Consider the following 72089-nt stretch of genomic DNA (forward strand, 5'->3'; position numbering starts at 1 on the left):
CTTGATCATGTATGGACTACTTATCATAAATGAGAGGTACAGAGCAGAATAGATAGAGGGTCAGCCATATCCAAAAAGACCTGGATTCAAGTTCCCCTTATTCCCCAAATTGACTGTATGACCCTAGAGAAGCAATTTAACCTCTTAGGGCAAAAGGTAACTCAATAAGTTGAGACAAGGTGATAACCTGCATTGGTAGAGGGAATTCCTCACCTAGGAGTTTGCAGTACTAATAAAATCCCAGATCCGGTCCCTATTCCTATTCATGGGCCATGATGAATCTTTGATATGTTTTCTGCATTTTCTGCAGGGTGTATCACTACTCTGAACATTGTTTCAAGAGCCATAGGGACCCCTTTATTGTCATTTGTGAAGACCTAGATACTGACTATATTTGATCTCTATTCTGAAATTTCAACAAGAGAAACTCCTGAGTGAGGTAAATGAGCCAAAGAGATACTATTTTAGAGAACTAGTCCTCAAGATTGTTGCAGATCCATGGAAGCCCAGAGGAGAAATTTAGATAAAGATTTCCAGAAAAAATGGAGGAGAGAGTACATACAGGTTGTCAGGTAAGGTTGAATGTGACCAGGTTGCAGGCAATAGTCTAGTTTGGTAGAAATTTTGAGCATGTAAAGGGGAATGATGTGAAATATGGCTAGAAAAGTAGATCAGAGTGGATTTATGGAGGGTCTTACATTCACTAGAGACAAAAAGCAGCCACTGAAGATTTCTTGGCCAGAAGAGTGTTTTGGTCAGACCTGTGCCTTGGCAAGATCTTTTTATCAAGTCAAAGAGACAGAGAGGTTGGTTTGCCTCTGAACCAAGCCTTAACATTTAAGAGATTCTCAGGCTTCTTTGCTGAGGTGGGATCAGCTTCTTGGCACATGGTTTGTACCCAGGAGTCATTGGTTCGTGTGTGGGTGCCTCTCACTGATGCAGACAAGATGCTGGGGGTGTAGAAAAGGGGAAGAAAATAGCAACTGATGGGATTGACTTTGCTGCATTGGGGGAAATCTACAGGAAGCTGTTTATAGGGAAGGACTCGCCAACAAGGAGATAAACAGGCTGTGACCTTGTGATTTCTCTCCACAAACTTGGATATGGCCCAGACTTGTGCAGTTCAACTTTATGACTGCTGTTGCTAGGGAAGCAGACTTCGTTGAGCACACACAGAGACTTCACAGTTGAAATGTTATGCACTTACAGAACTACTTTGTGTACAAATCCAGGACTGTCCTCATTACAGATGATTCTAATTCATTTACTGAAGATTTCCAAGCCTCCAACACAAATGAGTTGACTCCATCCTCTTTACCCAGGGGTGTTGGGGCATTTCCTTACAAACAGACTGTAACTCCGCATTAGGTCAAGCTGTCCCTACATTCCAAGAGGATTCCAGGGAAAGGTCCAACTAGGCAGTGGTTATTCTGAGATGATCATGTCTTTTTTGAATGCCTCCGTTCCCATGATAACTGACATCCCTTCATTTGGCTGGTGCACATGACTGGCCCCTGGCTAGGGGAAGGAGTAAGTGATGTAAGTCTTATCGTCATTGCCCCCATAATTCAGCATTTATTAAACACTTAATTAAATTAAATATTTAATTGATTTTTAAAATTTTGAAAATTTAATTTCAATTTTATTTTTAATTTAGTTGTTATTTAATTTTCATTTTAAAAAAGCATTTATTAAGGGAGAGGCCCTGTGCCAGGCACACAAGATTCAAAGGGGAAAACAAAGAACTCATCCCTTAAAACCAGTCTTTGTAGTCTATTGGTGGTTTCACTGCCCTCTTAGGGACTCTCACATTGGAAATGACACACACAGATATAACTCATGTCCAAGGGTAGATGCAGGTCTTCTCCCTAGCGTTTCCTGCATTATAGAATCAAGTGAGGTCCAGATTTATCTCAGGGGCATCCAGATCCCAAAGAGATTTTCTTTATATCTGGCTTATTATGCTCCCACCCAAGAACAGAAAGAATTCTAGAGGAAAATCTAGGTAGCAAAACTTAGCTATGGCTCATGTGTAGAGTCTCCCCTAAAAGTTGTTAGCAGAGTCTCTTCTAGAAAAGGTACTCAAAGTAGAAAATAGATTCGATATAGGATAGATACATATTCCCTCTTGAAATGCAGAAAGGTCCTAAAGGGTAGATCAAATACTCTCACTATAAACAAATATATTGATCAATATTGGTCTTTCTGTGGCCACTAGTAAAATTATCTCAATGGGTTTGTCCTCTCACATTGTTCCTGTGTGAAAGAAGCCTGAGTTCTAGTTCTCCCCTCATTTGGAGGCCATCATAACATCATACATTAGGCTAGCTGTTTTGGAGAGCAAGAATTACTAAGTCCAGTGTGAGGCATCTCAGGGAGCAAGCTATACAATTTGGCCAATTTCAGAAGCATGGTGTACCTACACAGTCCAGCTTTGTCCAGCTTTTTAAAGAATCGTTCTGACTTTCCTTCATAGTTCCTTTCTTTTTCATGCCCAGGTGGGATAGAGTATATCTCTCTTAGAATTAATACAGAAAGAGGAAGGGAGATATAGTGGAAAGAGTCTGGGACTCAGAGTCAGGAGAATTTAGGTTAGAGTTTCACATCTGACCCTAACAAGCTCTGTGACCCCAGACAAGTCTGGGGGGGGTGCGGTTCTCATATCTCTGAGACATGCTTCTGACATTGTAATCAGGTTCATAAACAGCTGCTTTGATGACCCTCATCAGGGAATCATTGTTCTTTGTCCGATGACTGGTAGTAGGTGTCCTCACACCCAACAGCACCTGGGAATCAGCATGATTCCTGAGGACAACAGCCCCTTCTTCTTTAGAGTGTGTCTCTGTCCCCTTTGGAAAGAGCCTTTGACTTATTTTTAACTCCCAGTGTTGAGGCTTCCTTCTCCCTTTCACCTTCAGCAGCCTTCCCATCTTGGAATGTCCTGAACCCTTCTCCTCTGCTGAATGAGTCCATTGCCCAGACTGACATTTCATGAGGGCACACAGCTGTACTAATTTTACTCTTGACTCTCTCTTCAGACTTGCTCACCAAAAGCCTTGGCATTACAGGGCATTCTTTTACCCTCCTCCTTCCCTTTACATAGTGTCTTCTTCCATTAGAATGTACCTGGAGAGAGGACATTGTTTTATTTGTTTGCATTTATAACTTCATTCTGTCTGTCTATCCATCTATCCATCCATCCCTCTCTATCATCTATGCATCTATCTATCTCTATCATCTATGCATCCATTGACCTATCCTCTATCTCTATCATCTCTTATCTATCTAGCCAACTATCTAGCTATTCAAATATCTATCCATCCATCCATCCATCCATCCATCTCAATCTATCTTTAATCATCTGACACAAGTCAGGATTCTCCTCCTCATTTTTCTTTTTTTATATGAGAGAATTTTTTCCATATTGCATTTTAAACATTTATTAATATAGACTGTTTTTACATCACTGACATTTTCCAAGGTATCCCTTCCCCTTTCTTTTCCTTTCTCAGAGAGCCATCCCTTATGAAAAAAAAAGAATAAAAAAAAAGAGTTCATACTGACAAGTCTGACATAGGCAATGTTCACCCCCATAGTCTCCCTCCTTTGTAAAGGACTGGGGCAGGTGCCTTCTCCTATCACTTCATTGGGGCCAAAGTTTGTCAGAACAGGGATCTGAAGGCAGGGACCTGGCACAACATGGAGCCAGTGGGACTGCACTGGTCATTGAAGTTTAAATCTGAGCAACAGTAGACTGATCAAGCAGCTCCAGCAAAACCACTCAGACACAAGGAGGGTCAGTGAGCTGGAGTTCTGAGTCACAGCTCTTCCCCTTTCCTTCAATTGCTTGATGACCCAGTCTCAGGGATGTACAAATCTGCAATTCCTTTCTTTATTTATTTCTGAAAACTCAATCTTATAAGTTTTTTGAATAAGATTTGTCCCAAGTACGAGGTGGAGGCTGGACAGCAGAGTACAGCCAGATATATACTGAACCCAACAGCACCTGCCAGGCATCAGGAGCTCAAGAAACTCCAGGTAGTGGGAGGGAGGAATGGTGTAAGTATGTGTGCTCATTTCCCTCCAGGGGGCACTTGTGATACCAAAAGCTGGAAGGAGTGTTATTTCAGAATGTCAGAGCAGTTTAGGGACGCCCAGGACAGAGAATACTGCAACTACAAGGGTCATGTGGACTCTTTTACAGATGGAAAAACTGAGTCATAGAGAAATAGAGCTAGGAAACGATAAAGCTGACACTTCAACCCTGGCTTTCCTTGCTCTAAATCTAGTGACACTGTGTTCTAGGGCCAGATCCATGACTTCAATCCTTAGAAGAACTAGAAACCAGGAAGGATTAGTGACTTATTTGGGTATGACAGGCTTAGTGCCATCAGACCCCTATAAGCATAAACTCAGCAAGGCACACATTTATTGATCAGAGGAATGGGAGAGATGTCCTATATGAATGGAGGAAAGCCAATGTTGCACCATTTTTTAAAGCAAGGGAAGCAGATGTATATCTTTAAACTCTAGGTCAGTGAAGATACCTTTGGTTTCCTGGGACAATTCTAGAATAGATAATCATAGAGGTGTTTTGGGAACATTGAATAAAGAATGTCCAAGAACCAGGACAGTTCTCTCTGGGACCTTTTGTACAAGATACACCTGATTAAATTTTTGTGGATCAAAAGTCACTTTTCTCATCTTTAAAACAGGAATATGAAGAATGCATATCTTGTGAATTATTATGAGGAAAGGATGAGATAATATTTGTAAAGTGTTTTGTACAAATTTTAAAGTAGAATACAAATGTTAGATTTTCATTAAACAGCAGGTTTTCTGAAAACAGTCCGGGGCTCTTAGTGGTTTTCCAGTAACTGTTGAATGATGATGGATTATCATTATAATTATAGCTAAGATTTACATGGCACTGAAAGGTTTGCAAAGCACTTTACCTAGTTGAGGTAGGCTTTGAGGTAGAGGTTTTTATTATCCCTATTTCACAGATTAGGAAGGTGAGGTTCTGACACATCAGTGACTCCTTGGGACAGCATCTGAAGTCAGGTCTTCTGGGCTCTCAAGGATTGCTCAAAATCAGTCACCAGGTCACACAACAGAAACTTTGATATCATCCCTTCTAACCACAGAATTTTATAGGTGGGAAAACTGAGGACCCAGGAAAATGAGTGACTTCCTGAAGGTCATGCAGCTGGTGAAATCCAGGTCATTTTACCCCAGACCTATTTCTCCTTTCACTCCATCCGGTACCTTTCTCTACCACACTACTGACATCGGGGTTCAGCATAACACTTGGTATATAGTAGGAGCTTTTGAAAAGCCAGTCAACTGACTGACTGACACCCCTGGCATTCATGGTATGTCTAGACAGGCAAACATTTTAGAAGAAAAAAAGATTACAAACACTATCAGGGGGCAGAGCAAAGATGGCAGAGTAGAAAGACACACATACTCTAGCTCTTCCCCCACAGCCCATAAAATACCTGTAAAGAATAACTCAACAAATTTTAGAGCAGCAGAAGCCACAGAATGGTAGAGTAGAGGAGACTTCCAGCCCAGGGTGACCTGCAAGGCCTACAGGAAAGGTCTGTCACATTGGACGCAGAGCAGAGTGCAGCCCAGTCTTGGCCACTTGGTGCCGGGAGGAGCAGGGCTAGAGCAGGCCTCAGGGGTGCAATCCCCAGCAGCAGCGCAGAGTCCTCAATCCACAGGTGCCAAAGGTCAGTGAGAGGGCTTTTTCAGTTGGCCAGGAAGGGAGCAGTGTCCCCCCATAGCTCTGGCCCCAGGCTGTGGCAGCAGAGGCCACAGCCTGTGGCTCCCACAGCAGGCAGCAGCTGGCATCTGTTGCAGGAGGCCTCACTGTTAAGCCTCTGGGGGAACTGAGCAGTTGATCTGAACCTCAGGCCTGAGTGGGACCCTGCTCCCACCTAAAACTCCAGGGGAAATTGAGCAGCTGATGTGAATCTCAGCCCCCTGTGCTGGCATGGCGGAACTGAAGGCGAGGTGTCTGTGGAGAGGAAATTCTACTACTCGCAGATTCTGGGAAAAAAAGTTTTCTGGTTGCTCCCAGATCAATGTGCAAGCTTGATTGTGCCACCTTGGAGGAACTGAGATCTTACAGGGCCCCAGAGTATACCCTACTCTTGACAAAGAACCCAAAAGTCAAGTACTTGGTCGGGAAAATGCCTCAAAAGGGGAAGAAAAATAAGACTATAGAAGGTTACTTTCTTGGTGAACAGATATCTCCTCCTAGTCTTTCAGATGAGGAAGAACAATGCTCACCATCAGGGAAACATAAAAGTCAAGGCTTCTGTATCCCAAACATCCAAAAAAAATATTCAATGGTCTCAGGCCACAGAAGAGCTCAAAAAGGATTTTGAAAATCAAGTAAGAGAGGTGGAGGAAAAAATGGGAAGAGAAATGAGACAGATGCAAGAAAATGATGAAAAGCAGGTCAACAGCTTGCTAAAGGAGACACAAAAAGTGCTGAAGAAAATAACAAAAACAGGCTAACTCAATTGGCAAATGAGGTTCAAAAAGTCAATGAGGAGAAGAATGCTTTAAAAAGCAGAATTAGCAAAATGGAAAAGGAGGTTCAAAAGGTCACTGAAGAAAATAGTTCTTTAAAAATTAGAATGGAACAAATGAAAGCTAATGACTTTATGAGAGACCAAGAAATCACAAAGCAAAACCAAAAGAATGAAAACATGAAAGATAATGTGAAATATTTCACTGGAAAAACAACTGACCTGGAAAATAGAACCAGGACAGACAATTTAAAAATTACGGGACTACATGAAAGCCATGGTCAAAAAAGAGCCTAGACATCATCTTTCATGAAATTATCAAGGAAAACTGACCTGATATTCTAGAACTAGTGGGCAAAATAAATATTGAAAGAATCAACCAATCACCTCCTGAAAGAGATCCAAAAAGAGAAACTCCTAGGAATATTGTAGCCAAATTTCAGAATTACCAGGAAAGTAGAAAATATTGCAAGCAGCTAGAAAGAAATAATTCAAGTACTGTGGAAATACAATCAGGATAACACAAGATCTAGAATTTTCTACATTAAGGGAGTGAAGGGCATGGAAAGGATATTCCAGAAGTCAAAGGAACTAGGATTAAAACCAAGAATCACCTACATAGAAAAACTGTGTATAATACTTTAGGGGGAAAATGGTCTTTCAATAAAATAGAGGACTTTCAATTATTCTTGCTGAAAAGATCAGAGCTAAAAAGAAAATCTGACTTTCAAACACAAGAATCACGAGAAGCATGAAAAGGTAAAAAGGAAAGAGAAGTCATAAGGGACTTACTAAAGTTGAACTATTTAAATTCCTACATGGAAAGACAATATTTGTAACTCTTGAAACTTTTCTCAGCATCTGGGTACTTGGAAGGATCTCTCTCTCTCTCTCACACACACACACACACACACACACACAGAAACAGAGAGAGACAGAGAACACAGGGTGAGTTGAAGAGGAAGGGGTCACATCTAAAGAAATAAAATTAAGGTGTGTGAGAGAAATATATTGGAAGGAGAAATGGAGAAATGGAATGGGGCAAATTATTTCTCATAAAAGAGGCAAGAAAAAGCCTTTTCAATGGAGGAGAAAAGTGGGGAGGTGAGAGGGAAAAAGTGAAGCTTGCTCTCATCACATTTGGCTCAAGAAAGGAATAAAATGCATACTCAATTTGGTATGAAAACATATCTTACAATACTGGAAAGTAGGGGAGAAGGGGATAAGCAGGGTGGGGGATGATGGAAGGGAGGGCAAATGCGAGGAGGAAACAATTAGAAGTAAACACTTGGGCAGGGACAAGGTCAAAAGAGAGAATAGAAAAAATGGGGGGCAGGATAGGATGGAGGGAAATACAATTAGTCTTACACAACATGACTATTATGGAAGTGGGGCAGCTACTGGATAGAGCACCAGTGTAGGAGTCAGGAGGAGCTGAGTTCAAATCTCACCTCAGACACTTGACACTCACTAGCTGTGTGACCTTGGGTAAGTCACTTAACGCCAATTGCCTCACCCTGGGTCATCCTGATGAATATCTTGTCACTGGAATCAGATGGCTCTGGAGGAGAAGTGAGGCTGGTGACCTGCACAGCCCTCCCTCACTCAAAAAACAAAGTCAAGTGTAAGTCATGTCATCCTTTCTCTGATGGGATGGCCTTCTTTGGCAATGAAGGATGAATACACACACACACACACACACACACACACACACACACACACTTTATGGAAGTCCTTTGCCAAACTACACATATATAGCCTACATTGAATTGCTTGCCTTTTCAGTGATGAAGGGTGAGGAGGAAGGAAGGAAGAGAAGTTGGAACTCAAAGTTTTAGGAACAAATGTTGAGTGTTATTCTTGCACACAACTGGGAAATAAGAAATACAGGTAATGGGGTATAGAAATTGATCCTGCCCTACAGGACAAAAGAGAAGATGGGTTTAAGGGAAGCAGAGGGATGTTAGAAGGGAGGGCAGATTGGTGGTAGGGGTAATCAGAATGCTGGGCATTTGGGGGTGGGGGGAGGGGAGAGATGGGGAGAAAATTTGGAAGTCAAGATTTTGTGGAGATGAATGTTGAAAACTTAAAATAAATAGAAACACTGTCAAATCATGGTCCCATCAACCCCAAAGAAACACAGATTTTCAAAGCAAAAGAGAAATAATGAGTGACTCTCAAAATAATTTTTGGCATCAAGACAAGCAGTAGGGTGGGAATAAGTTGCAAAACACACTTTTTCACTAATAAGAAAAGGCTTAAATGGAGGTATATGCTCATGTGTGTGTGTGTGTACATGTGAGCATGTGTATGTGTGAAGATGTGTGCATGCATGTGTGTGTGTCAGAACCCCATGAATCTTTGTGACTTGAGTCGCTTTTCCTCACTTTGGCTTAGTTGGATTTCTATTTGAATTCTCTTGAAATCTCTTACATCTATAATCAAACAGAACATGATTCTTGGTTTCTGGTTCTTGGAGGAAGAACGTCTTTGCTTCTCAGGCCAAGTGGAAAGAACTCTGGCCTCAGAATCAGCAAGGCCAGAAATCAAGGCTGGCTTTGCCCATCTTAGCTGGGGGACTTTGGGTCTCTGGGTCTCAGTTTCTTCATAGTCCTTCCCAACTCTGACATTCTATGTTCTGGGGAAACTGAGGACCAGTTTGGTGTGTAGTATCCTGCCCAAGGTCACACAGGTTACAGTAAGTGGTGACTCCAAGGGGGTGTGCGGACATTAGTGATGACCTTGACATGGTTGTGGAGAGCTGACACTGGTCATGGTTCCCACTAGATGGGGAGCTCCGTGAGGGCAGGGAATGTCTTTTACCTCTCTTCCTATCCCCAGCACAGTGCCTGGCACTAAGTAGGTGCTTAATAAAAGCTTGTTGACTGGTCCGCTGACTGACTAAGGACATTCTTAGAGATCTTTCTCTAAGGTCCTACTCTGACATCCTATCTTCTCTATTCTAAGGTTACTCCACCCCAGGTTTGACCTTATGGTTTCTATAATTCTTCCCCTTAGCTGCACTGGTATTAATCCTGTACCCTAAGGTCAGGAGATTAAAGAAAGATTGCTACATCCCAAGATACTTAGAGCATCTCTTTTCATGGTGGCTTTAAGATGGAATCTAAGGGGCTGCTCTCCTACTGGGGAGTTGCTGGACAAATTGTGGTATGTGAGAGTGATGGAATATTGTGTCCTGAGAAATGACTAAACGGCCAGTTTCAGAGGATCCTGGGAAGACCTCAATAAACATACAGAGAGCAAAGTGAGCAGAACCAGAACGGTTTATACAGGGAAAACATTGTAGGGAAAACCAATGTCCAGATGTCCAAGCTAGCAGAGGAAAATTGTGAGTCCAGAAAACTCAAAAGGAAACCCCCATCTCACTTTTGCCAGAGGCTAACGAACTCCCAGTGCCAAGAAGGATGTATATTTTGGGGAAGGATTTGTTTTGCTGCACTATGCATGTTTATGAGGAGAGAATTTTTTTTTTCATTTGTTTGGGACTGGGGGGAGGAGTGGAAGGGCAGATTATAAATATATATGAAAAAATAAATTTTAAGAATTATTTGTTAAAAAAGATCCTTCCCAGCCCTTATATTCCACATTCCACATTCTAACACCTCTCTGGCTTTCACATTTCATAATCTGTATAGTTTGACAAAACAAATATTTGCATCATGAACTGGTGGGCTACACTGTCACCCCTGGAAAACCCAACTGTTAGATGTAGACTGAGCCTAGGCTCCATTTCTGCAGATGTCCAGTCCTCAGTTAGTTGGCCTCTTCAGAGATCCAGTATCTTAGACACTGGAGCAGGTCTTCTGACCAGCCAACAGGCAGTGTCAGGACCTTGGGTGAGCAGTGGCTCCCAATTTCCCTTGTCCAGTATCTGCCAAGGAAATCCCAACTGGATTCCCCAAGAGTTGGGCATGACTGAACAAGAGTAATGGGGGACCTTGTGCAAGGATGGGATGAGAACAAAGGAGGTCTCCATATTCCACAAAAGTGTTCTACTTTTTCAGCTGGGGAATGAGGGAAGCCTTCCCAGATGTAGTGAGATATGACCTGGGCCTTGAAGAAAGAATTCAATGGCCCAAAGACTCCAGCTTCTGGGATAAGAACTCATTATTTACTAAAAACTGCTGGGAAAAATGGAAAAAAATTATGGCAGAAACTAGGCATACACCAATATCTTACACTGTATGCCAAGGTAAGTTCAAAATGGACATATGATTTAGACATAAAGGCTGATACCAAAAGCAAATTAAGAGAACATGGAATAGTTCACCTCTCAGATTTATGGAGAAGGGAAGACCTTGTGACCAAACAAAAGACAGAGAGAATTATGAAATGCAAAATGGATAATTTTGATTACATGAAATTAAAAGGTTTTTGCACAAACAAAACCAATGGAACAAAGATGAGAAGGAAAGCAGAAAGACTGGACACAATTTTTAGAGCCAGTGTTTCTGTTAAAGGCTCCATTTCTCAAATATACAGAGAAGCGAGTCCAATTTATAAGAATACAAGTCATTCCCCAATTAATAAACGGACAAAGTATATGAACAGGCAATTTTCAGATTAAATAATTAAGAGTTATCTATAGTCATATGTTAAAATGCTCTAAATCACTACTGATTAGACAAATACAAATTAAAACAAGTCTGAGGTACCCTCACACACCCATCACATTGTCATGGCTAACATAACAGAAAAGGAAAATGATAAATGTTAGAGATGTAGGAAAATTAGAACACTAATGCATTGTTGGTAGAGTTTTGAACTAATCCCACCATTGTAGAGAACAATTTGGAACTATGCTCAAAGACTACCAAACTGTGCATACCCTTTGATCCAGCAACACCACTACTAGGCCTGTATCACAGAAATCATAACAAAAAGGAAAAGGACCCACATGTACAAGAATATTTACAGCAGCTCTTTTTGAGGTGGCCAAGAATTGGAGACTGAGGATATGCCCATCTATTGGGGAATGGCTGAACAAGTTGTGGTATATGAATGTAATGGAATACTATTATGCTCTAAGAAATGATGAGCAGGCAGACTTCAGAAAAATATGGACTTACATGAACTGATGCTGAGTGAAGTCAGCAGAATCAGAACTCTGTACACAGAGCAGTCACAATGTACAATGAATAACTTTGATACACTTAGCTCTTCTCAGCAACGCAAGAATCGAAGACAATTCCAAGAGACTCAAGATGGAAAATGCTGTCCATGTGCAGAGAAAGAACTAGGGAGTCTGAATGTAGATCAAAGCATGCTATTTTTTGCGTGTGTGACTGCCTTTTCGTTATGTTTCTTCTTTCACAACATGACTAATGAAGACATGTTTACATCATTTTATCTGTATAATCTATGTTAGACTGCTTGTCTTCTTGTGGAGGGGGGAGGGGAGGGGAAGGGGACGGATAAAAAAGTTTGGAATTCAAAATCTTATTATAGAAAAAGGGATATTTACATGCAATTGAAAAAGGTAAAATATTATTTCCAAAAAAAGAAAATTTTAAGTCATTAATAACTACTTTTAAAAGAATTTAATGGCATCACAGATGCAGAGCTAGAAGGGACTTCAAAGGTCATCTAGTCTAACCACCTCCTTTTACATATGGGGAAACAGAGGCCAAGAATTGAAATGAATTGTTCAAGGACACAAGCAGCATTTCTGGGACTTTACCAATAAGAGCTCATTGGATTCTCACAACCACTTTTTGACACATTCTGATGCCTGTTTTATAGACTGAACAGTTGAGGCTCAGCTTAAGTGACTTGCCAGGGTCACACACCCAGTTTAGTCCCCATGGGGACCTTCAAAGTCAGCCTTGCATTCTCCACCTGCTCTGGCCCAGGCTGCCTCTCAAACAGTGATGTGGAGGGAGCAGGTATGCTCTGGGGAGGGATGGAGGGCGATTAGCTGGGGAAACACCAAGAGCTTTTGAACACTACTTGGAAATAGCTAGTTTAGTTGGAATTGATTCTGAATTTAAAAAAAATAACCCCAAAAGGAGAAATCAAAGGAGAGACAAAAGTTGCAAGGGTACATCTGGGCTCTTCCCTTACCTGCCACATCCACGGGCATTTTGGGCTCACGTGAGAAGAGACGTAAGCATGGTATTGTGCTGAAAACCCAGCAGTGAGGTCAGAGGATGGGTCCAAGCTCCAGCACCATGTCTGCTCCTTGAAGGAGTGAGGGGAGTCTGGGCCTCATTTTTCTCATCCTAAAGTGGTTATGGTTGTTGTCAAGGATGCAGGTGAAGCCTGCTGTAAGCCACAAAGCACTCCATCATCACCCTAAAGTACGTTCAGTCGTGTCCAATTCTGTAACCCTATTTGCAGATTTTCTTCGCAGATAGATTGGAGCAACTTTGCCACTGCCTCCACCAGCTCATTTTACAGATGAGGAAACAGAGGCAAGTGGGGCGAAGTGACTTGCCCAGGGTCACTCTTCTAGTGAATGTCTGCAGCAAGATGAAGAGAGTATGGGCTCAAAGTCAAGAAGACCCCAGTTCCAATCCTGCCTTAGACATGTACCAGGTGCATATAGTCCAGGGCAAGTCAATGAGCTGCTGCCTACCTTGGTTTCCCCAGCTGAAAAATGAGGATAACAGCACTGAGTTACCAGGGTTGTGAGGGATAGAATGAAACGACCTTTGCAAGGCGCTTTATCAACCTTAGAGAGACATGTTATTGTTATAACTATCATCGGTATTGGCCTTAATCATCCTCCCTGAGCAGGCGTGCATTTCAGAGTTAAGATGCTGCAACCAGAAATGGGCTCCCATTTGAGCCACACTCTTAACAAGATGAGAAGAGAATTTCTGAACATTTCCCAATAAACCCTGGCTGCTCACCTGCCCCGATTCTAGGCCTCTTAAACTCATCCAGCCCAAACCGGGAGGGTGGCACCAGAGAACACAGTACAGGAATGTCTGGGCTGGAAAGACCAGGGAGCACAGGACATGGAAAGTCCAGGTTGGGGAGTGGAGGAGCACAGGAGGTAGAATGTCAGGACTCAGGAAACCAGAGAACACAGGATGCAAAATGTCCCAGTCAGGGAGGGGACAGTGTCCGGGCCAAGAGGGCCAGGGAGAGGCACAGCTGGACAGATCCTTGGAACCCAGGCTGTCAGGGCAGAAAGGCATCTCAGAACCTTCTGTTGCTCTTTGACTGCTCCTGAGGGTCAGTTGTTTCACCCCAGTGCCCAGCTCTGCTGAACTTGGCCACCTCAAATCCACCCTTGGCACTGCTCCCAGCCCAGGCCACGCTTCAGAGTTTCTTGATCAAGTACCAAGACCTTCCCAAAAGCAACAACTCCACATCACATCCCAGAAAGTTTTGCTTTATTAACCTAATCTTATAACCTAACCTTTTCTTAACCTAACCTTTTCTTAACCTAACCTTATAATGCTGGAGCGTGATATCAGCTTCAAACTAGCCACCTTGCAAACTAGCACTCATGTACTGGTGAGGGACTGCTGGCTTGGCCATGTAGGCACTGTGAGCATCATTGTCCCTCTAGCTCTCCCACAGCTTCTGGGGATCTCAGTCTCTGCTGCCCCCAGGCCCAGCTTTGACTGCACAGGACAGCCAAGAGGAGCCTCCCTGCTCCCATCTCAAGGTGTCTCCAGGCCATATGACGGACCCCAAAGGCCCAAGACTCTGGCAGTGGTGGGGAATGCCAGAAGGCAGAGCTGGTGTGAGTGTGGTAATGTGGTTTACACTTTTTGAATATGTTCTAGAGGTCCAGACTGAAGATGGTGCCAAAGAGTTGGTCAACGTCAGGAGGCAGGTACTGATGGATGATAGCCTGCCTGAGCTGGGACGCTGGGGCAGGGGAGTCAGGGGTCACACCAGAGCAGGGGGCTCACAAGGAGATGCCACCCAAGTCCTAATGACTCCCTCCATCAAGGCTGCCCCAAACCTTCCCTTCTAATCAACCCCTGTACCACCAGCCCTCACAGCTGAGAATCCTCCTCCCCTGACCTCAGGCCCCAGGTTCTCAGTAAGGTCAAGTCCTCTCCATGCACCTCAATCCCATCCCTTCCTCTCTTGTCCCTGAAGGAGCCCTCTGACAGCCTGCCCTGCAGTATGTCTCTTCCCTTGCACTCTCTCCCTCCCTCCACTGAAATCCTTTCAAAAGTCAGATGCTCAGCACCCCCTTCGAGTACAATTGTCCCCAATAACCTCCTCAGTGCCAAAGGGAACAGTCTTGTCTCTGCAGCCGGTGGACCACAGGCCACCTGCCCCTCACCTGGTTCTCCTCTTTCCTAACTGACTTCTCCTCAGTCTTCTGGATCAAGGTTGCCTCCTGGGCCCCCTTCTCCTTTCTCTCTGTACTGTCTCCTCTGGTGAAGTGGATCACTTCCAGAGCTACACAGCCATATAGCCCTCTGCTCTCTCCTGAGTGTCAGCCCCAAATCATCAACTGCCAGCTGGCTCTTTCAAAAAGGATGTCTCACAGGCACCTCCAGTTCTCTATATCTGACATGCAGAATTCTCTCCCTTCACGGACACCTCCATCTTTTTGTGGAGAGCACTGCCCACCTGGCTCACAATCTCAGCGTTACCCCCGACTCCTCATTCTTTCTCCTCTCACATGGCCCATCAAGGGCCAACCAAACCTTACACTATCTAAACTGGATCTGACCCAGTTATTGATGCTGCCTCGCCCACCACTGCAGTTCACACAACCCCCCCGTGACCTCACCTGCACACTACCCTCCCTGTGGGTCTCCCCCACCCATCCTCCACAAGGCTACACGGGAATTTTTCTAAAGCCCAGCAGGATGGACCACATCCCTCCCCTGCTTAGCCTCTAGATCAAATGGAAGTTTCCGCTGACATTTAAAGGCCAAGCTTTAGAAATTGCTATCAGCCTACATTTCTAGCCTTTTAAACATTGCTCCCCTTAGTACACCTCACTCCAATCTCATGAGGGGTGTCATTTGTAATTTAGGGAGGCAGTCTTCACTTACCAGTGGCCCAAGCAGGAATGGGCCTGCCAGGCTGGAACTCATCATCTGTGGAGTCATCACTACACAGATCCATTCCATCACTGCCTGGGTTGATCTTGAGGCTCCCCTTGGGGCCCTGGGGGGGTCATTTCAGAAGAGTTGAAGAGACTGAAGAAGAAAAGAGACCTCTTTATCTCTTCTGGCACCTTGGGCTGCCAGAGCTGAAAGAACCTTGGAGATGATCCAGTCCAAACCCTCCCCGACCCCACCTGACTGATGAAGAGACTGAGGTCGCGAGTGGCCACAGGCCAGGAATAAGACTCAGGATATGTCTCCATCTCTCTGAGGTTCAGTTTCTTGATCTGTTAAATGTGGATAAGTCACACTCAGCTTCCAGCTGGGAGTCTCAGAGGAAAGGATGTTTACAGAGACAGAAATCCTTGTTTGTGAGGAGTAGATCTTGTGTCTGGCAGAGTCCAAAGACTTGTTTTCTGGGAATGTGTGAACTAACCCCACAGGGTTTGTGGGACATCTTCATCTCCTTATGGACCAAGGACCTGATCACTGAGAGCAATGAGGAAGGCAGATGGAGATGGCCTCATCTCAATGTGTGTAGCTAAACCCTAGATAACACTCCTGAGGGCTAGGAGCTCTTGGACTTGACCCTCTGCTGACTGAAAAAAGCCAAACGTCAGTAAATAGAATGGAAACTGCGGTGTGGTCCCCTGCTGGCAGACAGAGCAGAGGTGAGCCTGCAGAGCTTGGTTAAGTTTGGGGCTGGCAGGTGGCCAAGGGCTCCCCACTCTGAGCTCCCCTTGGAGAGTTCTCCCAAGGCTTTCTTTCCCTGCTCCTCCTAGGAGGTCACAGAATGTTGAGGAGGTTCAGAGTTTGACCTAAGTGGGACCCTAGGGGGTCCTTAAGGCCATCCCACTGCTGCACTTTGCAGAAGAGAACTCTGGGGCCCAGAAAAGCTGACTTCACACAGCAAATGCTGCATGCTGAAAGCTGAACCCCAACGTGGTGTCCTGTTTTGTCGTTATCCCCAACTCGTCTCAGATACAGCCTTGGGCTACATCACACAACGCTGACTGTGCCAGCCCACTGAACCCAAGTTATAGAGTTGAGAAGATGGAATTAAATAGGAATTCGTGTCATTGTTAAGATGTGGTTTTCAACAATCCAACTTTGCAAGGGAAAAATGTGGAGAGACAGCAGCTCATGTGAAAAGTACCCAGGACGTTCAGGGGACAGGAAATTCAGGGTAGGTCAACAGTGACACGGCATCCCAGAAAGACAGGGGGAGGCAGGTGGGCAGGATTTGAAAAAACAAGGGTGGCCCTGGTTTCTCTAGCCTCTGCCCACTCCCAAGCTCAGGCTACACCCTGTTGTTCGATGTTGATAAACCAGACAGTCCCCAGAAAAGGGCAATCCAATGCCAAAGGATGTGGGCCTGCTGAGCCAGGAGGAGAGAAGACTTGACTTGTCTCTTCACTTCCATGCATGGTGGGCTCCAGGCTGAGATCACAGAGGGCAGAACCAGGGGCAATTGGGGGAGGCCTCCCTGGGCACATCCTGATATTCAGAACTCTCCAAAAATGCAATGGGCTGGCTGATCAACTGATGGGCTCGCTATTCTTGAGAGATCTTGAAGCGGAGGCCAAGGGACCTCTTATCCTGAGCACTGGAAGAAGACCGAGCATGGGCCTGGCGAGTGGCCTAACAGCCCCCTAGGAGCCTGCCTTTCTATGTTTCTGGGCAGGGAGACAGAGAAGGGGCCTCACCTGAACGTCTGTGGTCTCATCCAACCATCTGTCGGAGGCCCCAGCAGCAGCTGCTGCCACCTTGGCCTCCTTGGCCTTTTTCTCCCGCTCCTTCTGCAGCTTCTTTGGCTCTTGCTCTTGGGGTTGACATTGCTCCTGGGACCACAACAGCATTGTGTCAGCCCAGGAAACTGCCCAAGGCGCTGCCCCTCACCTCTGCCCTGTCCCAGGAAAACCTAAAGAGCCCAGGGGCAGCAGCCTCTGAAGGGACCATTGGAGGGGGAGGTAAGGGGTAGGGGTGTAGCCAAGACCAAGGCCCACCCCAGGTCCTGCCCATTGTCTCACCCTCTTCTTCTTCTCCTCCAGTTCCTTCAGTAATCTCTCCTTGTGGAGCTGCAGAGCTCGCTCCCTGAAAACCAAGAGTCCTTCCTCAGCAGTCACCAGCAGGGAGGGGGCCAGAGGGTTGGTCCTGACTCAAATCCCTCCCTGCAGCCTGCCTGACACTTTGCCCAGGTCTTAACTATTCTTCACCAACTCATGACAATGGGACAGGGGAAAGAGCGTCAGGATGAAAGTCAGGGAAGCGTAAGGTCCCAGATGGCAGGGCCTGGTTTGTTTCTGTCTTTGTACCCCCAGAAGTGAGACACAGTGTCTGGTACGTAGTAGGCACTTAATAAATACTCAATGAGTAGAACTCTTATTTTCTGTTCTACTTTATCCAAGGACATCCCCAAACACTGATGCAGGAGCTGGGAATCAGTACTGCCTCCCACTAAAACAGACACCCACCATAGGCCTCTGAGTCAAGTGCTTGGAAACCAAATGGAATGATGAATGTAAGAGATGCGTAAATCTACATGTAAGCATAAGGATGTGATTTCATATCTGGACCAGTAATTTCATCAGAATAGGGAATTTGATGCAGAAACTGCCCCACCTGTGTAGACAGAGGCATATGTTACAAATGAGGTGTGTTAAATGAGTGTATATGAAGCCAGTCTACATCACCTGTCTTTCTCTCATCTACCCTCTTTGCCTTGAACTCTTGACCTCTCATGGTCCAAAATGTTAAAATGATTTGTAGCTGCCATCAAATCCCAGCATGTTACAGGGCCTCCTCAGTGAGCCAAAGGATCAGTCAAGAGACTAGCTCAAAAACTGAGTATAATAATCCTACAGACGGAAAAAAATGGGCCTTTAACAGAATAGAGAATTTTCTAATACCCTGATGAAAAGCTCAGAGCTGAGGAGAAACTTTGAAATTCAAACATGGGAGTCAAGAGAAACTGAGAAAGGCAAGAAACAAGTGGTTATCTATTGAGGTGTGTGACACACCTGGGGATGCCTCTGCCATCAGAGCCACTGTTACAGGGAAGGCCAAGACTAGCACCCAGTCAGAAAAGTTGGAACGAGAAGAGATGGCACACATTTGGGGCAATTCTCACTTAAGTAGGCTAGTAACTCAGAAAAAGTGCAAAGGACACAGAAGATTCAGTACCAGACCATCATTGTCCTACAGAAGTTTCACTATAAAGGGAACCCAAGAGTCTGGTCAACACTTGATGTCCTCAGGAAGTGGAAAGGCACCAGTTAAAAATACAGAGTGATCCGTAAAATCCCACGAAGGACCAGGACAGAGGTTAATTAGGAGCAGGGCTGCCTCAGACAACCACGGGAAAACAAGTTGATATCGAATGTGACTGGAGTGTCCAAGTAAGTGCACTGTCCTGGTACATCAAAGGCTGCAAGTAGGACAGCAAAAGGACGAAAACATGGAAAAGGTCTGCCGATTTCTCTGCTAAGCTGGGTTGCTTGTCATTCTTTATGTTCCCAGACCTTGCAATGCTAACTGAGGATACAGAAGGGCTCTCAGCCACACTGAGAGATCACAGCTCCCTGGGCAGAGCTGGAACCCTACCAGCTTGGGGGAAGTATCTCTACCAAAGAAGGAACACACCAACTGGGGAGGGGCCAATCAAACTGGTCTATGGGTGTAACAAGAATATTATTATGCAGCAAGAAATGAAGCTCTGCTACCGAGAAAAGACCAAGGAGAAGACCAGGCACGAGGACAGAAGAGTGTGAGCCAAGAATCGTCCGGAAGGGGCGACAGACTGAAGAGCCGCCACAGCCCATCTTGTTCCTGGGCCTCAACCCATTTGCTGTAGGGAGGTGGAGGGCACAATGCTACCCACATGAGGACAGGGCAGCCCAGCTCTCCTTTACACAAGAAGGAATACTATGGGAGAGCAGACAATGTCTGTCAAAGACATTAATAAAAACAATTTTTAAGATACAGAAATAAAAATAAACCGTTGCTTGGGCTCAAATCCTGCTTTCAAGAATTTTGACCTGTGTCTCAAATTGTCTAAGCCTCAGTTTCCTCATCTGCAAAATTGGAATGATTCTGCAAATACACACCTCTCAAAATTGTTGTGATATTTGACAGAAATGAAGGAGATTATCCCACACAGCGGGACAGTCACCCCAAGGAAGGAAAAAGACCTTGACTTAGCATCTGCTCTGGGCTGAATGTGAGAGATTAAAGCACTTGCTCAGGTTTTAAGAACTAATGAGAGATGGCCCATCCAAGGGAAGAAGAAGAGCCAGGCTCAGAATGGCAAAGGACAAAGAGAAAAACACAGGGTGTGTCTGGGGAATCATGCTCCATGACCCCAAGCTCCCCGATCCGAAAATCCATCCTCTCCATGGCCTTGCCTGCCAGCAATGCCAACAGGATCTCAGGCTCCTCCCAAGGAGGCGGGCAACTACGAGGAGGGCCCAGCACGACCCTGTAAGCCTCACAACAGTGCCCATTTATCACCCCCACTTTTTAGGAAAAGAAACTGAGTCTTGGAGAGGGCAAGGGACATTCTCAGTGCCATGATGAAAGCAAATAATGGAGCCAGCATGTGGCCTGGAGTAACCCCATGCTCCTTCCTGCCCAAGAGGCCTTCTCACAGATGTGCAGTATCTGTAGGGAGCTCACTCATGCTCACAGCCTCTCTCTCACACACACACATATACAATCTCTCACACACTCATTCTCACACTCACACGCACGATCTCTCACAGACACATACTTAGTCACACACACACTCAGTCTCACTGTCATTCACACACACACAGTCACACAGTCTCTCACAGACACACAATCTCACACACATTCCAATCTGACACACTCAGTGTCACACAGTGTCTCCCACACATAGTCACACACATACACAATCTCAGACACAAAAACAGTCACACGCACACAGTCACACACATGCAGACACACACATGTGCACACACACGCACAGAGTGACATGCACACACAGTCACACAAAATCACAGATGCAGTCACATACATAGTCAAACACACAGTTACACACACGCACACATAGTCACACACATGCGCACATGCACACATGCATGCACCCACACACACACACACAAATGTGCTCATACTATCACACATGTGCACACACTCAGACACACATACAATCACACACGCACATTCGCGCACACATAGCACACACATGCATGCACCCACACATGCACCCACAAATGCACACACAGTGTCACAGGCACACACTCATGCATACAAACACACACACATAGACATGAGCACAGAGGCAAGGAAGGCACAGCTGCTCAGAGGGCAGACAGGCCCTCACAACTCTGCCTGCAGCCTCTCCTCCTCCCTCTTCCTCTGCATTTCCCTCTCCAGCGCCAGCTGCCTCTCCTGCTGCCTCTGCTGCACTGCGTTCCTTAGGGCTTCTGCCACCTTCCTCTGCCACTCCTGCTCCTGCTCCTCCTGCAGGTGGGAAGGAGAGGGATCCCGTCAGGGAGGCTGGGAGGGATGGGCTAGATGGGCCCCCAAGTTCAGACAATTCACTGAGCAGAAGGAGGACTGCTCTAGCTCCACCTCAGTTTCTTCCCTGCTCTCAACAGTCTTTAAGATCCCCTCAGCTCTACAGTCAATGGTTGTACAAAAACCACCCATGCTGACTCCAGAATGGGCCCATGCTTCTGACTGACTGTAGAATGAATATTCTAGGCTTAGCTCCACCCTCCTCCTTCCCCCAAAAGGACACAGGCCAGTGAGAGGCATCACGCATCCCAGAAAGAACAGTGGAGAACTGTCCCCAATCTTTCTCTCTTAGGTTCCTCTCAGTTGTGGGTCTGGGCCTTGTCACAAGGAAGAATGATGAAGATTACAAAATTTCAGTTGTGCTTGTCTCATCAGGTCTTTACCAACACTTCTAGGAGGCAAATATAATTTTACAGGAGGAAACTGAGGCCGGCAACAGTTAAAGGAGCTGACCAAGGTCACACAGCTGGATCTGAACTAAGGTCCTCTTGCCTCGAGGCTCAGCACACAAGGGCACACAGGTGGCTGCCCACAAGGAAGTGTGGCCTAAGAACCAGAGGCTGGCCAGCTCCACTCCTCCCTCCATGGTTTCCCACCTGCACTCACCTGCTGGAGTCTCTTCTGCCTCCAGGCTTCTTCCTCCTGCTTCAGCCTCATCTCAGCCTCCTCCAGCTTCTTGGCAGCTTTCTTCCTGGCCTTCTCAGCCAGCAGCTTCTGCTTCGCCTGTGAGACCCCGAGCCAGAAGGTCAGGGGTCAAGACCCTGCCCTGTCCCACCCAGTGCCTCCTCATGGGCCATGGGTCTGGGGCTGCCTCTGACCTCCAGCTTCTGCTCAGTGCATTTCTTCTTCTCTACCTCCAGCTGTTCTGCCTGCTTGTGGGCCTGCAGGGCCTTCCACAGGCACTCCTCCTGTTTCCTGGAGGCACAAGGAGGAATGGACCCATCCCTGGGCTTGGAGAGCCCCTTCAGTCCTCCCCAGTATACCCCCTGCCCATGACTCCAGAGGGTGGTCACTCACATCTTCACCTCATCCAGGCGCTGGCGCTTGTCCTCCTCCACCTTCTGCTTTCTCAGGAGCTCGGTCTTCTTTTTCAGGTTTTCCAGTCACTGCAGTTCCTTCTCCTGAGGACAGAAGGGCCGGCCCAGCTGTGAGGCAGAGGTGGAGATGGGCAGGGGCCAGTAGATGTCTGGGTCCCCAGCCTCTCTTCTCCCCACCCCTTTTCTGTAGGAGGCCTGCCTTCCCCCCCACTCCAGCTGCTCAGAGCATGAGAGGGGCTGTGTCACAGGCAGGACCTGAACCAGGTTCTGAAGGCAGCTGCCTCTTCTCTCCACATGCTCTAACAACCATTATTGATATCAATGGGCCAAAGGAAGGGAAGTTGAGGGCATGGGGGTGGCTGGTCTCCTGCCAGCATGGTCTCCCAGGGCCTGCTCAGCCACTAACTGGAAAGGTGGCCAGGCACCACTGCTTCCCCTCTCTGAGATCCAAAATTCATCATCTGTAAAATGGGTTCATTGTCCATCCCTCCCATGGAGGCAGTACAGAAACCAAGGCTTGGAGGCTGTCCTGGGTCCTCTTGATAGTAAAAATCAGAGGGCCACTGATCCAGTGCGGCAATGGGCTGATCCAAGAACGCACATACAGGACACAGGAGGCTTCACCCTCCTGAGAAGCTGTGAGGTGCAGCCAACTGATCGATGTCATTGGACTTGAGGATAACTGAGCCCACCAGCTCAAGGAGAGGGCAGCCCCCACAAAAACAGCTCGCATACCCCTTGGCCGCCTGTCCAGAAAGAAGTCGTGGACCCAGTGTGCTGGGAGAGACCCCCGAGGGCCTTCCTGGCCTGGCAGCTCTAGGCACCACTCCTGAGGAAAGACTGAGTCAGGCTTGAGAAACCTATCACATAAGGGCTCCAGAAAGAGGAGAAGGGAGAAGGGCAGGGACTAGTTCTGCTCCACCCAGCCTCAGACTGCACACCTAGAAGGGGTCAAAAATCAGGAGAAAGCCAACGGGAGAAGAGAATGGAGCCTTCTAACTCTACCCAATGCACATAGATTTGAGGTCCACTCCAGGCAAGCATCATGCTGACAACCATAGACACCCTCCCTGTCTTGTGAAGTAGTGAGCTCCCTGCTGCTCTGAGGTGTTCAAATAAAGGCTAGACAGATGACCACGTCAGGATGCTATGGAGGGCACATCTCCCTCTCATAGGACTTGGGGTTACATAACCTCTGAAGTTCACCACACAGATACCACCCAAGGGATCGATCCCCACCAAGGCCCAGCTCCCTCCTCGCACTGTCCTTTCTGCCATCAACCAGAGGCAAAATCTCCCGATTCAGGCAGCTGGCTCAGCTTGGAGTAAGATGTAGGAGAACAGGAAGTGGGACGGTGGGAAGTGGGACAGTGGAAAGCATGACAATGGGGAGGATAGTGGGAGAAAACATTTTAGGAATGACTGACAAAACTGAGTTTGCTTTGCTCAAAAATTCAGATGTCAGCCAATTTTCATCAAATCAAATATACAAAATCCCTTCAGATTTATGAAACCAAAGTCCTTTCTGAAAGGATTCAGCCCAGAAATGCTTTAAGCAGCAGCTCCTTGCAGCATATTTAACTGACAAACTTGGAGGCTTTGGGGGAAGCCAAGTCTCATGAGAATTCCCAGCGTGGGACCTCCCTCCATCACTCTCTATCTACATTTCTGGACCAGCTTCAGAAAGAGCCCAGAGCACTGAAGTTCCTGTGTTCTGTCTGTGAGTCCGCAATCTCTCGAAGGCAACACTTTGCCCCGTCCCTAAACAGAGACTTTGGGATGAACTGCCTTCCCTGGGACTCCAAGGCCTTCTGACTCCCAAGTTCAGTGGGTCATTGTGGGGCAAAGCTCTCCTCAGAGGATAGCCAGGACACCACAACCCTGGCCAGAAATGCTACCCCATTCCCCAAGGCTCCAAGGCAAGGAACTCCCCATTCCCAAAAGGATGAAAATATGGTCTCATTGACTCCTAATCACCTGCTGGGCTCTTTCTGGTCTCCAGAACATAAAAGGAAAAGGCTGCTCTCCCTGGAGGAAGTGTGCAAATATTCCAAGATAGAATCAGCTGCTTGGCCTGGACGTTGGGCATGGCCCTGAACTTGCTTACAAAATAGCCAAGAAGGCCAGGAGGAATCTCACCCCATGAACTCAGATTTAGGTAAGTGGGAGAACTCTCCCAAACCCCAACCCAGACCCCCTACAGACAACAACCTCCTGGCCTTGGCATGGGGGGATCCTGGAGGCAGTACCCCTCGGTGGGCACAGGGCAGTAGGGGAGACTGTGCAGACCTCAGCACAAAGTTACAGTGACAGCTGCCCTGCTCCTCCAGGCTCCTTTCCTGATTCCCAGAGGCTGATGATGGTGATGGGCCTTTCTCTGCCCAAGACTCAGGTTTCCTTCGCCTTCATCACTCCAGGTCTGTCCCATAGCTCTGCCCCAACTTCAATTCCAAAAGGCAAGTCATTTCCACAACTTTAAAATCAACTGGCCAGAAGGTTTTGTGGAATGCCCCTCGGGGCAGGAACCAGCCCCCACAGTGGTGTGCTCCTTAGACCAAACTCAAAGGAAAGGTCCACCTCCTTAACAAGGATCTCAGAGACTCTGGGAATTACGAATGAGACTTTGAAAACATAGTTTTTCTCACTAACAGTAGCTGAAAAGGTCAACACTACCATTCTAAAGCACTGTCAGCTACCATCGATCCAGGGTATGGGGGAAAATCGGGGGCAAGGTAGACCAGGGGGCCATTTGTTTCTTTATTAGCAAGAGCCCAGGATTGAGGCCTCACTCAAGATTAAGGAGGATCAGGCAGTGGGTCATGGCTGCCGACAGTGCAAAGGGCATGCCCAGGTTGGCTCATCTGTGTTGGGCCAGCAATCTGGGACAAGCGCTGCAGCAACTTGCTGGGTGACCCTGAACCAGCGACTTGAACTCCTGGGGCTCCCTTCCCCAGGGAGTTACTCTGCTGACACACTCACAAAGTTATTGTTTAAGCAGGTGATTCTAGCACTTCAGGAAGCAGTGGTCCAGTAGGGAGGGTGGGGATGGGTGGCTATGGTACTAAGATGATGGGTGGGTGGATTGCTCAGGACAAAACTCCCCTGTGAAAGGAGAGAAGGAGGAAAGTCAGCATTAACTTCTCTGGCTGGCTCAGACGCCCCTGCTACTCACACAGCCAGAGGCTTTGGACCACCCTGCCCTTGAAGGCCAGTCCTCCAGGCTGATCCAGGGCAGGGGGGCTGCCTGCCTGCCTAATCTCTGACCCAGCCATTTCCTCTAAAGCCTCTGAGAAGCTAAGCAGAGTAGGCTGAGTTTCCCCTGATGGTCATCCACACTATGGACTGACACACCATTTAAGTAAGCTAATCTCCCAAGACTATTCTATAAGCATCCCACATGAAACATTAAATTGAGCCTCAGCTCTTAGTTGGGACCTAGAGTACCAGGGTCAAAGCTGCCTCTTCTCTACAGTCAAACCAAACCTCTGGCTCACCTACAGGCCCTGCTTGGACGATTTGGACCCCAGCTCCCTGAGAAGGTCACCAACCCAAAAATGTACTCCCAGCTGTCCCATGGAACTGCCAGGCACACGCCAAGCAGAGAAGGCTCTCTCATGGCTAGCCCAAGCCCTGGCACTGACCTTGGCATCCAGATGGTGGGGAGTGTTGCACTTGATGAATGACTTCATGACACTAGGGCGGCCGGCTGAGGTCAGCATCATAAGCATCTGGTTCTTCTGCACTGTGTGTAGGAACATTAGTAAGGGCCACACCACCTGCCCAGGGAGACAAGGATGAAGGTGTGGGCATGCCACCAGCATAGCAGCAGCCAGGACAGAGGGTGTACCTCACCTGCCTTACCTTCCTGCCAGGGCAGACGGGGAAGGGTATCTTAGTGCAAAGAGGAGTGAGAGCCTCGACATCCATGTGGTCCCAGTTCTCATCCAGCTCACTGACAGACTGCTTGTAGCTCCTTTGCCTGTGGGGGCAGAAGCAGCACCCATCAGAGCCCTGGGAGGGATGACAGCAGTCCCCTGCCACAGCCCAGGCAGGCAGGCCCTGACAGGTGGGGTCTCAGCCTTCCCCCTCCTTCCACTTCCTAGACCTGGCACACTTCAACAATCACAGGACAAGGGGCTCACTCCTGGAGGGCTCTATGTAGGCCTGGGGAGGGATAAAGGTCAAGTCCCTGCCTGCCCTCAGGGAACTCACAATCTAACAGGAAGACCAGATGACAACAGCCAGGGTGAGAATAACACACCCACTACTATGTAATCATAAGTGTTTGATTAAATCAAATAGAACTTTTCTAAGCACCTTCTCCATAAAAAAGCATTGTTCTAGGTTCTGAGGCTCCAGCAGTAAAGACAGAACAACTCCTGCCCTCCAAGGCTCACATTCTGCTGGGAATGTCTACAGGTAGGTAGGGGTGTGTGTGTGTGTGTGTGTGTGTGTGTGTGTGTGTGTGTGTGTGTGTGTGTGTGTGTGTATGTAGGTCACCTATACATGGTACACAAGTTTATTTGGGGAGGGAGGGAGAGAAGACACTTCCCAAGATGGCGGAGTGAAAGCAACGACTCACCTAAGCTCCTGGAAAAACTCCTCTGGATATCTCTGGGGGGAGAGTCTGACCAGACTTTGGAGGTGTAGAATCCAGTGGGTGACAGACTTTGACGGATTCGGAGCCCAGGCTGGACCGGAGGGTCCGCGGGAGGGATCTGTTCCGCGGGGGTAAGACGCACAGCGCAGCGCGGTCAGCGCGGCAGGGCAGAGGAGACCAGAGGAGCCCGAGAGTGGCGGGCGAGACCAGCGGAGCAGGAGATAAGCCAGGCCGAGCCGGTGAGAGCCACTGAGTGCCAGACATCAGCGCAGCAGCCCTTGAAATCTTCAGCCTGAAGACGGACTTTGGTGGGTCACTACTTGAACTTCCAGGAACTGGGATGGCAGAGTGATCAGTAAGTGCTCTCTCCTCCCCCCTGATGACTGTGAGGGAACCATAAAATTCTTCCCCAGATTAATCCTGGATCAGCGGGAACAGCAGAAGGGGGCGGGTGGTCTTATAACACCAGAGGCTGGAAAAGTGGCAAAGGGGGATTCTTCCTACGGTGGCAGAGACGGCTGGAGGGACAGACGACCCAGGGCAGAGAAAATTCGCACTGAGACCCAGGCAAGCCTCAGAGCCGGGAGACGAGCCCCAGGAGGGGCGGGAACATGCGTTAGCTTCTAGGCGCGCCCCAGCCCTCCAGGGGAAAAGGGAAGACAATAGGGAAGCTGGGATCACCATCCCCTGACCTTGCCTTTGCCTCAAGTCAGCTGAGGAGATATCCTGAGACCAGACCACCCCTCCCACACACCTAACAAGCTAACCCCAGGGTTGATCGGGGAAACAAAAAACAAAAGCCTGCTTTTAGCCTAGACACACATCAGCTCAACTTAAAGATCTGTACCTTCTGACTGAAAGAACCAAAAGCTACAACACTCAGCCAACATCATGAATCGGAAAAAGCAGACGAAAAGTGAAAAAACCATAGAATCTTTCTATGGGGATAAGGACCAAAACACAAACACCAAAGAGGTTAGAGCTGAGACTGTACTTCCATCTGAAACCTCAGATGGGACTATGAATTTCTCGCAAGCACAACTAGATTACCTGGAACGTCTGAAGAAGGATATAAAAGAAAAACTGGCCAATGATTTTAAAACTATAAAAAAAGAATTCACTGATGAGAACATCACCCTGAAAAAGAAAATTGAAGAAATGGAAAAGGAAGTTCAAAAATTAACTGGAGAGAATAATTCCCTAAAAGGAAGAGCTAATCAAATGGAAAAGGAAACCCAAAACCTAATTGGGAAAATTGATCAGATGGAAAAGGAAACCCAAAACCTAACTGGGAAAATTGGTCGAATGGAAAAAGAAGTACAAAAATTAAATGGAGAAAATAGCTCCTTAAAGGGAAAAATTGGTCAGATGGAAAAGGAGATGGAAAAGCTAACTGAAGAAAACACTACGATGAAGATTAGAATTGGGCAAGTAGAAACTAATGACTCAATGAGGCAACAAGAATCAGTCAAACAAAATCTAAAGAATGAAAAGATAGAAGAAAATGTAAAATATTTAATTGGTAAAACAACTGACCTGGAAAATAGATCCAGGAGAGAAAATCTAAGAATTATTGGCCTGCCAGAAACCCATGATGAAGAAAAGAGTCTGGACAATATCTTCCAGGAAATCATCAAGGAAAACTGTCCAGAAGTACTAGACTCAGAGGGCAAAATAGTCATCGAAAGAATCCACCGTTCCCCTCCCGAAAGGGATCCCAAACTCAAAACCCCAAGAAATATAGTTGCCAAATTCCAGAGCTATCAAGTGAAGGAGAAAATACTACAAGCAGCCAGAAAGAAACAATTCAAATATCAAGGACACACAGTCAGGATCACACAGGACCTTGCAGCTTCTACATTAAAAGATCGAAAGAATTGGAACCCAATATTCCGTAAGGCAAAGGAGTTGGGACTTCAACCAAGGATCAACTACCCAGCAAAGTTCAGCATAACATTTCAGGCAAGGAGAAAGTCATTCAAGGAAATAAGGGATTTCCAGAGCTTCCTGACCAAAACACCAGAACTCAATAGACAATTTGATCTTCAAATGCAGGTCTCCAGAGAATCATAAAAAGGTAAACAGAGGGGAAAAAACAAAAACAAAAACTTGCTACTCAATTAGGGCAAACTGTTTACCTCCCTATAAGGGAAGATGATACCTGTTAATCTTGAGAACTGTGCAGCTATTATGATAAAAGGGATATATGTAGAGGGAACGGGCATAAAGTAAATGATGTCATGTCAAAAATATGATTTAAGTATGAGAAGGGAATGTAATAGGAGGTGTGGAAAGGGGGAAGCAGAAAATGGCAAATTATACCACAGGAAGAAGTACAAAACTATAGTAGAGGGAAGAAGGGGAGGGAGATGAGCATTGTTTGAGAGGTACTCTCATCTGATTTGTTCAAAGGAGGGAACAATAATCTTAAGTAGATAAGCCTAACTAGCTCTATAGGTAGTAGGAGGGGAAGGGGGAAAAAAGGGGAGGGTGGCTAAAAGGGAGGAAAGAAGCAATAAGAGTAAAGGGGACTAAAAGGGAGGGGGGTCAAAAGAAGGAGGGGAAGGCTGCAGGAGGAGGGGGAGAAAAGTGAATACTATTGAGGAGGGGAAGGGAGACGGGAGAGCTAAAAGCACAAATGGTGGGAAAGAGGTTGGAGGGAAATACACAGATTGTAATCATAACTGTGAATGTGAATGGAATGAACTCTCCCATAAAACGGAGATGGATAGCAGAATGGATTAAAAGCCATAATCCAACAATATGCTGCTTACAAGAAACACATTTGAAACGGGGGGATACACATAGGATAAAGGTCAAAGGATGGAGCAGAATATATTGTGCTTCAGCTCATGTAAGAAAGGCAGGAGTAGCATCCAGGTATAGCATCCAGATTCTTAGAGGAGAGGTTGGGGGAGCTGAAGGAAGAAATTGATAGCAAAACTATACTAGTGGGGGACCTCAACCTCCCCCTCTCTGAACTCGATAAATCCAACCTCAAAATAAACAAGAAAGAGGTTAAGGAGGTAAATAAAACTCTGGATAAGGTAGATATGATAGATCTTTGGAGAAAATTAAATGGGAATAGAAAGGAATATACTTTTTTCTCAGCGGTACATGGAACATTTACAAAAATTGACCATGTACTAGGACATAAAAATCTCACAATCCAGTGCAGAAAGGTAGAGATAATCAATGCATCCTTTTCAGATCATAATGCATTAAAAATTACATGTAATAAAAGGCCATGGAAAGAGAAACCAAAAATCAATTGGAAACTAAATAATCTAATTCTAAAGAAGGGTTGGGTTAAAGAAGAAATCATAGAAACAATCAACAATTTCATTCGAGAGAATGACAATAGTGAGACAACATAGCAACTAATACTTTTAAGACATATTTCTTCATATGATAGTTTCAGTACCTTCTCCATTCACAGAGTAGATGTATGATCAGAATACAGACAAGATGAAGAAATTTTTGCAGAAAAGAAAAAATAACTAAGAAGATTTAATTAGAGGAAGGACAGAGAAAGAAAATTTTGAGGGAAGAATATGAGCACCTGTAATACTCTGCCATGCAAAATAGAGACAAATTATATGAAAGTAAGGGAAAGAGTTTTCAGAGCCATCAGATCCATGCCCATGTCTTAGCAAAACTCCACTTTCTGGTACATAAGACACTCAGAAGGAACTAGAAATATTGTGTATTTCACAAACTGAAATTAGGAGACATCCTAGAAGACAGCCCAATGTCATGATCACTGACTTCATTGTAATGACTTCATAAGGACAAATCCCAAACCAGGTCCAATCACTGCATCCCTTCCTAAAATGTCAAAATCATCGGAGGACTGAGGAAATAATTAGGAAAGGAAAGGAAAGAAAGCAGGGTAAAAAGATTGGGGATAATAATGAATACAGAAAGGTCTATACTAAATATCAACGTCTAAAACTTCAAAACTTCATCGCTCTATGGAGGAATCATTTGCACAAATGATCATTTCAAATACAGGCAACATTGCATGATAGTAAATAGAAAAATTCTTGATTCCAGTAACCAGTTTTCAACTCAATCCATTCTTAAGGAATATAGTTTTGCCACCTGAACCACAGCTTTTAGTGTGTTTCCTCACTGATGTGTCTCCCTCATCCTTGCACTGTGTCATGAATCTCTAAATGTTTAAAATGTCATATAGTATGTGTATAGTCTTTTTTTCTGCTTGCTTCACTGCACATTAAAAAAGTTTTACCAGTTTACTGAGTACCAGGTTTCTAGAAATTTCTAAACCCATACATGAGGCTAAATAACATGCAACCCACCCAATAAATCCAGAAATATGGATTACCATTTCATCAATCAGAAAATAATCCCAGTTCTTTTGCTTTTGTACCCCTCTAGAGGAGAATCTTTGAATAATACCTTGTCAATTTGTTGCTCTACATTCAGAAAAAAGGAAAAAATGCCCCCCTTCTAAGTCACTTCTTTTGTATATGTGGAATCATAAGCTCTTTCTAGTTGCTTCAAATGCAAATGCAAAGCAGAGAAAATTTCAACTCTAAAGGAACTTGTATCATCATTCTAGCCTTCTATACTTTTCATTTCAATCAGGTATGGCCCAATGGAACTTCTCCTGACTGATAAGGTCCAGTATCCATATGTCTATCAGACAGGAAGCTGGAAATCTACTCTTTACCTCACATTCATTCAAATGATATTACATTCTGGCTGGACATGGGTGGTTCTGCTTCTTTTGGATAATATGAGAAGGGAAAATTTCTTCAGTGATCTGAAAGAGGTGATGGCAAAGAATGGTCTGTGCATGGCTTTTAAGGAAAGAATGTCCCAAAACTTAACTTTAGATCCGGTGATGAATTGAAATCCTTTTCTAGAATCATTGCATCTGATCACCTCCAAATGTTTCAGAAGATATGAACATCCTTAGAGATTTTAAGATCCATCAACAAATCACCAAGCTTTTACAAATAATAAATAAAAGTTTTGTGATAGGAATTCAAATTGGGAGGAATTTTAGAGATCCTCTGATCCAAACTCTTCTTTTAACAGAGAGAATCAGAGGTCACAGATATAGTAGAACTCAAATTTAAACACAGTTCTAATTCCTTCTTTCCACTTCCCCAATATTTCTCTCCAGTGGTTTTTGTTCACAAAGACTATTCCTTGTATTCAAGTCTTCATGGACCTATTTGGGGTTTTCATGGGAAAGATCATGGAGTAATTTGCAATGTCCTTCTCCAGCTCATTTTATAGGTGAGGAAACAGGGAAACAGAGTGGAATGACTTGCTCGGCGTCACAGCTTACTAATTATTGCCAAGGACAAATCTGAACTCAGGCCTTCCTGACTCAAGGTCTGGTGGCTCTATCCATTGAGAAACCTAGCTGTCTCTTACAAAGAACAGGCAATTTTTTTCCTTTTCTTAGTCTCACTTTACATTATTAGACTATGTAGCTCAAAGAAGAGAAATTATTTTCTTCAGGGACAAGCAGTTGATTAACAGTGGAACCTGAAATGGAAATGGTCTGTTTCCCAGAAAAGGTCTCTTTCTACCACATTCTCCAAGTGGGGAGCAGAATCTTGAACTGAAGGCAGTTTTTAATGCTTTGTTATAGCATATGGCTCTCTGCCAGTGGGAAAAAGGAAAGAAAAAGAAAGACATGGAGAAAGAAGGAAAAAAGAAGGAAGAAATAAAAATTTATTAAACAAATATTCATTGGGTGCCAAGAAGTGACAGCCAATTCAAATAGAAAAGCAAAGACCGTCCCTGACTGCAAGGAAATGACATCTTATTGGAAGAGAAAAATGAATAGAGGGGGACATGTGGCAAAGGCACATTCACCTTCAAAATCCTGGATAGGGTGTGAAGTGGCAGTGGAATCCATTGTCCCCAGTGGGCAACAGCGGATGAAGCTCCAGGACTGAAAGCAAGAAGACAACTTCTAGAGTTCAAATCTGGCCTCAGATACTTACTATCTATGTGACCCTGGGAAAATCATTTCACCTGGTTTGCCTCATCTGTAAAATGAGCTGGAGAAGGAAATGGTAAACTACTGCAGTAGTTTTGCCAAGAAAAACCCAAATGAGGTCTCAAAGAGTCAGACACAACTGAAAAATAATTGAATGAAAGGAACCCCCTCAGGTTGTCAGGCAGCTTTAGGCCAGGAGGGGGTGGACAAAGGAGAGCCAATGGAATATCCTATCCCTCTTTTCCTTGCAGGCAAGAAGACCAGTGGAGAGAATACACTTGAATAAAGGGATGCTTCTTTCTTTATAGGAAGGTAGGAACAAGCTGCACCATGAGGCAGGTGGAGGGAGCAGGATGGAGAGGCATCTTTCCCCTGCTTTCAGGACAACACCAGGCATGGAAACCAGAATGACAATAATGAGAAAACTTATGAAAACTTATGGGATGCAGCAAAAGCAGTTCTTAGGGGAAGTTTTCTCTCTAAATGCTTACATGAATAAAACAGAGAAAGAGGAGATCAATGAAACAGGCATGCAACAAAAAGCTAGAAAAGGAACAAATTACAAATGCCCTATTAAATACTGAATTAGAAATATTGAAAACCAAAGGAGAGATTAATAAAGCTAAAATTAAGAAAACTATTGAATTAATAAATAAAACTAAGAACTGACTTTATGATAAAAATAATAAAGTTGATGAACTTTTGGCTTATTTGATTTCAAAAAAAGAAAACCAAATTACCAGTATCAAAAATGAAAAGAGTGAATTCACCATCAATCAAGATGAAATTAAAATAATAAGGAATTATTTTGCCCAATCGTATGCCAATAAATTTGACAATCTTAGTGAAATAGATGAATATTTACAGAAATATAAATTGCCCAGATTACCAGAAAAGGAAGCAAAATACTAAAATAACCCCATCTCAGAAAAAGAAACTAAGAAGACATGAATGAATTCCCTAGGAAAAAATCTCCAGGGCCAGATGGATTTACAAATAAATTCTATCAAATGCTTAAAGAACAACTGATTCCAATTCTGTATAGACTATTTGGGAAAACAGGTAAAGAAGGATCCCTACCAAATTCTTTTAATGATACAAGCATGGTATTTATAACTAATCTGGAAAGAGTCAAAACACAAAAAGAATATTATAGACCAATTTCCCTAACGAATGCAGATGCAAAAATTTTAAATAAAATATTGGCAAAAAGATTACAACAACTTATCACAAGAATAATACACTTTTATCAGGTAGAACATATCAGGAATGAAGTGCTAGTTCAATATTAGGAAAACTATAAGCATAATTGATCATATCAACAATAAAACTAACAGAAATCATATCTCAATAGACGCAAAAAAAAAGTTTTTGACAAAAATACAACACTCATTCATATTAAAAAACACTAAAAAGCAAGGAAATAAATGGAGTCTTCCTTAAAATGATAAGGAGCACCTACCAAAACCCATCAACAAGTATTTTATGTAATGGGAATAAGCGAGATGCATTTCCCATTAGATCAGAAGTAAAACAAGAATGTCCAATATCACCACTGTTATTCAATATGGTATGAGCAATGTTAGCTTAAACAATAAGAGAAGAAAAAGAAACTGAAGTGATTAGAATAGGCAAAAAAGAAATAAAATTATCCTTCTTTGCTGATGATATAATTAGATAATCCTAAACAATCAAGTAAAAAACTATTTGAAGTAATAAATGACTTTAGCAAAGTTGTAGGATACAAAATAAAATAAACCCACATAAACACTGAACATTTCTATATATTATTAACAAAGCCCAACAGCTACAGAAAAAAAGAGAAATTCCAAAGTTCCTGTAGATATTATAAAATATTTGGGAGTCTACCTGCCAAAACAAACCCAGGAACTATATGAATATAATTACAAAACACTTTTCACACAAATAAAGTCAGATCTAAATGACTGGGAAAAGATCAGTTGCTCGTGGGTAGGTTGAGCTAACATAATAAAAATGACAATTCTAACTAAATTGATTTACTTTTTCAGTACCATAGCAATCAAACTACCAAAAAATTACTTTATAGAGCTAGAAAAAATAACAAAATTCATCTGGAAAAACAAAAGATACAGAATATCAAGAGAATTAATGAAAAAAAATGCTCTGGAAGGTGGTCTTGCCATAACAGATCCTAAATTGCAGTATAAAGCAGCAATCATCAAAACTACTTAGTACTTACTAAGAAATATACATGGATCAGGGGAATAAGTTAGGTACACAAGACACAGTAATTAATGACTACAGTAATCTACTGTTTGATAAACCCAAAGACTCCAGTTTCTGAGATAAGAATTCATGATTTGACAAAAACTCCTAGGAAAACTGAGAAAACTGGAAAATAGTAAGGAAGAAATGGGCATAGACCAATATCTTACACCGTATAACAAAATACAGTCCAAATAGACACACCAACTTAGATAGAAAAGCTAATACCGTAAACAAACTAGGAGAGAAGAAATAGTTTACCTGTCAGATTTATGGAGAACAGAAGAATTTATGACAAAACAAGAGATAGAGAACATTATGAAATGCAAAATGGATAATTTTAATTACATTATATTGAAAAATTTTGTATAACCAAAGCCAATGAAGCCAAGATTAGAAAAGAAACAGAAAATTGGGAAAGAATTTTATAACCACTGTCTCTGACAAAGGTCTCATTTCTAAAATATATAGAAAACTGAGCCAAATTTATAAGAATACAAGTCATTCCCCAATTGTGATATGGGTCAAATTTATAAGAATACAAGACATTCCCCAGTTGTGATATGGTCAAGGGATATGAACAGTAGTTTTCATAGGAAAAAATTAAAGATATCTATAGTCATATGAAAAAATGTTCTAAATCACGATAGCAGTAGTAATAACTGATGAAATTGTGGTGTTGGGATAAATTAGGGAAAGTCTGCAGGATTTGGGGTGGTCCCCAGTGGGAAATTAATGGGGAGACAGAGACAAGAGTCACCCAAGATGAGCATCTGAGGACTGGGATAACAATCTATGGAGGGAAAGGATGCAATAAGAAGATTATTTAATTACTGGAGTGTCATCAGTATTATCTTTAGTGCCAACATAATGTTTGTCACAGTATCAGGACTTGATGAATATTTATTACAGATAAATTATTTGACTGTGATGTTGTCTTAGCGAGGATGAGAGTGAAGAGTCTGACTTGACCCCAATTCAAGCATGACAATTGTGATATAAGAAAAGTGAGTATTTTCTATTATATTGTTTCTTTGCTTGTTGTCCTATATTCTCAAGGAGGATCAAAATGATATCATGTCAAGTCAAGTTTCAGTGTGTCCAATTGTGGCTAATCAGACCAATATGAGCTTGGAGTATTCTTCCACAGGTCAGGCACAAAGAGTCCTTGTGAACATTTGAGGTGGATTCTTTAAATTAGTGCATTTTATGCTGCTCATAGATAACATCACCTTCTCCAATGTGGGCACACCATGCCGATGGTTATTGTATTAATAAGCAGTTATTGACTTGGAGCTAGTTTTTTTCTATTTCTTTATTCACGATCTACCCCACCCTCTTGTCTGTCTAAAAAGACTGCCCCAAAACCTCCCTACCCATAGAGAAGACCTCATTTCAGTTTATAATATAAAAAGAATTTAATCAAGGAGACTTACAGCCACAACGCACTAGAATTAAGGCCTTGGAATACTCCCATTGGCAGGTAAGGCAACTCAGTTCATAAAAGAGAATCTATACAGATTGTTCTACATAGACATGGATTCCACTCTCCAGACTGCTGGAGGAGGCTGTCTCATGATCAAACTACATTCTCAGCAGGAAGAGCTAAGGGCTTTTAGCCCATCTCCCCATTTGAAAAACTCTTCCCTCATTGATTGCTAACCAATCAAGTTTGATTTTCACCTGTCAGGGCACTACCTTCTCCAAAGATATTATAAGCATTCAGTGATTTCCATGATTTCATCTTTCTTCTGAGAAAGACTATTGATCTTCAACTTACTGATTATTTTCTAGCCTAATTAATAAGTTGGTTATTAATTACTCAAAATATCTGACTTTTCATTCAACTCAGGTATAAAAGACTTTCATCTTCTACAATCATTTTCAATCTCCTGTGGGAGGTAAATGCTCTACTGAACACATCATTTCCACTATTGAGGTAACTGACAGCCTTGTGAGGAATGTGGTTTGTTGACCTAAAAGCCTTCTTGAGAGTTTTGTTGTTATTATAATTATAATTATAATCTATTCAATGGTTCAGTGAGTACATCCAATGGCAGAAGCATCATGGTTGGTGATATCAAGGCTACACAAATATTACATTCTAAGCCTCATCATAATCATTCACACTTTCTGCCTTTGTCATGTCACACTGTCCTTTGACTAATACATGTGGAAATTTTAAGTCATTGCAGAGATCTGACCCGGGGAGAATGGAAGTAGTACTCAAAAAGGCCCACAAAACCTAACTTGAGAGACATCAGAGGGTCCTGTGGGCATCTCAGAAGGCATGGAAACTGGGAAGGCTCCATGGACTGAAATCAGAGAAAGAGATTTCCAAACATCTTTTTTATGCTTAAGTTTTTGAAATTTCCAAAATGAAAGACATAGGTGTGGAGTTTTTGGGCAGGACAGTCCCCAGAGACCCTCACTCTCAGACTCTGGTCAACATATTTGCTTGACTTGCACTCAAGAGGCATGAAGGTGCCCCTCCTTTCCTAATCCATCTATAGGGATCAAAGAGAATAATATCCAGGAGGCAAAAATGCCCCATAAATAGACTCTGCTCATTCTAGCTTTTGCTTTTATCCTAAACAGAGGCCTTCTGCATGTCTCAAATACAGCTGCAAGAGGGACTGTTAAAGTCTGAGCATCCATTAGGAAAGAAAAATCTTTAGCAACAAAGAAGGTAACTTTGGTTGCATGAACAAGGATCCCTAGTGAACTTGCAGTGTCCTACTCCTTAGCTCTTTAAAGATGGGATGGTGGCCATGGGCCTGGGGAAATTGGTGATCTTTTTCTCTAGGTTAATTTGTGGTCCTGCTTTTGCAGTTTTCTCATTTTGAGTATCACATGGAGAAGAGTCTTTGTCATACAGAAAGAGCTTACAGTCCCATCTATGGAAAAGAAGGGGACCTCATCATAGGGGGCTTCTTCTCCTTGTATTTGAAGTTAGTGCAACTAAATAACAAGATTTTCTTCCAAACTCCTGCCCTCTGGATTGCTCCAAACACTCAGTAAGTGGTTGTATTATTTTGCTGATTGATAAAATAGCCATTCATATTTCTGACTGATCAGTTTGTGCGTAGAGTTGGGTTGTATTTTTTTAATTAGCCTCACAGCATTGTTTAAAGCAAAGACCTAGATTTAAAAATTTCTAGAAGCCTGGTACCCAGGAAGCTTATAAATTAAAGATTTTACTACTGTGCAGTATGCAATACAGAGAAACAGGAACTATCCATACACACACTATATGACATTACAAACAGTCAGAGATTCATCTCACAGATTAAAAAAAAACTCACCCATTACAAGGATGAGGGAGACAAATCAGGGAGAAAATATACTCAAAGCTGAGGTGCTGGTGGGCAAACTGTATTCCCTAAGAACGGGCTGGTTGACAGTTACTGGTGCCAAATATGGGAGGTAATATTGCTTACTGGACTCATATGTGAGGAAGACCTTCTTGAGGTCACTTATCACTACTAGGCTTGGGTGAGGTTTGGGTAGCGGGAGTTTCTGCATCTTTATATCACAAACTGGGGAAAGGATGTGATGGTAACTATCTTAGACACAAGAAAAGAGAATGAATTCAGAATACTCTAGTCACTTCAGAGTTTAATCCAATAGAAATCATCAAGCTTCATTTGCCTGACAGAGAGTTAGCAAGGGAAAAGGGAAAAGGCCTATCTTTGCTTATGAACTCCTATGGGTTTTAGGTCCCCTTGATCTAGGTGACTCCATATCGGAGTTCTATCATAATAACATTAAAATACATCTAAAACACCAAATAATATGAAGTATGCAATGACCACAAGTGCCATGTGTATCTTCCATTGACAAGCTTCAATAACTGCATTGACCTTTAATACTTTTATGTCTACATAATAAGAACTATAGGGCAATTTCTCTCAAATATACAAGCAGAAGACCATGTGGAGGCTGTGAAATGAAAAATGACCCTGGCATCAAGAACTGTTTTATTTAATAATTTCAATGTTATTTTAAATATTAAATTTAAAATTAAATATTAAATATTAAATAATTGCAATGTTACCTCCATTTGAGATGATCATTTATGCAAATAATTTCACCTCGGAGTGAATGACATTGCTCCTTTGAAGGTTTAGAGGTTGGGATTCAATAGAATCTTTTCAATCTTCATTATTATCCCCAGGTCCCTTATTCTGCTTTCTTTTCTTTCCTTTCCTACTATTTCTTAACTAACATTTTAGGAGTGGTCACAGGGATTGAACCTGGTTTAGGAATGGTCCTTAAGAGCTCATTACAATGAGTTCAGTGATAATGACATTGAGCTCTCCTCTAAGCTATCTCCTAATTGAAGTGTGTGAAATATACAATATTTCTATTTCCTTCTGTGTGCCTTATATACCCAAAAGTTGGAGACCTGGGTATGGGAAGTCTTTGATAACTATTTCCCTTATTGTCATTTGATTCTTTTCCATTTTGCCTGACAGGTTATTCTTCCCTCAAAGTACTCCTCAGTCCTGCCTCAAGTGAAATATTCTTGATTATTTGCTCCTTTTCAGTCAGAATTTCATCTTGTCTTTGTTCTAATCATACATTTACCCTGGGGATGAAGAAGGTACAGCAGCAATCACATGAATAAAGCACATCTAAAATAGATTAACTTTTAGGGTTTATCTTTTTTTAAAAGCTAAAAATATTTATATTCCTCAATGTTTTGTATACACTAGGAAGAACCCTAGTCATTTCAAATGAAATGACTCTTTTCCCAGGACATGGTGAAGTACAGGAGAGCAGTCAGGGCAGAGCCAAGATGGTAGAGGATGGTGCAGGAATTCATCTGAGCTCTCTCTTAAACCCTTCAAAATACTTGTAAAAAAATGACTCTAAAAGAATTCTAGAGCAGCAGAACTCACAAAAGGCAGAGTGAAACAAATTTCCAGCCCAAGACAACCTGGAAGATCGACAGGAAAGGTCTGTTGCACTGGGTGAGGAGAGGAGCACAGTTCAGCCAAAGCGGTCAGCACAAATTGGGCCCCAGAGAACCTGGAGCAGGCCTGAGGACTGAATTGTAGGCAGCGGTGGTGGCTTCCAGACTTCTCAACCCACAAAAGCCAAAGACAACTTAGAAAATCATTTGAAAAGGTCTGTCAGATCTAAGTGAGAAAGGAGCATATTCCAGCCCTTGCCCAAGGAGCAGGATATGACAGTAGCAGCTGGGGCAGCTGCTTTCAGAGTTCTCAGTCCACAGACAGTAAGGGGATTGACAACTGATCAGAAAGAGATTAGAGAGATCTCTTTGCTGGCACTGAGACAGCATTCTGTTGCTTTGCCCATACTTGGATCTGGGTCGCAGTCCTGGGTTGCAATCCTGGGGCCAGGAGGGAGCAGAGAGATTTCACATGTACTTCAACATTCAAAATCCTTTGCTTCCTTTAAACTTGATCTTGAGTACCACTAGCTACCAGAAATTTTCCCTGAATTTTCCAATTACTATAAGCAAACCATAGAAATTTCATTGGACCATTTCATTTACATATTGCGTAATTTTGTTTTCTGTGTGTTATGTATAGAGGTGATTTCTCATCAATCAAATAGATGGTAGAAATACACAGGATTTTTTAATTTTTTATTTAAATCCCTAGCACTTCTGATGAACATAAAAAGTTGTGCATATATACATATATGTACGTGTGTGTATAATCTCTACATATGTATATACATGCATACACATATACACATGTGTATATGTGCATGCACATACACACACACATACACACACATACAAAATCCCTGAAGAATGGACCAAGAGTTGGTCTTTTCCATTGTGGAAACTCTGTGATTCAGTAACTTTTCAAACTGCCCCAATGATTTCTATATGAGCTTTGCCAAACCTGAATACCAAATTAGTAACCCTAACCCTAACCCAAATTACTCCCATTGTCTACTTCTTCACATACTTCTCAGTTGCTATTAAACAGACTTAACAAAGTCTCAAAGCATTTTAAAATGGATCTAATACAAATTGATAATATGTCATCCCAACTGGGCTCTCACTACTAAAGGCAATCCATGTGCTGCTTCCCAAGTGACTGATGGTTCTTCTTTCCACAGCATCTATCCAAAATCTTCACTTGCATTTGCAAACTTCCAATATCACCTCATTCTCCACATTCTCAGCTGAGGTTATTGCCTTAAAATATACTGACAAAACAGAAGCCATTGGTTTGATGTGCTCCTTCCCTTTCTTCTATATTCAATGTACTATTCACATAATTGTCCATTATTTCTCCATTCAATCTAGTTTGTCTGATGAAGATTTGTATCCAATCATTCGTACACTCATAATTTCTACCAAACTACAATCTTTTACACTTGTCCCCTTTTTCCCTTCACTCAGTGACTTCCCAACAAGAACTGGTCACCTCTTCTATAGAACACTAAAATGGCCCCTAATTGGTCTTCTACCCCACATCTCTTCTGAGATTTGCTAGTCTCCCCAATGATGTCCAAGGGATTTTCATAAAGTACAACACTTGGCATGAAACTTGAATATTTGCTGTATCTGAATCACTTTCTGGCACCTCTCTGGTCAAAGGTAAACTTCACAAGCATTTAACATCTTCATACCTTTGGCTCCATCTAAATATCTATATTTATTATCCTTCACCACCTTTTGTGACCATTTTAATAAAGCCAAAGAGATCACATCATTCTTCATGTTGCACATTCCATCTCCCACTTTTTGTGCTTTTGGAATACTGTCTTCCATTCCAGGAATGCAATCTCTCCTCACTTCCATGTCCTAGAATTCTTCTTTTCATTTAAATTTCAAAATATTTGACATGAAATCTTTATTATCTCCTCCCCCTGAGCTGTTAGGGACTTCCTACAAATCGATTTTTCTCACATTTGTCTCTAATATCCTTTTGGCTACATTGACATTTTTTCTTTACTGGCTAGAATTGTAACCTCTTTGAAGAGAGGTATTTTTTTCACTCGTCTCCACACCTCCATGACTTGCAAATACCTGAACTCTAGTAGTGTTCTTGTTGTGTTCATCCTTCATTAAGAAATTGTAGATGGAACTGACCAACCAGTAAAAGTGGATACAGGCAAACTGACTTTCCCAGGTGAGAAGGCTCTTTTGTTATAGTGGGAAGTTCCCTGTTTAGGTTCACAAAGATCCATTTGGGGAGGTATAGAGGACAGCTACTGTGAGTTCACCAGTGTTCTTGCCAAAATGCCAGGAAGGGCAGAGAGGAAAATATTGCTCCTAGGTATGAATCATTTCCTAGGAAGTTCTGAATCACCAAAGCCCAAACTTTCTTTCAAAGTTTCAGGGGTTGAAATGGTAGCTGGCAAAGAAAGTCTGCTCATGCTTGATGGAACAAGAACCACTCGCCACTCCCTTTCACCCTCCATGTAACTCAGGTGTACAAGCAAATCAGTTCTTGAAATTCTTATGTTTTCAAAGGAGAACTGGAAGCTTATCTTGTACTTAGTTCTCAATTCTTCATATACTTAAATGTATTATGGTTCTTTCTTTTTTCTTTCTTTCTTTAGCATTTGTGAATAAGTATCTAGACACAGCATGAAATAGTTTTTGAACTTTTAAGTATTATATTTTTGAAAGTCTCATCATTGGTCATCACCAAGAGCTGGTATTAGTAGCCAAGCCACACATTGGAGCTAATTCAGCAGTGCTTTGACCTGTTAACCAAGAAAAGGCCCAATTCAAAGAGTTAGTTGATCTAAGTAAGGGATTCACCAGTCCAACAGTGTTTTATATCCAAAAATATTCTTTCTCCTCATCATTTTAGAAGATTCCTTCTCACCACAAAATGGTCTTTTTATTCTGGAACTTCTCACAACTCTTGGAGTCCTCTTGGACACTGGAGAGTTACTGCCAGGCCCTCACTTTGGGAAAGGTCTCCAGGTCAACCACTCTTTATTATCTGTTATACTTCTGAATCTCCGGATTTCCACATTATACCCAACACCCAAGAGGACCTTCTCCCTGCTCCTCTCATTTTTGTGTTCTCTTTTGGGTATTTTTCCCCTATTACACAATATGTTACTTAAGGGCATTTGTCCCAAGCTCTTGGCAAAGTGTCAGATACAAAGTGAGCATCTTAACAAATGTCTGTTGACTTTTTAACAAGTCTACAGTTTGAAATCTAGTTGAACCAAAAATTTTAATTCTTCAGGTGTGTCCCCTTTCTTAGGCTCTCATGCAGCAAGATGACCAAATGCTACACAAAAATATATTCCAGTAGCCTTTATGTAATGTGATGTTGTGGGGAAAAGTGTTGTTCATACACTGTATGACTTCTAACAATCCAACACTTGAACTCTGGAAATGGACCTGCTGATTTATTCATTCTTCTAAAGCAATGACTGAGGAGACAGAAGTAATGCTGCAAACGAATTTGTCATGGAGTCACTCCCTGGCTCATCTGGGCTAGCTCTTTGTAGGAGTTTATGTTCTGACTCATGAGTCCATTTTCTGCTTATTTGGATCAAGCAGTTTGATGGTTTGCTGCTCGTGAGCTATATTACAGTCAGTTAGTATGGTTCTGGACTTTGGTGCTCTCTTTCACAGACTATGTTCCCAGGAGGAATGAAAGATTCTTCAAATAATTTTAGTCTTACCATGTTGTAACCTGTTCAATTCCATCTCTAGGTCCTCATTTACCTAAGATCAGAATAATTTCAAGTAACATATGCTCATGGGCTCATGGCATTTTAAGGGGGAAAGTAGGATAGAAGAGTCACTTTTTAATCCTCATGCCTTTGGTGTCTTGGAACTTCCATAAGTCAGCACCTGGTGGGTGGGTGGGTGGGGAGAGACTCCAAATGCCCGATGTCAGGGTGTTATCCATCTTATTGTATCATTCTCATTTTAGAAGCCAAAGCGTTTTCTATCAAAATTTTCTTTCAAGGCTGCTGGCTTGCATGTGCTACATGGGCAGCACACAGAATATCTGTCCAGGCTTCAAGAAGCAGAACCTTAGTCATCCCCCAATTTCCCTGATTTTCAAATGGGCACATGGGGAAATTAGTTCTCTAAAGTCTCGAATTTTTCTGTCAGAGGGAATGATGAAAACTCCTTCCCACCTTCCTTTGCCTCCTATCCTCAAGCATTCATTCATTGCCAGAACATCCGTATCAATAAAATTGGTTTTTTTCATTGTATCAATCATCCCAATTTTTAAAAAATGCTCCTGAGGAATCAATGTCACGTTTTAATGTACCACATGACAGGAATCCTCTTGGGTCCCAAATAATGCTGCCTGTCCCCACCTCTTGTACTCACCATAAATAGGTTTTTCCCCTACACTCCTACTGACTCATCTATAGCCCTTTTTCTCCTCCTCTACTCTCTCAATAGCCACAATCATTGCTCAGTGTTGGCTGTCCCTTAGAATTCACATATCCTTCACAGGTTTGTAACAGATACTGTTTTGTTTTTTTTTTTGAAGGAATGGGTCTTCAGAGAAAGGGATTTCTGCTGCATTAAACCCACAGTCACATCCTTGGCTCTTACTGCAGCTGCACAATCCTCCACCTCTTTTCAATCTCTCCCATTTCCAAATCTGATGGGCTTTGGTCTCTGATGACCTGGTTCTAGTCTATCTTCTCTAGTGATTCTGTCTTCTTCTCTAGCTACTCTCTTGCCAAGAGATTATAGGAATTGCCATCTTGCTACTACACCAGATACACTTTTTGGTAAAAGTGTATCTCCGACTTTTCTCCATCTTCCATTTCCATTTTCCTTATACAGGAAATTCCCACACTCTCTTTTCTCTGCCACATAATAGTTTTCCTTTTCTTTTAACACATTTCCCAATTTGGATGTCTGCACAATATCTCTCTGGAATAAATGGAACATGATAATGCCCCTTTTCTGCCTATTTTTCCAAATAATATATTATGTATTGGAATTAATTGTTCTTCAAATAACTGGTAGAATAAACTTATGTATCAATTTTGCCCTGGTAATTTTATCTTAGGGAGTTCATTGATGATTTACTCAATAGTATTTTAGGACACAGATATTTAAGTATATTTCTTCCTCTTTTTGTAAATCTTAACACTTTCTGTCTTTTGTAAATATTCATCCATTTCAACTAGCTTGTCAGACTTTTTAGAATATATTCTGGGCAAATTAGCTTCTAATGATTGTTTTACTTTTAACTTATTTGGTGTTGATTTCACCTTCTTCATTTTTGATACTGATCATGTGTTCTTTGTTAAAAGTCAAACTGACCAATGGCTAAAGTATTTTAACATAAAATTAGTTTCATGTTTAATTGATCAATTTAATCATATTCTTAATGTGAGTTTTATTCACCTCTCCTTTGTTTTTTCAGGATTTCCAATGTGGTCTTTAATTAGTCATTTTCAATTTGCTATTTTCTAGGTTTATTTTTTTTTAGTTCATTCACGGGCTCAGAACTTATAAGAGCAGTTTTAGGGGAGGTGAAGTAGGGCCAAGAGAGGAGGTCACTACAGTCTCAGGAAACATTGACAATTACCTCATAAGTGAACAATGAGGATTTGCAAGACCTCATATATAAATGACTAGAAAGAGAATGTGGATTATACTGCTGGCCTAAACTGTGCTCTTTTATCCAAGTGACCATGATGATCCATTCATTGTATAGGAGATCTTTGAAGTAAACTCTCATATAGATGCCTAAAGATTTTGGTCTTAAAGTACTGAGTGACAAACATTATTTATATAAAGGATATACTGGGGTAAATTCAGAATTGCATTAATAAATTGCTGCTGAAAATGAAGTAATGGATATTTAGATCTTATTTTATTTAGAGCCTTTAGGTGTCAGTAGAGTGTCAACTAAAATTGGAGTCAATATGAACCAGGCAGAAAACTCCCTTCAACAATACGGAAGCTTAACATCTGCATGTATGATCCTTCTGAAACATGAGAGAATTAGAGCAGGACAGATTAAAGAGGTGAGTGTAATTCTTTGAGAGCATGCTTTGCTTCAACCACTGGAAGAGTCCCTACAGATATTTTGCTTTGGTATTTCTACCAGATCAGGTTATGAGAAAGAGAATTTGGGGCAGAATCTCAATAAAACAGATAAGTTCTTACAGCCTGATGGTTATATGGGATGTGTTCAAGAAGGAGCCCAGCTTTGTGAATCATGGCCAATACCTTGCTCAGTTGAGGGAGAAACTGAAAAAAAGAGCTTACTACCCGGCTCTGAAATCATACAAGAAAAATATCAGAAGAAATTAATGCTATTTATCATGTTTCCTGTCAATAAGCTTCACAAGGTACCAGAGTCATAGCAAGAAATCTTGGTGGTTATGGAACAGGGAAATTAGGAGGAAACTACTCTGCACATATAAGTGGAAAGGCATGGCAAGTCATTTGTTTATGTTGCAAATGTTGAGGTTGAAAGAGGTCTAGTAAGTAAAATTTGTCACCTCTTATCATGAATTGGTGATTTAGTCTGACTCCTGGATGTGCAGATTGGCAGTAGAAGTCACTAACTTCAGTACACTATAAGAAAAAAAGAGATTCATGTTCAAGGCAGGTAAAGACTGTCATTCAGAGCAAGGCTCATGGACATATATAACCTGTGAAGAAGATTCTAGTGACTATGTCCAAATATTCAATGAAAACAAGGGGAATTGGTGTCACCATGGTGCAATGGACAGTACCCAGCTAAGCTTTCTCAGATTCCACCTCAATCAACTCTGAAATAACACTTTACATCAAACTCTAGATTGACAGAACCAACAAATGTTTCAGCAAACAATTTTCCAGCTCAAGACAACTTAAGTGGTCTGTAAGAAAGGTCATTCTCATTAGATTACTTAGGTGGCAGCAGCAGACCTAGTAAGCTGCTGCATTCTTGGCTCTAGTAGCATTGTGAGTTTTCAGCCCATGGATTGTTGGGGGACTCTTGTTGGAAAAATTATTGGAAGGTGATTACAGGGCACCCTTTGTTAGTGCTGTGTTTAGGCTATTGCTGCATTGGCCCTTAATAGTTCCCAGTCTTAGTCCCCAAAAGGAGAAAAGACATGTTCTTTCTGGGTAGCAGGCATGATGGTAGAAGCTGAAGCATGGAGAGGAGTGCTTGTGGTCACACATGCTGAAGTATGGTCCCTGGTCTCAATCTCAGGGCAAAGTGGAACACTGATGCTTATAGCTACAAGAAAGCTGGGACCTATTCACAGTGTAAGGGTCAGGAGTGCTAGCACTGGTGACTAAAGGGGAATAAGAACCTCAATCTTTCTTTCTCAGAACTAGATAAATCTAATCACAAAATAAATAAGAAAAAACTTAAGGAGATAAACAGCATATTCAACAATCAAATATGATAAATATTTGGGGAAAGTAGATTGGAAATAGAAAGGAGTATATCTCTTCTCATATGTACAATCATAACAAAAACTATGTATTAGAGCATAACACCTGCATACCTGAATGCAGAAAACCAAAATATTAAGTGCATTCTTTTCATATCATAATGTAGTAAAATTATATTCAATAAAGGCCTATAGAAAATGGATTAAAATTAATTGGAAGCGATCCTAATTCATTGGTGAGTCAAAGAAAAAATCATAGAAACAATTCATAATATCATTAAAGACAATGATAAAATTGGGAACACATACCAAAATTACTGGACACAGTTAATACAGTATTTATGGGAAAATGTACATCTCTAAATGTTTATATCAGTAAAATACATAAGGAGGAAAGCAATGAATTGGGCATGAGAGAAAAAAAAAACTAGAAGGAAAAGAAATAAAAAATATCCAGTTAAACAACAAAGGAGAGATTTATACATCTGAAAGAAAATCACTGAACCTCTATATTAAACTAACAATTTGTTTTATGAAAAATGAAAAAAATGAAAAAGATAAACCATTGGTTCAATTGATTAAAAAAGAAGAAAGAAGAAAACCAAGTTACTATTATCAGAAATAAAAAGGTGAACTCAGCACAAATGAAGATGAAATTGGAGTGATTATTGGAGCTCTTTGGACCAATTATATTTTAATAAATTTGAAAATCCAAGCAAAATAGCTGATCTAATCACTCTGGACAGTAATTCAGAACTATGTCACAATGGGTATGACACTATGTCTAGCCATTGACGAGGCAACACCACTACTAAATCTGTATCCCAAAGAAATCAAAGAAAAAGAAGGATCTATATGTACAAAAAAATTTCGTTGCTTTTTTGGCGTTGGCAAAGAATTGGATATGGAGGGGATGGCCTTCAATTGAGCAATAATTGAACAAGTCCTGTTATATGATCATTACTAAATACTACTGTCCTATAAGAGAACTGATGAGGTAGATGCTTTCCGAAAAACCTGGGAAGACATACATGAATTCATGCAAAGTGAAATAAGCAGTATCAATAGAACACTGACCACAGGAACAATAACAATGTATAATAATCAATTATGAATGACTTCTCTATTCTCAGCAATATAATGATTGCAGACTTCCAAAGGACTTATATGATAAATGCCATCAATCTGCAGAGAAGAAAGTGATAGAATCTAAATGCAGATTGAAGAATACTTTTTTTCTACTTTATTACCCTTGGGTTTGATTTGTTTTGTTTTTGGCCCTCATTTTCTTTTGCAATATGGCTAATATGAAAATGTTTGGCATGATTGCCCATGTATATAATCTATATAAAATTACTTGTGATCTCAAGGAGAGAAACAGGGAGTCAGAGAATGTGGAGCAAAAAACCTATAAAAAACAAAGATGAATGGATTTTGTTTATATGAAATTCAGAAAAAGAAAATTAAAATTAAATGCAACCCCCTGCCCCAAAAAACAAATCAGGATGAATTGAATTAATCCAGTGGTAACACCACTTCAGCATATACTTCATACATATAAATCTTTGTGGATAGACAATTCCCTCAGAACACAGAAAGAGAACTACCCAGGAAGGCCTCTAACTAGGGCACATATAGCTCTTAAAGATTATCATTTTGAGAAAGATTGAGATTGTGCTATATTATTGACTAGCACAAGCATAGGGACAGAAAGATCTGTAAGTCCCAGGAAGATTGTGATTATCTGCCCAGTTTCTTGTCTAACTTATGAAATGCAAAATAAGGCGAGACTTTTGTATAACTGAATATATTCATAAAACAAATGTATTAAAGGAATCTTTCATTTTCATGCTAAGTGTTTGCTTTGTATTGGCACTGTGCCTGTTTTGTACCTTTTGTGTATCTTTGTTTATTTTACTGTGTGATTTACAATATGGTTTAGTAGATCTATTAATCTAATTATTAATTAAGTAGATCTAATAATACTGCTATCATTTCTGTCCTTATTTTCTCTTATTTAATGAATTTTTGTGTTCTACTGAGAAATGTGCATGTGGATTATGCTGTAGATTACTTGGACTAGTAATCATTGGAAAAATCTATCAAGTGTGACTTGGCTTTGTATTATTTGTGCGGAAAGTTTTTTTTTCTGTTGTCATTCTTAAACACATATTTCTTCCATTTAATATTATTTCTCACAAACACCTGATGCTATTCTTATCTTCTGTTGTGTAGTGTCCTCTTGTTTACAGGATAAATTCTCAGATTATCTCAGGAACCCATACGAGAGGGGATACTTTATATTTTTCAAAATGTAAATTAATTATTTCTTACATTTTGAGGTCCTAGTTGTATCTCTCCCTTCCTCCCTGGTCTTCTTTCCAGAAGGCCAATATCTGAGACAGATTTACATATGGAACAAAACAATACACAGTTCCATATATCAGTTCTTTCTCTGGAAGTGGATAGCATTCTCCTTCATTGGTTTTTCATAGTTGATTTCAATATTCATATTACTCAGAATATTTTACTCATTCATAGATAGTATCTGAATCACATTGCTAGCATTGTGTTCAATGTTCTCTTGGCTTTGTTCATTTTCCAATAAATATTTTGTGTGAGCCTTTCCATGTTTTTCTAATAATGAACATGTTTGTCATTTCTTATAGCACAAAAGTTTTTTTGCAATCACATACCACCATATATTCAGTCATGCCTCAATGGATGGATATCCATTCAATTTTAATTCTTTGCCACCTCTAAGTGAGCTGCTATAAATGTTCTAGAAAATATATATTTCTTTCACTTTTTCGTGATTACTTGGGAAATAGACCTAATAGTGGCAATAGGTGGATACCCCTTTGAGTGTAATTCTAATTGCTCTTCAAAAACCTGGATCACTTCACAACTCCATCAACACTATATTAGTATTCCAATTTTTCTATATTCCCTCCTACATTTGTCCTTTTCCCCCTTTTCTCATTTCAGTCAATTTGATAGTATCTTATAGTTGTTTTAAATTGTATTTCTCTAGTCAACAAGAGAGAGGATCCTTTCTTAGCATATGGCAGGTAAAACAGCCCCCAATTCATTGAAAAATGGATTTGGTGTCTAACTAGAGTACATAAGAGAGCCATTTAATAATTACTCTATGATCACAAAATTTCCGTGATTGTGAGCCATACATTACACATTTTTGCCACAGACTTAAGAATAACCTGATATTATTCCATGTCAAGGGAAGTACAATTGTCCTAAGTTATCACCTTCCAACTTAATGGAATGAAAGATGTTACAAGAAAACTATATAGTCCCAAACACTTGGTAATAGTTGGTTCAGCTCACAAGGACATCAGTTTGAGAATCTAGCATGGGATATCTTTCCTTATTGGGTTACTGGGGACCTGATTAAAATCAGAGTTCAGCACTTGGTCTTTTATATCATCCTCAGAAAATTGGGGATGAGGGATACAGCAAAAAAAATTCTGCATATGAAACTTTCTCTTGCCTCCAGGACAAATCTGACTACTGAAGGTCTGATAATGGTGGATTATTTTTTGGTTAGATATCAGACATCAGGTTACTCAAATGATATGGAGAAGTGAAATATTATTTATCTCAAAGATGTCTTACCAGTAGATTAGGGGTTATGTGTAATGTCAACCTTGTCAGTAGGTTTTCAGCATAAGGAGTTCTTAATTTCCCATCTCTGAGTGGGTTTGGGTTAGAGAATTTTTCTTTTAGAACAAACTCTGGTGTGAAGTTCTTAGTATTGGGTAAATATTATTCTCCTTGGAATCATGAGAGGACTTCAATGAATGTCACAGAAAGACTGGGTAAAGGAATTGTTGATATTTGGGTTGATGAAGAGGTGAGATGAATTATAGAGGACATGTAACTATGCCCAAATATTTAAACAACACGTTCATGCAGGAAACACTAAGAATGTTCTATTTCAATCAACATGAAAGACATGGGACCAAGAAGTCAATGATACACAGAGGATGACTAATTTACAAAGTTAAGAAAAATGGTTCTAATCAGTAGAGTTTTCTAAAAGATGAATGGTCCTATTGGGAGGGAGCTTAATTTTCCCTCATAGGAATTTTTCAAGTAGATGAGTATTTGCTTGATGGAGACACTAGAGAAAAGATTCTTGATCAAGTAGGTACAATTTTAGAATTTCATTCACATTGTTACATACCCAAATAGTGTAATTTTGTGACTTAAACTATAAATTAAAATTAAAAAGCATTAATTCATTTCCTACTCTGTGTAAGCCACTAACAGTTGCTTGATATACATAAGTAAGGGAGGACAGATTCCTACTCTGAAGGGACATAAATAACCATTCCAGTCTTCTTTCTTTTTTCATTTAGATCACCTGTGGTCCATGTGATCTTCTCTTAATTGATAAAGTCCAATATCCATACATCTATCAGATGGGAAACACAGACTCCACTCTTCTCCTTGCATTCATTCAACTGATGGTCCATTTTGGTTGGACGTGGGTAGGACTGGTTCTTTCAGAAAACATGAGAGGGGTAAATTTCTTCAGTGATCTGAAAGAGGAGATAGAAAAAATGGTCTGTGTATGGACTTTAAGGAAAGTGTGCCCCCAAACTTTAAAGATTATGAAGATTATAAATTCTCTTCTAGGATCATTGCATCATCATCAAGTGTGATTTTCATCTGTGGAGATATAAATTCCCTTCAAGAACTTGCTATTGTATTCAATGCTCATGTACTTTATGGGAAGATATTGGTTGCAACCACTGCTTGGGATTTTTCTTATGATAGCAATTTGGAACTGCTTATACATTTTCATGGTACAATACTATTTTCTCATTCCCAGATTGAGATTCCTGGTTTCACAGATTTTGTAAGAAACCTAAATCCCAGTCTTAACTCTCAGTACATTTTCCTAAAGACTTTCTTTGAGTCAGTCTTTAATTACAGACTTTTAGAAAAAAGTCATGTAGAAATGGCATATGCTATGTGTCCAGAAGGCATTTCCTTGACAGATTTACCCATTACAAATTTTGACAGGATCATTATGGAACTCAGTTTTAATGTTTACAATGCAGTATATTTAGTGGCCCATGCTTTCTATCAAATGCTCCTATATGATGCAAAAAAGACATCAGATCTTGGAAGTAACCCAGATCTTTCTTGGAAGGTAACATGTCTCTTCCATTCTTGGGCACAGCACTTTCCATTGTTAGTTATCTGTTCTATAGATGATAGAGCAATGATCTGACACTTCTCATTCTCTTTTCTTTTATTTGTAATTTCATTGAATTCTGAGTAAACATGATGAAATGACTTCAGATAATAAGCATTTCTTTCAACTCAGGTATGGCAAACTGAAGTTGTTGGTATTCTTCTGTTTACACATCCCTCTGGGTATGAGTGTATGTGGCAGGAGAGTTTCATTAAATCTGTTCCAATTTAGCACCTTTAAATTGGCCTGGTTCATGGCATTGCAAATGCCAAGGTGCTTTGAGGGATTTCTAACTGATCAATTTTAAATTCTATCAAAATCTATAGCTGAACAAGAGTGGATATTGTATATGGGTCCACTGGTTTCAATGACGGAGTCATTTTTTAAAATGTAAAGGAATCTATTAAGGTCAACTGTATCATAGATATGATTCTTAATGCTTGAAGAATTGATTGCTGTGTGTTGGGAACATGGGCACATAGGGAATGATCATAGCCTAGTAGAGTTTAAAATACAAGACAGGACATCTGGGTACAGAATGATCATCAGTCTACATTTGGAGAGAGTATATTTCAAACATCTCAATAAGAAAATGTCTGTGGTTTGAAGTTCTATGAGATAAGTCATCCCAGGATAGATAGGAAGAGATTGTGTTTGTCCTTTATTCTCAAAGAAGATCATGACATCAGAGAGATGATGATATGACTTGAAGTTAACTTTGATCTACTGAATTAATAAATAAAACTAAGAACTGGTTTTATTAAAAAACAATAAAATTGATAAACCTTTGGTCAATCTGATTTAAAAAAAGAACACCAAATTATCAATATCAAAAATGAAAAGGGTAAGTTCGCCTTCAATGAAGAGGAAATTAAAACAATAATGAGAAATTATTTTGTCCAACTGTATGCCAATAAATTTTACAATCTTAGTGAAATGGATGAATATTTACAAAAAATATAAATTGCCCAGAATACCGGGTGAGGAAATAAAACACTGAAATAACCCCATCTCAGAAAAAGAAATTGAACAAGCCATCAATGAACTCCTTAGGGAAAAATCTCCAGGGTCAGACAAATTTACAAATGAATTCTATTAAACATTCAAAGAACAGTTCATTCCAATACTATATAGACTACATGGGGAAATTGGCAGAGAAGCAGTCCTACACCAAATTCTTTTTATGACGCAAATATGGTGCTGATACCTAAACCAAGAAGAACCAAAACAAAGACAGAAAATTATAGACCAATTTCCCTAATGAATATACATGCAAACATTTCAAATAAGATAATAGCAAAAGGATTACAGCAACTCATCATGAGAATAACACCCTTGGATTAGGTAGGATTTGTACCAGGAATTCAGGACTGGTTCAATTTTAGAAAAAACTGTCAGCATAATTGATCATTTCATCAACTAATAGAAACCATATGATTATCTAAAAGATGCATAAAAGTCTTTGGACAAAATACAACACCCATTCCTATTGAAAACATTGAAGAGTATAGGAATAAATGGAGCTTTCCTTAAAATAACAAGTAGCATTTACCTAAAACCATCAGCAAATATTATGTGTAATGGGGATAAGCTGGATGCATTTCCAATAAGAGTGGGGAAAAAAAGATGTCCATTATCACCACTGTTATTCAATATGGTACTAGAAATGTTAGCTTAAGCAATAAGAGAAGAAAAAGAAATTGAAGGAATTACAATAGGCAAAGAAGAAACTAAGTTATCTCTATTTGCAGACTATGTGATGATATACTTAGAGAAGCCTAGAGAATCACTACTTGAAATAATAAACAACTTTGGCAAAGTAGCAGGACACAAAATAAACTCACATAAATATCTGCATTTCTATATATTACTAACAAAGCACCACGGCAAGAGATAGAAACAGAAATCCCATTTAACATTACTGTAGATACTATAAAATATCTGGGAATCTACCTGCCAAAACAAACCCAGGGACTATATGAACACCATTACAAAACACTTTTCACACAAATAAAGTCAGATCTAAATAATTGGAAAAACATCAGTTGCTCATGGGTAGGCTGAGCTAATATAATAAAAAATGACAATTCTACCTAAATTGATTTACCTATTCAGTGCCATACCAATAAAACTATGAAAAAAAACTATTTTATAGATATGGAAAAAATAATACCAAGATTCATCCAGAAGAACAAAAGGTCCAGAATATTAAGGGAATTAATGAAAAGAAATGCTAAGAAAGGTGATCTAGCCATACCAAATCTCAAATTTTATTGTAAAGCAGCAATCATCAAAAGCACTTGGTACTGGCTAAGAAATAGAGGGGTAGATCAGTGGAATAGGTTGGGTACACATGACACATTAGTCAATAGCTATAGCAGTCTACTGTTTGATAAATCCAGGTACCCCAGCTTCTGGGATAAGAACTCACTGTTTGACAAAAACTGCTAGAAAACTGAAAATAATGTGGCAGAAGCTGGGCATAGATAAATGCCTGACATTGTATACCAGAATAAAGTCCCAATGGATACATGATGTAGGTATAAAAGCTAACACTATAAACAAATTTGGGGAGTTCAGAATAATTTATCTGTCAGACTTACGGAGAATGAAGGGATTTATGACCAAACAAGAGATAGAGAACATCATGAAATGCAAAATGGATAATTTTGATTACATTAAATCAAAAAGTTTTGCAAAACAAAGCCAATGCAACCAAGATTAGGAGGGAAGCAGAAAACTGGAAAAGAATTTTTGCAACTAGTGTTTGTGATAAAGGCCCCATTTCTAAAATATATAGAGAACTGAGTCAATTGTACAAGAATAAAAGTCATTGCCCAACTGATAAATGGTTAAAGGATATGAAAAGGGAATTTTCAGAGGAAGAAATTAAAGCTATCTATAATCATAAGAAAAAATGCTCTAAATCACTATTGATTAGAGAGACTCAAATCAAATCAACTCTGAGGTACCACATCACCCCTATCAGATTGGCTAACATGACAAAACCGGAAGATGATAAATGTTGGAGAGGATGTGGGAGAATTGGAACACTAATTCATTGTTGGTGGAGCTGTGAGCTGATCGAACCATTCTAGAGAGCAATCTGGAACTATGCCCGAAGGGATGCAAAAATGTGCATACCCTTTGACTTGGCAACATCTCTTCTGGGATTCTATCCCAAAGAGATCATAGAAGTGGGAAAGGGTCCTACATGTACAAAAATATTTATAGAAGCTCTCTTTATGGTGGCCAAAAATTGGAAATGAACAGGGTACCCACCAGTTGGAAAATAGCTGAACAACCTTTGGTATATGAATGTAATAGAATACTGTTGTGCTATGAGAAACAATGAACAGGAAGACTTCAGAGAAACCTGGAAAGACTTATATGAACTGATGGTGAGTGAAATGGGCAGAACCAGCAGAACTTTGCACACAGCAACAACCACAGTGTGCGAGGAATTTTTCTGGTAGACTTAGTACTTCATTGAAATGCATGAAATTAAAAAATTTACAATAGACTCTTGAGGCAAAATGCCTTTCACATCCAGAGAAAGAACTATGGAATTGAATTGCAGATAGAAACACACTATTTTCTTTTGTATTATGTTTTGTTTTGCTTTGTTTTACGATTTCTCCCATTCATTTTAATTCTTCTATGCAACATGCATTTAATAGAAATGTACCTGTAGAACCTATATAAGATTATATGCTGTCTCATGGGGGTAGTGGGGAGGGAACGGGAAATGAGGGGGAGTGGAAAAAAATCTAAGATATATGGAAAACAAATAAAATAAAATAATTCAATATAAAAAATACTAATTTTAATTATCTAATTTCAATGACTTGTATTTGGCCAGGAAACTTAAATATTATCTATTGTAATCTTTACCCATTTTCTTCATTAACTTGCACTTTATTTGTGATACTCTTTTACAGGCACACTAAATATTCCCAGAAATGCTTCCCTCTTCCATCTTCAAGGTTCTTTTTATTCCTTCCTGTAAGTTGTACTGATCAATTCTTTGTCATTGTCTCTCTATATTTCTCTTTTACCTTAAAGGTACAATAATAATTTTTCTTCTACAAATGACTTTCCACCTTCAAGAAATTTACTAAGTACACTTTGACTGAGTAATGCCCAAGTTTTTTAAAGCTTTGCCTCATTTTCCAGAATTTCTGGAATTCTCAATGTTTATATATTTATATACATTTGCATACACACACAAGTGTACCCAAATACACTCTCATATACAGCCTGACTAGACAGGAATTTTGTTCCTAAAAACTTAGTTTATCTGATTTTTTTCTATTTATATTTTGGTTGCTTATCTTATTTACTGTTCTGGATTAGAAAATTTGTATGATATAAGCTGGTTTTCTTATATGTATTTCTTTTTCATTTTGAACTACCATGCCAAACTTGCCTGTTACTCTAATTCTCTTTTGATTTTCTACATTAGCCTTCCTGTCTTAAGGGGGAAACCACATAAAAGAAAAAAAGTGAAAAGAGTATGCTTCAATCTGTTTTCAGACTCCATAGTTTTTTCTCTGGGTGTGGATAGCATTTTCCATCATGAGTCTTTTAAAATTGACCCAGAACATTGTATTTCTGTAAAGAACTAAGTTTATCAAAGTTGGTCATCATACCATGTTGCTTTTACTATGTACAATGTTCTCCTTGTTTGGCTCACTTCACTCAGCATTAGTTCATGTAAGTCTTTCCAGGTTTTTCTGAAATCCATCTGATCATAATTTCTTACAGAATTTATAGAATTCCACTGCATTCATATACCACAGCTTGTTCAGGCATTCCCCAAATGATGGATATCCCCCTCAGTGTTCAATTCTTTGCCACCACTATAAAAGATAGTATGAATATTTTTGTACATGTGGATGCTTTTCCCTTTTTCATGATGACTTTGAGTTATAAACCTAGTAGTAGTAATGCTGGATCAAAGGATATGCACAATTTGGTTGCCCTTTGGGCATAGTTCCCAATTGCTTTTCAGAATGGTTGGATCAATTCACAACTCCACTATGAATGCATGTGTTCCAATTTTCCCACATCTTCTCCAACACCCATCATTTTCCTTTTCTGTTATATTAGCCAATTCAATAAGTATGAGATTGTACTTCGGAGTTGTTTGAATTTGCATTTCTCTAATCAATGTATTCTTATAAATCTGACTCAGTTCTCTACATATTTTAAAAATGAGGCCTTTATCAGAGACACAGGCTGTGAGGAATGTTTCCCAGTTTTCTGCTTCCTTCCTAATCTTGGTTGCATTGGCTTTGTGCAAAATCTTTTTAATTCAATGCAATCAAAATTATCCATCTTGCATTTCATAGATCTGATAGGTAAACTGTTCCTTGCACTCCTAATTTCCTTTTGATATCACCCTTGATGTCTAAATCATGAGCCCATTTTAACCTTATCTTGGTATGCAGTGTAAGATGTTGGTCTATGCCTAGTTTCTGCCATACTATTTTCCAGTTTTCCCAGCAGTTTTTGTCAAATAGTGAGTTCTTATCCCAGAAGATGGAGTCTTTGGTTTTATCAAACAGTAGATTACTATAGTCGTTTACTACTGCATCTTGTATACCTAACCTATTACACTGATTTACTGCTCTATTTCTTAGCCAGTATCAAATGGCTTTGATGACTGCTGCTTTAAAATACAGTTTCAGGTCTTGTATGGATAGGTCACCTTCCCTTGAATTTCTTTTCATTAATTCCCTTGATGTTCTTGACCTTTTGTTCTTCCAGATTAATTTTATTATTTTTTCTAACTCTAAAAAATTCTTCTGGTCATTTGCACTGAAAAAGTAAATTTATGTAAGTAGAATTCTCATTTTTATTCCATTATATAAGTCTATTCATGAGCAACTAATACTTTTTCCAAGTATTTAGATCTGACTTTATTTGTGTTTTGCAATTGTATTCATAAAATTTCTTGGTTTGTCTTGGCAAGTAGACTCCCAAATATTTTGTATTGTCTACAGTTACTTTAAATGGAATTTCTCTTTCTATTTCTTGCTGCTGGACTTTGTTTACCATATGTAGAAATGCCAAGAATTTATATGGGTTTATTTTATGTTGGGGTGTAAGCTCAGTTCTCACGTGAATGGTTTTGGGCAGGTAAAAATGAGGGCTTCTTGACTGCAAGCTCTCATGAGGCCCCCCAGGGAACAGCTGGGAATTGAGGAGTGAGACTCGAGCTTTCTTGTTTCTCCACCTCTTCTCAGTGGAAACTTGCTGGGGAGAGCATCCCACCCTTGAGATTGGTCCATGGTCTGAGCACACCTTTTTGTTGATTAGCTAGGGGCTGAGAGCATGCACGGTATGCACATGTGGACTATTCGGCTGGGAGAGCTTAAGTGGGGGCAGGAAAGCCTGAGGGGGTCCCTCCCGGGGATCCCTTCCCTCTTCTGCCCCCATCCTCTCACTGTGTGATCCTTGCTCCTTAAAAAGGAGGGGGGTTCCTTTCTCCTGGGGAAGAACTCGCCCTGCATATGGACATGTAACCAAGATCCTGAATAAAGCCTAACCCTTGTTTGACTCTGGAAAGTCTCTTCTCTCGATACGTTTATCCAGCTGGCTACCAAAGACCTGGACTAAGGTAAGAAGACTTGGGTAGCCCATGGCAATTAGGCCAGGACAATTTTATATCCTACTACTTTGACAAAGTTGTTGATTGCTTCAAGTAGTTTTTCAGTTGATCCTCTAAGTATATCATCATATCATCTACAAAGAGAGATAGCTTTGTTTCCTCATTGCCCACTCTAATTCCTTCAATTTCTTTTTCTTCTCTTATTACTAAAGCTAAGATTTTGAGTACAATATTGAAGACTGAGATGATGATGGGCATCCTTGCTTCACTCTTGATCTTATTGGGAATGCCTGTAGCTTATTCCCATTATATATAATGCTTGCTGATTGTTTTAGCTAGATACTGCTTATCATTTTAAGGAAAACTTCACTTATTCCTATGTTTTCTGTATTTGATCAAAAGCTTTTTCTGCATCTATTGAGATAATCATATGATTACTGTTACTTCAGTTATTGATATGGTCAATTATGCTGATAGCTTTCCAAATATTGAACCATCTTGCATTCCTGTTATAAATCCCACCTGGTCAGAGTGTACTATGCTCACGACAAACTGCTGTGATCCCTTTGGCAATTTTTTTAAATTTTTGCACCAATACTCAGGAACTAAATTGGTCTATAATATTCTTTCTCTGTTTTGGGTCTTCCTGGTTTAGGTATCAGCACCATATTTGTGTCATAAAAGGAATTTGATAAGACTTCCCTCTTCACCTATTGTTTCCAAAAAATTGATATAGGATTGAAATTATTTGTTCTTGAAATGTTTGGTAGAATTAACTGTAAATCCCTGTGGTTCTTGAGAATTTTTTCCTAGGTGAGTTTATTGATGAATTAGTTTAATTTCTTTTTCTAAAACAAGGTTATTTAAGTATTTTGTTTCCTCTTCTGTTAATCTGATCAGTTTGTATTTTTGTAAATACTCATCCACTTCACTTAGACTGACAGCTTTATTGGCAAAAAGTTGGGCAAAATATCTCCTAATTATTGCTTTAATTGTCTCTTCACTGGCGACAAATTCAGTCTTCATTTTTGATACTAGTAATTTCGTTTTCTTCCTTTTTTTAAAAAAAATTAAATTAACCAGGGAGGAGCCAAGATGGCAGAGTAGAAAGATACACATATGCTAGCTCCAAACCCACAGCCCATAAAATATCTGTAAAGAAGAACTCCCAACAAATTCTGGAGCAGGAGAAGCCACAGAACAATGGAGTAGAGGAGATTTCTGTTCCAGAGAACCCTGAAAACAGACACCGTCGCACACCAGACCCAGAGCAGAGCCAAGCCCTGCCTTGGCCACGTGGCACTGAGAGGAGCAGATCTCAGCAGGCTTCAGGGATGGAATCTCCAGTGGCCACACAGGTCCCTCCACCCACAGGCGCCAGGGATGAGTGAGAGAGTCTTTTTGGCTCGCCAGGAGGGGAGCGGGGTGTCTCCATGGCTCGGGCCCCCTCGAGAGGCACCAACGGAGGCAGCAGCAGACAGGGGTTCTCCAAGCAGGCAGGAGCCCAGATTCATTGTTGAAGGTCTCTGCATAAACCCCCTGAGGGAACTGAGACCCGTGTGTGTGTGTGTGTGTGTGTGTGTGTGTGTGTGTGTGTGTGTGTGGCGGCCCTGCCCCCACCCAAGCAGTTGAACTTAATCTCACACTGAATAGCAGCCCTGCCCCCACCAAAAGCCCTGAGGCTGGGAAGCAGCATTTGAGTCTCAGACCCCAAGCACTGGCTGGGTGGATCTGGAGGTGAGGTGGGTGTGGAGACAACACTCCGAAGTCAAGTCACTGGCTGGGAAAATGCCCAGAAAAGAGAAAAAAAGTAAGACTATAGAAGGTTACTTTCTTGGTGAACAGGCATTTCCTCCCTTCCTTTCTGATGAGGAAGAACAAGGCTTACCATCAGGGAAAGACACAGAAGTCAAGGCTTCTGTATCCCAAACATCCAGAATAAATATTCAATGGGCTCAGTCCATGGAAGAGCTCAAAAAGGATTTTGAAAATCAAGTTAGAGGGGTGGAGCCAAGATGGCGGAGCAGAAAGACGCACATACACATAGCTCCGAACCCACAACCCACAGAATGGCTAGAGGGGAGTAACTTACGGCGAATTCTGCACTCAGAGGCCACGGAATATTGGAGCGAGGGAGATTTCTGTTCCGGAGAGACCTGCAAACCTCTCGCAGGGGGTCCTTCGCGCTGCGGACTGGGCGCTGGGACTGGGAGCTGAGTGCAGCCCTGCAGCGGCCGCGACACCGTGAGGAAAAGATACGAGTGGGCTACGGGGACGGGATCTCCTGCGGCCACGCGGGTCCCTCCACCCACAGAGGGAACTGCAAACCTCTCGCAAAAAGGTCCGTCACGCTGCAGACATGGAGCCCAGCCCAGACCTGCGGCGGCCTCGGCTCCGAGAGGTACAGATCTGAGCAGGCTTCAGAGACAGGATCTCCAGTGGCGGCACAAGCCCCTCCACCCACAGGTGAGGACGGTCGGTGAGAGAGTCTCTTTGGCGGGTCGAGAAGGGAGTGGGGTGCCCCCATGGCTAGGCCCCCCTGGGAGATAGAAGCTGAGAGGCAGCTGCAGACAGGGGCTGCCCAAGTGGGCGGGAGCCTGGATCCATTGTGGAAGGTCTGTGCATAAACCCCCTGAGGGAACTGAGCCTGAGAGGCAGCCCTGCCCCGACCTGACCATCTGAACTTAATTCTCACACTGAATAGCAGCCCTGCCCCCGCCAAAAGCCCTAAGGCTGGAAGCAGCATTTGAATCTCAGTCCCCAAATGCTGGCTGGGAGGACCAGGAGGTGAGGTGGGTGTGAGGAGAATATTCAGAGGTCAAGCCACTGGCTGGGGAGAATGCCAAGAAAAGGGAAAAGAAATAAAACTATTGAAGGGTACTTTCTCGGAGAAAAGACACTTCCTCCCTTCCTTTCTGACGAGGAAGAACAATGCTTACCATCAGGCAAAGACACAGAAATCAAGGATTCTGTGTCCCAGCCCACCCAATGGGCTCAGGCCATGGAAGAGCTCAAAAAGAATTTTGAAAATCAAGTTAGAGAGGTGGAGGAAAAACTGGGAAGAGAAATGAGAGGGATGAAAGAGAAGCATGAAAAGCAGATCAGCTCCCTGCTAAAGGAGAACCAAAAAAATGTTGAAGAAATTAACACCTTGAAAACTAGCCTAACTCAATTGGCAAAAGAGGTTCAAAAGGCCAATGAGGAGAAGAACGCTTTCAAAAACAGAATTAGCCAAATGGAAAAGGAGATTCAAAAGCTCACTGAAGAAAATAGATCTTTCAAAACTGGAATGGTACAGATGGACGCTAAGGACTTTATGAGAAAGACAGATATCACAGAACACAGTGTGAAGATTAGAAAAATGGAAGATAATGTGAAATATCTTATTGGAAAAACAACTGACCTGGAAAATAGAATCAGGAGAGACAATGTAAAAATTCTGGGACTACCTGAAAACCATGATCAAAAGAAGAGCCTAGACATCATCTTTCATGAAATTATCAAGGAAAACTGCCCTGAGATTCTAGAACCAGAGGGCAAAATAAATATTCAAGGAATCCGCAGAACACCGCATGAAAGAGATCCAAAAAGAGAAACTCCTAGGAACATTGTGGCCAAATTCCAGAATTCCCAGGTGAAAGAGAAAATATTGCAAGCAGCTAGAAAGAAACAATGCAAATATTGTGGAAATACAATCAGGATTACACAAGATCTAGCACCCTCTACATTAAGGGATTGAAGGGAATGGAATAGGATATTCCAGAAGTCAAAGGAACTAGGACTAAAACCAAGAATCACCTACCCAGAAAAACTGAGTATAATACTTCAGGAGAAAAAAATGGTCTTTCAATGAAATAGAGGATTTTCAAATTTTCTTGATGAAAAGACCAGAGCTGGAAAGAAAATTTGACTTTCTAACACAAGAATGAAGAGAACCATGAAAAGGTGAACAGTAAAGAGAAGTCATAAGGGACTTACTAAAGTTGAACTGTTTACATTCCTACATGGAAAGTCAATATTTGGAACTCTTGAAACATTTCAGTATCTGGGTACTGGGTGGGAGTACACACACACACACATGCACACATGCACACATACATAGAGACAGAGTGCACAGAGTGAATTGAAGAGGATGGGATCATATCTTAAAAAAAATGAAATCAAGCAGTGAGAGAGAAATATTGGGAGGAGAAAGGGAGAAGTTGAATGGGGCAAATTATCTCTCATAAAAGAGGCAAGCAAAAGACTTATTAGTGGAGGGATAAAGAGGGGAGGCAAGAGAAAACATGAGGTCTATTCCATCACATTCCACTAAAGGAAAGAATAAAATGCACACTCATTTTGATAGGAAAACCTATCTCATAATACAGGAGAGTGGGGGACAGGGGCACAAGCAGGGTGGGGGGGAGGATGGAGGGGAGGGCATGGGGAGGAGAATGCAATCCGAGGTCGACACTCATGGGGAGGGAAAGGATCATAAGAGAATAGAAGTAATGGGGGACAGGATAGGATGGAGGGAAATATAGTTAGTCCTATACAACACAACTAGTATGGAAATCATTTGCAAAACTACACAGATTTGGCCTATATTGAATTGTTTGTCTTCCAAGGGGAAGGGGTGGGGAGGGAGGGAGCTAAAGAAGTTGGAACTCAAAGTGTTAGGATCAAATGTAATGTTCTTACCACTGGGAAACAAGAAATACAGGTTAAGGGGTCAAGAAAGCTATCTGGCCCTACAGGACAAAAGAGAAGACGGAGACAAGGGCAGAGAGGGAGGATAGAAGAGAGAGTAGATTGGTCACAGGGGCAATTAGAATGCTTGGGTTTGGGGGGGGAGGGGATAAAAGGGGAGAAAATTTGTAACCCAAAATTTTGTGAAAATAAATGTTAAAAGCTAAATAATAATAATAATAAAAAAAGAAAATCAAGTTAGAGAGGTGGAGGAAAAACTGGGAAGAGAAATGAGACAGATGCAAAAAAAAAAAAGCATGAAAAGCAGGTTAACACCTTGCTAAAGGAGACCCAAAATATGCTGAAGAAAATAACACCTTTAAAAATAGGCTAACTCAATTGGCAAAAGAGGTTCACAAAGCCAATGAGGAGAAGAATACTTTAAAAAGCAGAATTAGCCAAATGGAAAAGAAAGTTCCAAAGCTCACTGAAGAAAACAGTTCTTTCAAAATTAGAATGGAACAGATGGAGGCTAATGACTTTATGAGACACCAAGAAATCACAAAACAAAACCAAAAGAATGAAAAAATGGAAGATAATGTGATATATCTCATTGGAAAAATAACTGACCTGGAAAATAGATCCAGGAGACACAATTTAAAAATTATGATCCTACCTGAAAGCCATGATCAAAAAAAGAGCCTAGACATCATCTTTCATGAAATTATCAAGGAAAACATGCTCTGAGGTTCTAGAACCAGAGGGCAAAATAAGTATTCAAGGAATCCACCGATCACCTCCTGAAAGAGATCAAAAAGAGAAACTCTTAGGAACATTGTGGCCAAATTCCAGAGTTCCCAGGTCAAGGAGAAAATATTGCAAGCAGCTAGAAAGAAACAATTCAAGTATTGTGGAAATACAATCAGGATAACACAAGATCTAGCAGCTTCTACATTAAGGGATTGAAGGGCGTGGAATATCATATTCCAGAAGTCAAAGGAACTAGGACTAAAACCAAGAATCACCTACCCAGAAAAACTGACCTTTCAATGAAACAGAGGACTTTCAAGCATTCTTGATGAAAAGACCAGAGCTGAAAAGAAAATTTGACTTTCACGCACAAGAATGAAGAGAAGCATGAAAAGGTAAACAGCAAAGAGAAATCATAAGGGACTTAGTAAAGTTGAACTGTTTACATTCCTACATGGAAGGACAATATTTGTAACTCTTAAAACTTTTCAGTATCTGGGTAGTGGGTGGGATTACATACACACACACACACATGCATGCACGCACACACACACACAGACAAAGATCACAGAGTGAATTGAATAGCATGGGATCATATCTTTAAAAAATGAAATTAAGTGGTGAGAGAGAAATATATTGGGAGAAGAAAGGGAGAAATGGAATGGGGCAAATTATCTCATAAAAGAGGCAAGTAAAAGACTTTTCAGTGGAGGGAAAAGGGGGGAGGTGAAGAGAAAAAACATGAAGCTTACTCTCATCACATTCAACTAAAGGAAGGAATAAAATGCACACTCATTTTGGTAGGAAAACCTATCTTACAATACAGGAAAGTGGGGGAGAAGGGGATAAGCAGGGTGGGGGGGGGATGATGGAAGGGAGGGCAATGGGAAGAGGGAGCAATTTGAAGTCAACACTCTTGGGGAGGGACAGTATCAAAAGAGAGAATAGAAGCAATGGAGGGCAGGATAGGATGGAGAGAAATATACTTAGTCTTACACAACACAACTATTATGGAAGTCATTTGCAAAACTACACAGATATGGCCTATATTGAATTGCTTGCCTTCCCAAAGGGAATGGGTGGGGAGGGAGGGATGAAGAGAAGTTGGAACTCAAAGTTTTAGGAACAACTGTTGAGTACTTGTAAGGGGCCCAGAGGGTCCCAGGAAGTGCAAGTCAGAAGCAAAGCCTGTTCCCGTGGGAACGGTGCTGACGCACACCCTGGCAGAAGCTCTGTGTGACCCTGGAACCTGATGTTCTGTACAGTAAAGTTACAAGTGAGCCTGGGAACCCAGCAACTAGCTGCAGGAACAAGATAAGCTTCCTTCCTTACTGCAGGTGTAAGGATGTGGAATAGTCATGAGATGGTGAAGTAATGGGATGAGCTCAGCATGTATGTGATTGGTGGATACAGCCTTTATAAACCCTAACCCTCAGCTGAATAAAGTTGTTGTTGCCTGGATCATCTTGTCTCTGGTCTCCTTCCCTCAGGGCCCACAGATTAGAGGCCCGTGGGTCAGGGGGCTCCAGGGGGCTCAGGCCCTGACCCCGAGCAAGTACTGTTCTTGCTACTAGGAAATAAGAAATACAGGCAATGGGGTATAGAAAGTTATCTGGCCCTACGGGACAAAAGAGAAGATAGGGACAAGGGAAGGGAGGGATGATAGAAGAAAGGGCAGATTGGTGATCGGGGAAATTACCATGCTCAGTGTTTTGGGGTGGGGGGGAGGGGACAAATGGGGAGAAAATTTGGAACTGAAAATTTTGTGAAAATGAATGTTAAAAGTTAAATAAATAAATTTTAAAAAAATTAAATTAAACAAAGATTTATCTATTTTATTGGGCTTTTTTATATAAAATTAGCTCTTAGTCTTATTTATTAGTTCAATAGTTTTCTTAATTTCAATTTTATTAATTTCTCCTTTGAGTTTCAGAACTTCTAATTTGGTATTTAACTGGTTATTTTCAATTTGCTCTTTGCCTGACTTTTTTAGTTGTGTGCCCCATTCATTGATCTCCTCTTTCTCTATTTTATTCATGTAAACACTTAGAAATATAAAATTTCCCCTAACAACTGCTCTGATTGCATCCCATAATTTTTGGTATGTTGTCTCCTTTTTGTCATTATCTTTGATGAAATTATCAATTGTTTCTGTGATTTGTTGTTTAATTCACTCATTCTTTAGGATCAGATTACTTCGTTTTCCAATTAGTTTATTGGCTATCTTTCCATGGCTCTTTATTACATGTAATTTGTATTGAATCATGATCTGAAAAGGATGTATTTAATATTCTTGACTTGCTGCATTTGATTTTTAGGTTTTTATGGCCGAATACATGGTCAATTTTTGTGTAGGTACCATGTACCACTGAGAAAAGGTATATTCCTTTCTATCCCAAATCAGTTTTCTCCAGAGGTCTATCATATCTAACTTTCCTAAAATTTCCTCTCCTATAATAGTTTTTGTTGCCTCTCCTTTTCCTCTTCTAATACAATCCTTTTTTCACCACTTGTTTTTTTCTTATATCACCTGCCCTAATAGAGATACAGTTTTCAAGAATTATAAATATCCTCTTCCTGTGTAGGAAAAGCAGTTTAAATCTTACTGAATAACATGTTTGTTTGCTTTTTTCTTTCCTGTTTACTTTTTTATGCTTCTCTTGAGTCCTGTATTTGAAGACTGAAAAGTTTTATGTCAATTTTTTTATTAAATGTCAATCTTTTCCCCTGAAATATTATGCTCAGTTTTACTGGGTAGTTGATTCTTGGTTGTAATCCAAGTTCCTTTGCCTTCCAGATTATCATATTCCAAATCCTTCCATCCTTTAATGTAGAAGCTGTTAAGTCCTGTGTAATTCTGACTGTGGCTCTTAATATTTAAATTGTTTCTTTCTGGCTATTTGCAGTATTTTCTCCCTGACCTGATAATTCTGGAATTTGGCTATTATATTCCTTTTCATTTTTGGATCTCTTTCAGGATTCTTTCAATGACTATTTTACCCTCTAGTTCTAGAAGGGGAAGTTTCCCTTGAAAATTTCTTGAAAGATAGCTCAAGGCCATCAAGGCTCTTTTTTTAACATGGCCATCAGGTAGTCCAAGAATTCTCAAATTATCTCCCCTGAATCTATCTTCCAAGTCACTTGTTTTGCCAATCAGGTATTTTATATTTTCTTCTATTTCTTCATCTTTTGACTCTGTTTGACTGATTCTTGATGTCTTGTGGAGTCATTAGCTTCCACTTGCCCAATTCTAATTTTTTAGAAATCATTTTTTTCAGCAAACTTTTGTACCCCCTTTTTCATTTGGCCAATTCTACCTACAAAGGACATGCTCTCTTTTGTGGATTTTCCCCCCATTTGGCCAATTCTATCTTTTTCAGGAATTGTTTCCATCAGTCAGGTTTTGTGCTACTTTTTCCAAGCTGTTGACTCTTTTTTTCATAATTCTCCACATAACTCTCATTTTCCACATTTTTTTCTATCTCTCTTACTTGATGTTTAAGATCTTTTTGAGCTCTTCAGAGAGGACTTTTTGGTCTTGAGACCAATTCATATTCTCCTGTGAGGATTCACATGTAGGCACGATGACATCGTTGTCCTCATCTGTGTTCAGGTTTTGATCTTCCTGGTTACCATAGAGGCTTTCTCTGGTTAGGGCTCTTTTCTGCTTCTTACTTGTTTTTCAGCCTATGCTGTGACTTTTAAAAGTGAGCTCTGCTCCAGGGGCAGCTTCTTGTGCTGAGGTCCAGGGCCCTGGTCACTGGCTTTCTGCTCCAGGGATATGGCTGCTGGCAGCTTGCCCAATACATTGGGAGTGTCCTGGCCTTACCTGGCCCGTTGTGCAGGGTTCCAGGGATTGCATTTTGCACCGGAACTGGAGGCCTGTGTTAGCCTGCTGAGCCAAACCAAGGGGCCTCAGCTGCTGATCTGTGCTGTGATTAAGAGCCTTTAGTTGGCTTGCCCAGACACTGTCTGTGCTGGGCTGCACTCTTCTTTTATCCAAGTAAAACAGAATTTTCCTGAAGTCCTTCTAAGGTATGTTAAGCTAGAAAATTGTTTCAGTCTTCCTTTTTGAGGGTTCTGTTACTCCAGAATCTGTTTAGAGGCCTGATTTAACATTGTTTCTGAAGGAAACTGAAGAGAGCTCAAGCAACATCCTGGCTTATCCCTGCCATCTTGGCTCCACCCAATATTTTCCATTGAACAATGACATCTAGATCCTGTGTATCCTAAAGGATTTTCTAGCTTTTATTGAAAATTTGATGCTCAAAATTTCCTCAGATTGCACTGTTTCATTTTCTTACAGTTTATTACCATGCAATCTCTTTCATAATTTCTTCATTTGAAATTGTCCTCCTTTCTTTATTTTGTATCACTGAACATTCCAAATTGCTTAGTCCCTTAATCGTTTTTAATTACTATTCCCTTTTTTTACCTTGAATTGAATCACTATGAATTTCAAATGTCCTTTATTTCTAAGATTACCTTATCAACTCCTACAGGGACTTCCACTGGCCTTTTTTTTTTTATTAAGGAGACTTTTGTACAAGATGTAAGAGTACCCCTAAGAATCATTCCATCCATACACATTAAGTGTCCACTATGCGCTAGAAAATGTGTTAAGTTCAGAGGATTCAACTAAAGTCAAAAAAAGTCCCCTTTCTGATGTCATGGTCCTCTTTGAGAATAAGGGCAAACAACAGCCTTTGGGTAGAGTACATATGCCTGAAGACCATATTTTAGGGTATTTGCTTTTCATAATTTTTTTCTTCATGATTACCACAGTTGAATAAAATCTTGAGGGGCTTACATGTTGAAAATTTTTGTATAGATTATGTGGATTGACTGGTCCCCTTCTTTCTACCTATTATTGATTAATTTTACTCATACATTCTTATCCCAATATCTACTGGAAGGTATTTTTCTCTTAATTTTTCCATAGTAATAACTAAATTTGCCATATCTCTCTTGTTGACTAATGAATAATCTCCAAGTTGTCTTACCATTTGATTAAATGCTATTATTTAAATAACTCAGAGAAACATCTATTTCCATATGCTTTTATTTGCCTCTCCTTGTATTTCACTCTTTGGCCCAATCTCATAGACATAAGTAAACCTCAAAGTTAACGATTATACAATTTATTAAACAACAAAAGAAATACATACATATGAATAATATAGAAGATATAGTCCCCATGATAGTAATTATTTTTGAGACTGGAGTAATGTATACATACACAACAAAATTATAACACTGATGAGCAGAAAATATAAAGAAGACAAGTATGAAATCCTCACTTACTAAGCTGTAGAACTAAGGAACCATTATCATAGGTGTACAATGTATTTTCTGATTTAAAAAAATCAAACATTTTATGCAAATTACTTTATTTGAAGAGTGCTTGACTTACATAAGCAGAATCATGTCCCATAAGAACCCAGAAGATTTGGAATTATGACCTTGCATTGAAAGAAACACATTTTAAAAGTCTTTTCCTTATAATTTATTATGAATGTGTGACCTTCGTCTATGAAAAAAATGACAGAAGAAATTTTTTCAGTGTTTCATTTCTATTCTGAAAATGTATGTTTATATAAAAAGTGATGCCTTAGGGCTCATTGTGGGTGTTTTAATATTGGAATGGATTATAGACAGTTTAAATTTTTATCTAGTAGACATATGATAGAGAATCAGCACTTTCAGCACATTATTTTCTCTCTATGTAGAGATATGAAGATATTGAAATATGTGTTTATCTGATTGAGCCTCTAGAATTCTTGTCTCTTACTGAGATGGAGGAGTATAACATGAGGCTGAATTCTATGCGGAATGATTAAAACTGTGCTTTATGAGAGATAGAAAACTATGATCTATATGGGATATAGTTAGATTCATTTTTGTTGTTGTTTGCAGATGCAGAGCAGTGTCTGCCATGCCCTGGAGATCGGTACCCAAGCAGGGAGAGAGATCGATGCCTCCACAAGACTGAAAACTTCCTGGCCTATGAGGAACCCCTTGGAATGACTCTGGCCTGTGCTGCTCTCTGTTCCTACCTCCTCACTGCTCTAATCCTTATAGTATCTCTGAAACATAGAGACACCCCCATAGTCAAAGTCAATCATCCCAGCCTCAGCTACACTCTTCTGGTTTCCCTCACCCTCTGCTTCCTCTGTTCCCTGCTTTTCATTGGCCATCCTAACACCACCACTTGTCTCCTGTGACAAACCACATTTGCAGTTGTGTTTACAGTGGCCATTGCCTCCATTTTAGCCAAAACCATCACTGTCATTCTGACCTTCAAAGCCACAAAGCCAGGGAGCAGGCCCAGGAGATGGATAGGCTCCACAGCATCTTATTTCCTCATTTTGATCTGTACTGTAATCCAAATGTGTCTCTGTGGCATCTATCTTGGGACCTATCCCTCATTCCTGGAAATGGACATACACTCTGAGTCTTGCCTTCATTGTCACCCAGTGTAATGAGGGCTCCATCCTTACCTTCTGCTGTACCCTGAGCTACATGGCCTTGCTGGCCTTGGGGAGCTTTACCATGGCTTTCCTGGCCAGGAATCTGCCAGACACTTTCAATGAAGCCAAGTTCCTGACCTTCAGCATGCTTGTGTTCTGCAGCATCTGGATAGCCTTTCTGCCTACATATCAGAGCACCAAAGGCAAGGCCATGGTGGCTGTGGAAATCTTTTCCATCTTGACCTCTAGTGCTGGGATTCTTACTTGCATCTTTGCTCCCAAGTGCTTTGTGATCCTTCTGAGGTCAGACAGAAATGCCCTGGAGATACTGAAAAACAAAGCCAATCTATGAGCAGACTGGTCTTTTCAAGCTCTTCCTTACCAGTCACAGTGAGGTAGCCCCTGGGCTCCAATAGTATAATTAAACATTTTAAAGGATCTTGCTTATGTGCCTTCAATTTTCTGTTATCATAATATCTTTTTTTTCATTTTAATGTAATAGCATTTTGCCTGGCGTCCTATTGCCCAATTTCTGAGTAGAGGTAGAATTAGATCAGTTGGGTTGAAATATCTTCCATATGGCAAGCATTTATTATATGAACGATGACTTCAAATAATACTGGGGCAAATCAATGAATTTAAGTGTCTGGTTTCCAATTCTAACCCTGGAAAACATACAGACCCTAACAAGGGCAAACATATCCTCAACTGGAGGCAACTGGATGAAGTCTATCTACCAGATCTCAAAGGGTGAGAGAGGGAGCAGTAAGCAGCCTTGGAGAGGCCTGAGGGTCTTGAAGGGGGTGTCCAGAGAACAAGACTGACATCTGGGAACTACTTCTTCAGCCACCTTTTTAGATATTCCCCACCAGGGTTGGAAACCAAGTTCATAAAGTCTGTCCAGTCCCCAGTGGCACAGAAATGCAGGTGGCTTAGTTATGGCAGATGGAGCCGACCAGGGAGGAAAACCAGCTGTCCATGTTTCCAAAGTCCCACTTCAGAGTCTTGAG

General features: G+C 41.1%; 1 long non-coding RNA gene and 2 pseudogenes across 1 annotated transcript; 2 read left to right on the top strand and 1 right to left on the bottom strand.

The window, feature by feature from the left end:
* Positions 1-205: 205 nt before the first annotated feature.
* Positions 206-27681, bottom strand: LOC140524373 (uncharacterized). Its single transcript, XR_011973701.1, has 9 exons — positions 26759-27681; positions 26038-26155; positions 25818-25952; positions 22157-22260; positions 21746-22054; positions 17629-21082; positions 17305-17439; positions 15545-15691; positions 206-3126 (listed from the first exon to the last, which is right to left on the bottom strand). It is a non-coding gene; the product is annotated as an uncharacterized lncRNA (long non-coding RNA).
* A 23481-nt stretch (positions 27682-51162) lies between these two features.
* On the top strand, positions 51163-52608 carry LOC140522513 (vomeronasal type-2 receptor 116-like; annotated as a pseudogene).
* Positions 52609-68390: 15782 nt separating this feature from the next.
* LOC140522514 (vomeronasal type-2 receptor 116-like) lies at positions 68391-71500 on the top strand (annotated as a pseudogene).
* Positions 71501-72089: the final 589 nt, after the last annotated feature.

This window comes from Notamacropus eugenii, chromosome 2 (genome assembly GCF_028372415.1).
Source record: "Notamacropus eugenii isolate mMacEug1 chromosome 2, mMacEug1.pri_v2, whole genome shotgun sequence".
In the NCBI taxonomy this organism is placed as follows: domain Eukaryota; kingdom Metazoa; phylum Chordata; class Mammalia; order Diprotodontia; family Macropodidae; genus Notamacropus; species Notamacropus eugenii.